This window comes from Arachis hypogaea, chromosome 12 (assembly GCF_003086295.3).
Source record: "Arachis hypogaea cultivar Tifrunner chromosome 12, arahy.Tifrunner.gnm2.J5K5, whole genome shotgun sequence".
NCBI classification, from domain to species: domain Eukaryota; kingdom Viridiplantae; phylum Streptophyta; class Magnoliopsida; order Fabales; family Fabaceae; genus Arachis; species Arachis hypogaea.
Genome location: NC_092047.1, coordinates 112566905 through 112630137, shown reverse-complemented (window position 1 = coordinate 112630137; position 63233 = coordinate 112566905). Strand labels below are relative to the sequence as shown.

Genomic DNA, 63233 nt, shown 5'->3' with positions numbered 1-63233 from the left:
TTATTTAAACATTTTTATTAACATTAGTTATTTATTTTATATGCAATATAAAAATAAATAAATATAATCTTTATTTAATAAATACCATTGTATAAAATTTTATTTGTTGCCACATTATTTGATGAACAAAAAAAATATTTTAAGCAAAACTAATAATATATTTTTAATAATATATTTAATACAAATTAATAAATTTTGATTGTTCTTTTAAATAATATATTTTAAATATTATAAAATAACATATTTTAATAAAAAATTATATCAATATTTTTTTATATGATTTTGTTATTAATTTTTTTTTCGTTTGTAAGAACAACTATAATATGGTCGAGAGATGAGAAAAGTAAATATAAAGATTTGGTTTTATTTTTTATTTGGTTTGAATTTGGTCAGTAATAAAATATGAGATACATATATAGATTAAGGTCATAAAATATAAATTATTTAACATAATATACTTTATCATATACATGAGTATATAAATGATAAATACATAAAATATTTAAAGTATTGATTTTGTCAAACTATGCCATGATAAAGAGATGTTAATATAACTTGTGTGAAAAAAGAAAATTAATACTAACTCTTCTATTTTTTCATTAGTTTTTTTGAAAGAAAATAACTTAAATATGTAACATACTTAATTGACTTTATCTTTTTATGTATATATTTTTTTAACAAAAATAATGAATAACATTAATGTTAATTTAAATACTTTTGTTTATGGCAAGTGCTTTCACACTTGTAAAATAATAGTTTAAAAATTTAAAAAACGTTTTTAGAATTAATTTAAAAGACTAAAATATTATTTTCGGGTTAAAATTGTTTAATTGTATTAGAAATAAAAAGTATCACATAATTTCCTTAGTGTTCTCCAATAATCACATACAGGTGACCACACCAAAGACACTTTGCAGTGGTCAAGTGCTCTTGTCATATCTAAGACTTGCCTATTGGAATTTTATGGTAAATTCTATGTGATACTTTTTATTATCAACTAATGCAAAGTGTATTCGTACTTGAGAGTTGAGACATGGGTACATGTGTGAGTACGTAGTTCAACAAACTCTAAATTTCGGATTCTAATAAAATAAGCAAAAACATAATTTAGGGTATTGGCCTTATTTGGTTTCATAAAAAAATTATTAACTTTTCAAAAAAAATAATATAAAAAAAAAATGTTAATGAGTAATAGCTCAAATGGTATAGTCTCTCCATACTCAATTAAGAGGTTGACAAAAAAAATCTATTCACTAAAAAGTTGAAAGCCTAAAATTTATGACCATAGAAGAGATATGTAAGTATGAATTAGGATGTCGGCAAAGATCCCTAATAATATAAAACGGTTTTATTAGGAAATCAATTATATTAAAAATGTAATCAATTAGAACTAACTAATTGAAAAATAGATTTATTATACAAAAAAAAAAAGCAACTTTCTATTATCTTAATTTTTTAAAATTTAAAACTAAAAATAAAAAGAATTAATTTGAGTTCACTCTAAATTTTTTTAATATAAAACAAGCGTATAAGATAAATCTCATTTTTCATCCTTTATTTTATTTTTTCTAAATGGTGTTAATTATACAAACACGCTCTGAGATATAAAACAATAAACTATAATTGTTTCTAATCTTTTATAAAATATGATTCTGAATAATCTTATAATAATTATGACATAAATCACCCGTTGTTGATTTTCTTTCGTTTTGGGAAGGGATAAAATTTGGGAGAATAATTAATTATTTAACATACTAAAATAAAAATAAATAATGATATTCGTACATTAAAATTAATCATTAAAATCTGTCACTATTAATGTATTTGTGTATAAATATATGTATGGTTTAATTTATTTTTAATGTATAATTATATTTCAACATATATTTTATACTGGTGACTGACTTTGATGGTTGATTTTAGTATACACATAGCATAGTCGAATAAAAATAATGTATATCAATTAAATTGGGTTGGTATAGTGGTTAATTCACTAGTCCGTTTAAACAAGTGTCGGAAGTTCGAATCTCCACCACTCTATTCATGTAGTAATCTATTGGCCACAAAATTTTAAGTGAAATTCTAATTTATTACATATTAGTCCATGATTTGCCAAATTTAAAAATACTTAGAAAAAAAAGCAGAAAAGCTCCGCATACAAGCCATTAGGGCTTGTATGCTTTACAAGTTCATTAAGTAATAAACCCAAAAAACGCGTTGCTACACATACGTGGAATACACGCGCTCTATAAATATCATGCGTATATATAACTACCAAATTTAAAAGATCTGTTTTCTTTTTCGTTCTCCTTATTTTCAGATTTGGTCGTTCTTCTTCTCGCTCCTCTTCCTCCTTCTTCTCGATCGTTCTTCTCTACTCCTTTCTCACTGGTATGTTCTTTGTCATTTATGTTAGTTTCTCTCTCTGCAACTCCATCTTCGTTTTCTATTCGATTTCTGAAATCAAAGTTTGAATTCGTTTTTGAAGATAATGGATGATTCAAGCTCAGATTGTCAGCTGAATCCAGGCGAAGTGGACTATGAATTTGAATCTGACGAAGTCCCTGAGGTTTGAATGTAATGTATTAGTTTTGATTAATTATCTGGAATTTATAGCAGATGCTCGGGTGTAGATCAGACCTTTTTTGGGTGTATTTTTGCTAGAAGTGTGGGTGTATTTACACTTTACTGCTTTTTTGTTATTTTAATTGAGTTGTTGTTGTTCAGGTGTATTATATCAGACATGATTGGGTGTGTTTTTAGTTTTTGACATGGTGTATTCTGCAGCCTGTGTATTTACAGTTTATGGCTTTTATTGTCATTTTAGTTGAGTTGTTGCGGTTCTGGTGTATCATATCAGACATGATTGGGTGTATTTGAATCGTATCTATGGGTGTATTTACAGTTTTTGACATGGTGTATTCTGCAGCCTCTCTCGGTTGTTGATGACCAGCTTGTTCCGAAGGTTGGAATGACCTTTACCACCCTTGAAGATGCTGGAAAATTTTACAGGAACTACGCCAAGGCTGCAGGTTTCTCTACAAGAGTTCGGAGCACAAATAGGAAGGGAAACGAGATTAAGAATCAATTGATTACATGTAGCAGAGAGGGAAAATGGAAATCTAAAATATCTCCGACCGAGAAGACCAATCCGACAGCCGGTTTAAACTGTCCTGCAAGAATTTATATACACACATTGAAGGATGTCGGTGCTTGGATCATTTCAAAGGTTGTGCTGGATCATTCACACCCCTGCTGTCCAAGTAAAGCAGAGATGCTCAAACAGCACAGGGAACTAAGCATGTCCATTCGTCGTACAATAGAGAATAACGAAGAGGCCGGTATCAGACCAAGCAAAACCTACCAATCATTTGTTGCGGCTGCCGGGGGTCACCGCGAGTTAAATTTTATCGAAAAGAACGTGAGGAATTACATTACCAGGGAAGTGCGAAATGTTTCCGAACAAGAAGATGCAAAGGAATTCGGAAAATATTTGTTAAGAATGAAAGAGAAGAATCCGAATTTCTTTTTTGAGCTCGAACTCGAGGAGGATCAATCGATTAAGCTGGCTTTTTGGGCCGATGCAAGAAGCAGAGCTGCCTTTGAGTATTTCGGAGACGTCATTTCATTCGACACCACCTACAATACAAACAGGTAACAAACTGCCCCCTGTTTATGATGCTAAATTAATGTATTTTTATGAATCCGCATCAGAGGTGTATATTGGCTGTTTCATTGGGTGTATACAAAGCATTTGTTGGGGGTGTACCTAATGATTTTGCATTCTGGACTATGGTAATTTGTTTCAGGTATAATCTGGTCTGTGGTTCTTTTGTCGGGGTGAATCACCACGGTCAGTCAACACTTCTCGGATGTTCTTTGATGAAGAACGAAGAAATTGAATCATTCAAATGGTTATTTCAATGCTGGCTTCGTTGCATGGGAGGAAACGCTCCGAAAGGGTTTCTCACCGATCAATGCGCACCAATGAAAAGGGCTTTAGAGGCCTGTATGCCAACAACAATTCACTGTTGGTGTATTTGGCACATCATGAAGAAGATTCCAAGCAAATTAAACGGGTACAAGGGACATGCCGATATGGAACAAGAAATGAGCCAAGTTGTTTGGAACTCTCACAGCAAAGACTCATTCGATAGGAATTGGAATGATTTTCTGCTGAATTTTAGTCTTGCGGACAACAAGTGGCTTTCAGGTAATGTCTTTTTAAAATCTGCAGCAGAGGTGTAAATTGCATGTTTTCTCGGGTGTATTTATAGTCTGTGTTTGGGTGTATTATGCAGATCTGTACGAAGACCGTCACATATGGGTTCCTATCTATCTGGATCACCACTTCTGGGCAGGGATGAGAAGCACACAAAGGAGCGAGAGCATGCATTCATTTTTTAACAAGTTTATCACCCGAAACAGCTCGCTTATTCAGTTCATCAAACAATATGATAATTGCCTCGGAAGCAGGGAGCAAGCTGAGAGAGAATCAGATGTTGCAGATTTTCATACGGTCATACCGTGTGCAACAAAATCCTCCATTGAAGCTCAGTTTCAAGATGCGTACACTCATCAAAAGTTTAGGGAAGTCCAAGCGCAATTCAGAGGAAAGACGAATTGCATCACCAGATTAAAGAATTCCGCTCTAGGCTATTCAGTATACGAAGTCGGAGAAAAAGTTTCTAGCTCAATATTCAACAAGTTCGTGGTTACTTACGACTCAGTTGCAGCCGAGGTAAAATGCCAATGCTTATTATTTGAGTCGAGAGGGATACTGTGCCGTCACGCACTAAGCGTGTTAAGCTTCGAACAAGTAAGCCAAGTGTCACCTAGATATATACTAGAACGATGGAGCAAGAAGGTAAAGAGGCGACACACACACATCAAGAGCAGCCACGACGAGCCACTGATGGAGCCAAGAAGCAAGAGGTTCGACCAATTGGTTTTTCGTTCGCAAAATATTTGTGAATTTGCATCCGAATCGGAGGAGCTGACTGCAATTATGCACCGTGCGTACGATAACGTCATGGCTGAGATGGAATCATTAAAAGCCAAAAGGAAGGGGACATCTTCTTTATCCCACGAAGACGCCAACTTGGAATCCGTTAACGAGCTTCAAAGCCCGCCAAGGATTCGAACAAGAGGACGTCCAAAAAATAGGCTAGGTTCAAAGTTGGACAAACAGATTGCAAATGCCACAAAGAAGAAGAAAACGAAAGTTTTAAGCGAGGTAAAAGTAATGTTCTTTAAATTTGTGGGGATTGAGTTTATTTTTCTCGTTAATAGTTTAGCTAATATGTGAGTGTTATATTCAGATAAACCTGTTTGATGCTGCATCAGCGGTGCATTCAAATTCCAGCCAATATCAAGGACATGTTATGAATTATCAGTTCAGGGTACCAGCAGCAGGGGATAACTCTTTGGGTGTATAGTTTTACAGAATATAGGTGTAAAAGCACTGTTCTTTTAGGTGTATTTTTGTTAATTCACAATTTACATATAGATACATATATATAATATTTGTGTTTTAGGGTTTACAGGTTAGGGGTAAGGGTTTAGGTTTTAAGTGTTTAGGTTTCAGGGTTTTAGTCTCAAAGCATCAGGGGGGGATAAGGTTCAGGGTGTATATTCAACTTTATTTGGGTGTAAAAATTCGCAGGTTATGGGTGTATATTTGATTTGATATTTTTCTTCATATTTTAGTACCTGTAATTCATACATTTTGAATATAGCACAGACAGTTTAACAGCACAGACAGTTTGGGTGTATATTTTATGCAATCTTGGGTGTATTATTAAACTTGCGTTGGGTGTAAAAGTTTATAATTTGCGTTTATATATGCCTTTGATGTTTTCCTTCATATTTTACCACCTGTAATACAGCTTTTGAATACCACACAGACAGTTTAACATCACAGACAGTTTAACTATGAAAAAAAATTTTATTCAATAGAAGTTGTTTATAAATGGCAAATTTTTACAGCATTTGTTCAATGTACAAACTAGCTAGCAGTTGGATTACGCAATTTCTATATCAACAGAATTTATCTGACAAAACGGACTCAATAATACAGAGGATGGCTTCGACAGCCTTATTACATTACTCTCTCTAATTGCCTGATCTCTCTCTTTATTCATTTCACTGAATAGTATCCGTGAAGCATACTCAACTCTATAGTGGTCCACCTCCTCCTACAATTAAAAAGTATATTCTGTTTAAACAGCAATATTAATTCAGTAAAGTAATACAGAGTTATATAGTTCTAAAGACAGTTACCTGTTTCCAATTATCCCATTCATACTTCCCCTTTTTAATGTTTTCCGGCTCAATTAACTCAAGCCACTTCATAACGTATATACCGCAGTCATAGCTGAAAACGAAGAAAATAAATTACAAATCTCATTTAGGAAAGTTTATTGTTCAGAGTCACAAATTTATACCTTGATTTTTGGCCTGATATTTTAACATATGATGCTTTAATTTGCTTCTCCTTCTCGTCTTTCTGTAGAGGTTCCCCGCCAGCATATGCTCTCAATCTTGAAAATACATATCCCTTAAATACCAAAATAAATCAGTTATACACCCGAATGAATGCACAAGATACAACCAACTGAATGGACAATATACACCCAACACAACTAACGAAATACACCCAACTTGATCAACAAAATACACCCAAATGGTTCCATAAAATACACCCAACTCGACAAAGAAATTAGACCCAAAGGAGAACATAATTACACCCAAAGCAAAAACATACATACAGTGTGTTATTACAGTAAAGAACACAGAGGCAACTTACAGTGAATTTATTAAGCTGCTTTCTCTCATCGCTTGGAGCTTTCTTATGTAGCGGGTCAAGTATATGAAATCTCCGCTTTGTTGTATCAATCACTCATAACCACCAATGGCCCGAGTAGCAAACAGGTGCAAAAATCTGAAGGATTGCCACATTTCAACAGTGTGTTATTTTATTTAGCATATAAGTAAAGAACGGTACTAACAAATTTAGCAAATGAAAACTTACATATGGATGAGAAGTTAATTTATTTGCATCTATGAAGGGAATAAAACTCGGGTAGTCTTCCACCCTGAATTCTTTATTGGTTTTCGGTGATATGAATTCCCCCTTTGGGTGCTTTGAAAGGGCCATGCTCTGCAACAATTGCGAAACAAAAAATGAAATACTGAAAATACACCCAAGTGAATACTTTAAATACACCCAAATGACTACACAACTTACACCCAATAGAATGTAAAAAATACACCCAAATCAATACAGAAAATACACCCAAAATTCGTAGAAGTAACACTTACCACAATATCAAGGGGCAGACAGTATACTTGTTCTTGAAACCTTTTATCATTTTTCCGGTTGAGGATGTGGCACATGGCAGATACAATCTAGAAATATATGCCGAAATCAATTTACGTTAATAAACATTGCAGTAAACTTTGGTGTAAAACATTAATGTTGTTCTAATATTACCTCAGATTCTATATAACTTTCTGCCTGGAGGGATGCAAGGTGCATTCTAAATAAAATGTAATTATCTTGGGCAATCAGAGTGCACATGTGGTCATACTCGTTAGTACTGCCATCTGCGTAAGTCTTCAGTCGTGTCCCCCAGATGTAGCACTTTTCTTTCATATCATCCGTAATCTGATTTATTCCCTCAGGAGTTTCAAACTTCCCAGAACTTTCTCCCCCAGTCTCCCTTTGAATTTGTGGACTTTTACTTTTTTCTTTCGCCGCACTGCTTGCTATTTTTTGTACCAAATCGTCTAATTGTTCTAGCAAATTTGCAGTTTCTGGAGATTTTGTCCTTTCTGTCTCCTGCGTTGACGCTCCCTCCTGGCTTGAATCAGTCAAGCCAAGACTGAATGATGGCACTGGATCTGTTTTAGGAACATAGGATGTTGTCCGTGCCATCATCATCAGGGCAGCAACGTCTTCTGCGGCTGGATGACTGCGTCATCATGTATAACGTATTATAAGAGTAAGAATATACGGATCATAAGCAAAGATTGATTTTAGTCTGATGAACTTACATTTTAGATGGAGTTGGGGGAAGCGTGGGTGTGGTTTCTTGAAGTTGTTGGGGGGGGGGTTCAGAAGTGCTGCACAGTTACACAAAATTAATCATGGCGTAAAAAAAACTAATCAAGAACAATATACACCCGAACTGTAACCAAATATACACCCAAACTCTAAACAAATATACACCCAATACTATTTCTTACGTTTCTGTAGTTTGTTCAATCTGTAGCAGAGGGGTTGGTTCAAAATCTGTCTCAGGTGTTTCTTGAAGTTCCGGCACAGTGGTTGTTTGGGACGCCGGCACAAAAACTTGAATTGGGACTCTAAACAAAAAGAAAAATGAAAGGTTAACAACGCCTTTGAAAATAATAAGGTTATAAGGATGAAATATTCTTGGAAAACTCACATTGCAAGCGCATCCGACGGTGTCTGTTCCCTCACAACCATCATATTCGAATCAGCCGGACTCAACCTAAAATACACCCAAAGAAAGTCAAAAAATACACCCGAACAATTCAAAAAGAAGACAGGCTTTGTTTTTTGAGAACTTACATACTTGCAGTTTTTGCTTTTTTTTTCCTGCCTTTTTTTTCTTGAATAAAATAATAAAGGGCTTTTTTTTCTAAAAAAATATATATAGAATTAGAAGTAGAAGGTAATAGAAGAACAAAAGTAATGGTTATCTGAAAGAGAAATTACATGCTCTCTGACGGCTGGTTTACACTACTCTGTTCTGTGCGTCCTTGAGAGGAAGGATCATCACTTCCCAAGTTCACAGCCGGTATTCTAAACAGATTTCATGTTATTCAGACAAAATAAGATACAGGTATAAAATACACCCAAATGAATGCACAAGATACAACCAATCGAATGGACAATATACACCCAACACAACAAACGAAATATCCCAACTTAATAAACAACATACACCCAACTTGATCCACAAAATACACCCAAATGGTTCCACAAAATACACCCAAATGATAACAAGATTTTATTAAATAAAGCTTCTTACGTTTCAGAGGAGACATAGCGACCTTCTGTCGATCGCAGGTCAGCTTCGTTCTCCCTGCGAAACAAGAAACAATTATTAGCAAAGAAAATACACCAAAATCTGAAATATAAACCCCAACAAGACATACCCCTCTGCAGCAGATTTTTCAACGTTTCCCCTTAGCAATTCATCTAGATCTTCACTTGATATTTCATATCTCTCACTACATTCATAAAAGAAGATGTTAACAAAAATAATTACGATGATAGACGGTAATATAGCTAACGAGGTACTGTACCCATCAAAGTGTTGATCTTCTTCAGGGGATGAATGCTCAACAACAACTTTTTTTCTTTTTGGATTGTGTTCTGGGTGGAAAAAAAAAGTATGAATCAGAAATAAAAAATTAATTTTATCACAGAATATTATCCAAATAAGTGCTTATTTTTTTGGTGTTGTTTTTGTCTTTTTCTTTTTCTTTTGCTTCTCCACCGGTGATGATTCTTCACTTCTATAAGTTAATAAGACACACTTCAGTTAATACATGAAATCTTTATAATGAAGCCAAAAGAAAGGAGTAATAATTTCAGAATATTACTCATCAGTTGATTCAGATTCAGATTCTGAATCAGAATCTGACTCCTCTTGACTCTTCTTTCTTTTTCTGGAGTCCATTCTGTAAAACAAACAATCATTATTTAGAACATACTAAAGATATAAAATACACCCAAATGAATGCATAAGATACACCCAACTGTATGGACAATATACACCCAACGCAGCAAACGAAATACACCCAACTTAATAAACTACATACACCCAACTTGATCAACAAAATACACCCAAATATTTTCAAAAAATACACCCAACTCGACAAAGAAATTACACCGAAGTATGGTACTTACTTTTTCCCCTTTTTGCTGGGGTGTTTTCTTGGTGAATCCTCTGAGTCTTCTTGAGTCTCAAACTCAGAGGTAGAACTGTCACTATCAGTTGTTTCTTCCTCCGAAGACGATGTTGAACTTGCCTTCCTTTTTTTTGTTTTTTTTATTTGTTGTTTTTTTTTTCTGTTTTCTCTGTTTTTTTATTTTCTCTCTTGTTTGCGCCATGTTTACAATCCCCTGAAACATCAGATAATTTATTTAGCAGCATTCAGATAAATAAATATACACCCAACATATTATGTTCAACTTACCAAAATTTTCTCTGTTTCTGCATTCATTCTTTCGACCAACTGCTCCTTACTCCAGTTGGCAATCTAGGATTTTGGCGGTCTTTCAGCCCTCTTCTTGCCTTTATTTTTAGAAAGATGAAAATATATTATCATCAGGGCAAAGAGGCAGCCATCAATTGCCTTCTTCTTTTTCTCCTTGTAGTCGGTTATGCCCTTGACGATAAAGGTCAAAACATGCCCTCCCCAGTTTCGCTCCGTTATGCTGTCCATCTGAAAAATTGGGGCCAGGTGTACAGGCGAGATTTTGTTTATTGTCGTTGGCAAAAGGAACGCCATCTGTATATAGAGGATGAAAATCCTCTTGAACATTAGGCGTTCCTCTTCGTTACCAACGCCGATATCCATCATCTCATCGGTAAGACTTTTGAGGGTCTTACCCTGGAATCTTCTAAAAATTATTTTGTCATCCTCAGAAAGTTTCTTATACTCGACTTTCTGAGGAAACAGATCTCCTACAAAAAGGAAAACAACAAAGTATCAAAGTCGGTTCAAATACACCCAAGCATCAACTTAAATACACCCAAGCATCAACTTAATATACACCTATAATTTTGAGCTAGTTACCTGTTGCATTGATGCCAAGCGCACGACCTATCTTTCTTGGGGTTATTTTGAAAGAACCATATCCTGTTTCCAGTCTGTTCTCCCCAAGTTTGAAGTTGTTTGCCAGCTCCCTTAACAGTTGGTGATGCACCCTTAGTGGTGGGATGTGCATCAACCCACCGAATCCTAGATCCCTCACAATCGCCTTCTTTTCCTCAGTCATGTTTCTGAATTTATCACTTAGGAGATGTGTGGCACACTTAAGGTCTTTTGTTTGGTTTCTTGCTGCCATTTTCTCTGAATTGAAAAATACACCCAATGATATCAGTAAGATACACCTATATATATGAGTCAGATACACCCAAAGATATCAGTAAGATATACCCATATATATGATTCAGATACACCCATTGATAACAGTGAGATACACCCATAGATATGATTCAGATACATCCATATATATCAGTCAGGTATCACTCAAACATGCTTCAATATCAAGCAACATTACAAGGTCAAGCAATATACACCCCCAATCTACGGAATATACCCCCAAAAATCAGTTACCAGAAGATCTAGAACAACAAGAATAACAGTAAAACGTAGAACAACAACGTAGAAGAACAGTGTAACAAAGAAGCAAGAATAACAGTAAAACCTAGAACAACAACGTAGAAGAAAAGTAAAACCTAGTTCGTAATCTGGAAAATATACAGGAATCGTAATGTAACGTACCTTGAGTATTGTTGCTTTGTTTTCGCTGGAGATTCTTGATGGAGAGTTTGATGCTGTGTTGATGGAGGTTTCGAAGCTTAGCGACGAGTTGTATATTTTGATTTTCGATTTTCGCTTGAAAACGGAAGGGTTGCGTTTTCTTCGAATTCCTTTGAGAAGTGGAAGAAGTGGAAGAGTCTGCCATTACTCGAAGCGTACGTAACCGTTTTGAGTGGGAGCGCGTGAATGTTACGCTCCATTAACTCCCTCTTCATGCGCGTGAATTGTTTTTGGGCTGGGTCAACTTGTAAAGCTTGTAACTCGTTTTTGCTTGTATGTGTAGCAGGCCCGAAAAAAAAAAACAGTGTCTGTGTTTTTGGACAAAACATTAAAACTCTTGAAAATAGAAACTAGGAGAAGGACCAATACAAAAGATGTTCCGCCAATATCGCACAATTCCAAGATTCTACTAAACAAAGAATCTTCAGCCCAATCTCATGAAACATATCCCACATTCCCACCTATTCCGAACGAAACCCGCTTAACCAAAAAAAAAAAAAAAAAAAAAGAAAAGAAAAGAAAGAAAGAAAGAAAGAAAAACTACCACCCTAACTAAACAGTAGTTCACCGGTGTATATTGTATGATATAGTAAGAGACTAAGAGTATTATAATCTTATGGCCTGAAAATTTCAAAAGCTGTATAGATTATTATATATAATAAAAAGTATTTTTAAAAAAATATACATTGATTTTCTTTATATTCCTATTATATATATATATATATTTTTTTTTTTCTAATTAACGTAAGTCAACTGGTATTGTAACATTGTAACTCATAATTTTAAAACCAAATTCTTTAATTTGTTGGTTTTTTGGTTATCTAATATACGTAAAAATCTAGTATAGAGGAGTTCAGAAAAGGATTGGCACTAGTATGAAAATTCAAAAAGAAAAAAAAAACTAATTTAAATAGAATAAATTATTATTTTTATTTATAAATATTTAAAATATTAAAAAATTAATTCACAAAAAAATAAAAATAACTTTGTATTTATAAAAAATAAATTTTTATTAACAAAAATACTCAATTTTTAAAAAATTATCCAAAATTTTTAAACTATTATTCTTAATTTTATTTAATTCCAATCATTTTCACAACTACTATCCAACGGTGAAAACTCAGGTACAGTCAATTTGACGTGAAGTTAATAACTAAAAAATGTTAAATAATTTAACGAATTTAATTAAATTTCTATCTAACCATTCTTAATTATCAACTCTCAATTATTAATTTCACCCTATCCAACTCCTTCCTCTACCAACTCTCATCTTTGCCGCAGCTGCCCAAATACCCCAAGAAGTAGGCATTCAAGAAAATACCTTGAAAGATGTTATTGCATTCAAGAAATTTTATAAAGTTAAACCCATAAAGTTTTCACAACAACCACAAAAATTTAAAAGAAAATACATAAATTATTGCATTTTTTCTGTTTATTTTATTTATTCTTCTTTTTTTACCTCACTCAAAATAAAAGAACAAGAGAAAAAAAATATAAAAAGACGCAACAATGTTTTAAAGAAAAACTTTTTAGATACATAATTAGAATTTGGTTGAATGATCCTTTATTCATTTAATATTATCTTATTTTGATTGGATCTAATATTATTTTATTAATATACAGAAATACATAATAATTAATTCATATATTTTTGTTTTTTATATATAGTGTCGGACTCTTCTGGATTCCCTGATGCATGAATCCAGATTTTAGTTTCATCATCATATCCTATCATATGTAAGCTAGATCGGCATCAGTTGAACTTGCAACCATATATCCAAAGAAAGACTATGATATGTCACGTCATTTGTTTCTTGCTAAAATACAAGATAAGAATGCGAAACATAAAGTCAACAAACTCTATAACCCCATAGTTGACTTTTTTTTCCCCCAAATGGAGGTGATTTTAATTTTAATTTTTTATAAATATTTTGTGTTAATTAATTTTTTCCTTATTCCTAGACTTTAACTATTATATAAAAAAAAAATCATACTAAACATACACTATTAAATCAACTATTTATAATATATATTAAAATATAACATATATATTAAAAATAAATTAAATAATATATATTTATATATAAATACATAATAATTTATATTTTATATATGTACGTATAGTTTAGAAAAAATGAAATTAGGGTAGCCGCCTTACTTGTCGTCAATCTCATCTTGCACCATCATCGCTCGAAACACTTTGACACATGAACCTCCACTTTGTGAGGTATAGACTAAATGCAAAGCACCTTCATTAACGGAAAAATTATAACTACTTAATTCAAATTTCAACTAAATTTAAATTGACTTTTAAAAAGTTTCTGTTTAATCTAACTAACTAACTCAATAATTACAAGAAGCACTATATTTAAAAGCAAAATTAAGAAAAGTCAGACACAACTACAGAAGTTATCAATTGAATCTGATGACCCAAATTATGTTTTGTTTCTACTACATCTACATATATACATGTATAATACAGGGAAATTATATTATTATTGAAGCCAATAACCATATACCCAAACCACCATGAACTACCTACTACTTCTTCTACTTGCTTTCTTAGCTTGTGCAAGCATTCATGTTCTAATAATCTTCATCTTAGGCACCAAAAAATCCAAATCCTCTAAGGATCCACCAGGGCCTAACCCTTTTCCAATCATAGGAAACATCTTAGAACTTGGTAACCAACCTCACCAATCACTTGCTAAGCTTTCTCAAAATTATGGACCCATAATGAGCCTAAATCTTGGTAGCATAAAAACTATAGTTATATCCTCGCCAAAATTAGCTAAAGAAATTCTCCATAAACATGACCTAATCCTCTCTAATAGAACAATCCCAGATACTATTAGAGCCCTTGATCATCACATATTTTCAATGGTGTGGATGCCACCTACAAATCAATGGAGAATTCTAAGGAGAGCTTGTGCTAACAAAGTGTTCTCACCCCAACTTCTTGATTCTACACAAATTCTTCGTCAAAAGAAGGTGCAAGAATTGTTGGATTTTGTGAATGAAAAAAGTGAAAAAGGCGAAACTTTAGATATCGGTGAAGCTACTTTTATAACCGTGCTTAATTCTATATCAAACACTTTTTTTTCTATGGATTTGGGTCATTACAATAGTTCTAATAAGCCACAAGAGTTCAAGGACATATTTTTTGGTATTATGAAAGAAGCTGGAAGGCCTAATGTTGTGGATTTTTTCCCAATGCTTCGCAAGCTTGATCCACAAGGTGCACGTGCAAGGATGAACAAGTATTTTGGAAAGTTGATTGATTTTTTTGATGGTCTTGTTGAAGAAAGGTTAGGAAGGGAAAGGAAATTATCTAACGATGTGTTAGATTCTTTGTTGGAAGTCATGATGGAAGACAACTCACAAGTTACCCGCCCTCATTTATTGCATTTATTTTTGGTAAGTATCTTAAATCTTAATTTCCTTTTCTTTTGTTGGTAAGATTAGAAAAATAATAAAAAATAGTCAATAATTCATATATATACAATTTATGTCGGATGTTGGTGTGATAACAGTATAACTCATTAACTCGTGTTTGCAAGTGGGGCAGGTTTTGTTCAGGATAGGGGGTGAGGTCAGGATCTGGGTGTTTGCCTGTTTGGTTTAGTGTTAATTTAGTTTGATGTTACATGTGTTACTGTTTAGTTTTTGTGTTTTTTACTTTTTTTTTTTTTTTTTCTTTGAAGTCCTGCCTCATGTTTCCTGATTTGTGGGTTAGTGAGAGTTAGTATCATAAAAAAAAAAAAGTAAATTATATTTTTGTTCCTAAAATTTGACAAAAAATTTAAAAATATCGTTAAATTTTATTTTGTTTTAATTGTATCTCAAAAGTTTTTGATTTACATCAAATATACCTCGACGGTTAAACTTTCAAAAAAATTTAAGACCAATCTAATAATAATGCAAGAAAATTATGCTTGATTTGCTTGTATTAAGGAATTGTTCTTATGAAATTGTTGTTGAATCAGTCTTAAATTTTTAAAATATTAGCCGTCAAGAATATATTTGATGCAAATCGAAAACTTTTGAAACAAAATAAAATTTAGAAATATTTTTAAAATTTTTGTCAAACTTCAAATAAAAAGGTATAATTTACTCAAAAAAAAATGATGAGGAATGCTAGGGGGCCAGCAACTTTGTGATTTGTAGCCATCAAATAGCCATCAATGATGGTTTTAATGGTGTGAGATGAGTGTAAGATTTCATTCAATGGCTCACTTTTTTTTGCTGGTTACATGCTGGCCAGAATTTAACAAAGTTGCTGGCCCCTAGACTTTTCCAAAAATTATAGCCTTAGAGAGGAAAAAAACATACAAAACCAACCTTAGCTAATTTTAAGGTTTAGATTTATAATTAAAAATTTAATTTTAAAAAATTATTTGACATTAAATTAAAAAAACCAACATTATTCTATAAAAAAATAGAGTGAATTAAAGTGCAAAATTTTTTACTGCTCACAGATAATAAGAGAGCAAGATAATAACAGAGCAGGATCTATATATAATTAAATTGGACAGAACGAAATTGTGTAGTACGAAAATCTGACTTTATATAGATAACATTGTCACTCTTGTTGGATTTTTTTTTTTATTTTTTTAAGATTATTTTTTTATAGAAAATTTATTCCTCTGTTTTAGCGATTGAAAAGTTTTAACTAACCTAGATGTTCCTCTCTGTTTTTTTACTTTTAGAAAGATTTTATATAATTAAATATCTAAGCAAGGATCGTGCATGGACCATGTAAAAACAATGAAACATGCATAATTTAGTCAAGGGAAAAAAAAGAAGTAAACAACAAAATAATGCAAGGACCAATAACATTGTAATCTAGCCTTTTAATTCACATAAATTTCTTAATGTGTGTTAAAACTTAATTAGTAGAAATTTTTATCTTATTAATTTTATTTATTGGTATTATATATTAGGATCTATTTGTGGCTGGAACAGACACAACATCAAGTACAATAGAATGGGCAATGTCAGAATTGTTATGCAACCCAGAAAAACTAGAAAAAGTTAGAAAAGAGCTTCAACAAGTGATTGGCAAAGATGAACAACAACAATTTGAAGAATCACATATCACAAAACTTCCATACCTAAGAGCAGTGGTGAAGGAAACTTTTAGGTTGCACCCACCAATCCCACTTTTGGTGCCACATAAATCAGAAGACAATGTTGAAATATGTGGTTTCATGGTACCTAAAGATGCACAAATTCTTGTTAATGTTTGGGCTATGGGAAGAGATTCAAGTATTTGGAGAAACCCAAATGAATTTTCACCTGAAAGATTCTTGGAAAATGATGTTGATTTTAAGGGCCAAGATTTTGAGTTAATTCCATTTGGTGCTGGAAGAAGAATTTGTCCTGGATTACCATTGGCTTCTAGAACCATCCACATTGTTTTAGCCTCTCTTCTATATAACTATGATTGGAAGCTTGCTAATGGGAAAAAGAAAGAGGACATTGACATGACTGAGACATATGGGATTACTCTACATAAGGCTCAACCTCTTCAAGTTATACCAATCCATGCATAATATATGTTATATATGTATTAATATTTATAATATATGATGATGATGTATCCTTCACAAAACTTAATTGATTTTCGTAATAATAAACTGTATCTCAAAGTGTTGAGATTTCAAGTTTCTGACAAGAATGCAGCAGAGTTTTGCAGTAACTTAGGAAGCAAGAAAACGAGAATTGAGAGAAATGATGAAGGAGTAATGTGATATGAATGAATTGTATTGAAAGTGTGTTCTCTTTTCATTACTCTCATTCCTTTTATAGAAGAGAGTGAGACTAACTAATTCACTAGCTCATAACTAACTATAACAGACTTAACCATATTCAAGATTAGTTTTAATCATGAGATATATGTTAATAAGTTTGCACTTATTGTTATATATATAGTAGTGGATTCATCATTTACGAAATTTCAGAAAAAGAAAATGTTTGGTGAAAATTATAAGAGAAATCCTTCCAAAAAATTGTCAATTTTTAAGGAAGAACATATATTTTGAGTGCTTTTTTTAATTTTAAAAATACTAAATCGATTAATTGAGTTGGTGTTTATTACACCACTCTAGTTAGCATGATTCTAAGAACTCGATGGCATTAGTTAGTTCATCTAGGTTAATTGGGAATTGACTATCAGCAGTGGCGGAACTTGAAACAAAATTTTGGGGGGGCCAGATAGAAAATAATTGTCAAAATATTTTTTATATGGACCTCATTTAAGATAAGCTTGTCTAATCTCATCTCTCTGGTTTGGGTGATATTGCCAAATTTAATGCCGTTTTTCAAGATTTCGTTCCAAAAAGTTAAGGTTAAAGTCATCAGATGTAACTTTTTGAACTTTTGAAGGTTATATCTCACTTTTTTCGTGATTCATTAAAGTAGAAGAATTATCTACAGGTGTTGATATTGTAAAAGTTATATGTTCTCCTTCTTAAATATTAGCATTTCTCTTAAAAAAATGTATCAATTCTTTGATTTTCATTATTATTTTATATAAAAATTTGAATATATATCCTGTAAAATATGTGAAGTTAGAAGGACAAATATTAAAATTTATAATATTTATTGAATTTATTTTATCAATTTATACAAATACAATAATATTAATACTTATTGAATGTTCTATTATTTTTTACTATATAAAAAATTAAATTAAATTAAATAAATAGTAAAATATAAAATAATATTGAATTAAATAAATAAAAAATATCTAACTTTTTATATTTGAACTTAAAGATAGAGAGAATGTTGTTTATTGAACTTATTAGATACTTTAAGTCATAGTAAAGTATTTAAGTCAATTAAACTATTTTTTATCTTTTGAAAAAGTACTACTAAATTTTTTATAAAAAATTTGGGAGGTATGGCTCCCCTTGTCTGTACTAAGCTCCACCACTAACTGCCAGACTACGACCAATTCAGATAAAAAATCTGTTATTAACGAACTAATAAAAATATTGATCAAAGAACTAATTGTTAAGTCGAATAATAATTCTGATTTTTTAGTGGTTAACCGATTTAATATAATTTAAAAAAATAATTAATTAAATTTTTAAACATTTAAATCTCTAACTATACCAATTTTAACGACCGGTTTAGTTTTCAAAACCTTGTTTAACTAGTTTACTCTGTTTACATGAATTACATGTGCACATTACTTTCAGCAAGCAGTACATGTACAATGAATTGGACAAGTAGTCATAAACAGTAAACACAACTTGATTTCTCTGGCAAATAATAAAGACAAATTAAAAGTTGTTGAAAATCAGACAACGTTTTTTAAAAGGGAAAACAACTTTAAATATTTTATTTTAAAAAATGATGATTATCACCAACACAAAAATATGTCTTGGATTTGGTTAGGATGAGAACTACTTATTATTGGTTAGAGGCTACATATATGTTTCCACATCAAATTTAAAGAAACTATTATTAACTCAAGATCATAAAGTTTTGAGGCCAATAATAATAAGCATGGAGTATCTTGAACTTCTTTTGCTTATTTCTTTTGTGTTAGCATGTATTCATCTTCTATTCTCCAACTTAGCAATGAAAACACCCAAAAATAAACTTCCACCAGGGCCTAAGCCTTTTCCTATCATAGGAAACATTTTAGAACTTGGTACCCACCCTCACCTATCACTTTCTAGGCTTTCTCAAATTTATGGACCAATAATGACTCTTAAGCTTGGTAACATAACCACCATAGTTATTTCATCTCCACAATTAGCCAAAGAAGTGCTTCATAAACATGATAAAACCTTCTGTGACAGGCAAACTCCGGATACTCTTACGGCGTTGGATCACCATAAAGTTTCGGTGATATGGTTGCCATTAAGAAAGAAGTGGAGGAATCTTAGGCGAATTTGCGCGGACAATTTGTTCTCAATTCAAAAGCTTGATTCTACGCAAGTTCTTCGTCAAAAGAAAGTCCAAAAACTGTTGGATTTTGTGAAAGAAAGAAGTGAAAAAGGCGAATCTTTAAATATGGGTAATGCGGCTTTTATAACCGTACTTAATTTCATATCAAACACTTTCTTCTCTATAGATTTGGCTCATTACGATTCCTTCAAGTCTCAAGAGTTCAAGGACATCGTTTGGGGCATTATGGAAGAAATTGGAAGGCCTAATGTTGTGGACTTCTTTCCAATCTTGAGGATGCTTGATCCACAAGGTACACGTGCAAGAATGCAAAGGTATTTCAAAAAGTTAATTAACTTTTTTGATGGGCTTGTAGAAGAAAGAGTGCAAAGGAGAGGTTTGGAAGGAGAATCAAATGGAAGAAAAGACTTGCTAGATTCCATGGTAGATCTCATGTTGGAGGATAATTCAGAATTGAGCCGATCTCAAGTGCTGCATTTATTAATGGTTAGTATCATGATTTACTAAAACAGTTTTGTTCATTTGGACGTTTATTGTGTTGATTATTCATATATAATTTATTGTATATTAGGCACAATATTTATTTTATTCAATAATAGACAATTAATAAATTGGCACATATTTTACATATTATACATAGTCAATTCTCATAAACAAAGAGAAAAAGTATTTAACAATAATGTTATATGTTCATATCTTATATTATTTTGAGAAGATAATATACAGTTTTATATCATTAAACATAAATAAAAATAATAAAGGTAATATATATATATATATATATATATATATATATATATATGTGTGTGTGTAAATTCAAAAGTATATATTACACAAGTTTCACATCTATTAAGGATAAGGTCTCTAAAAAATTTATAAGTATGAGATATTTCTCACTCAATGAGTTAATATTTGAAATTGAGTTTAACTTACTCAATCTCAATTCTAATATAATATTAAAATTTATCAAATTTATTGTTATTAAACCACCCATCTATATCAGTCACAAAAAAAAAAAAAAAAACCACCCATCTATAAATATTTATACTCTAGTCTCTAGATAAACATAAGACATTTTTCACTCTATAAACTAACTTTTAAAGTTGAATTATAGTGGCATGCATGCATAATCTTAATCCTACATTTTTTTCTTTTGACTTTGCAAAACACATGAAAGTGGTGAGCTTTAATATCCACATGTGCAGCTAACTAAAGGTGCAATTTTGTTTCCTTGACCAAAAAAGTTATATACTTTTTTAAGTTTTCTTTTTATATATATATAATATAATATAATATAATATAATATAATATAATATAATATAATACTAAAAAAGTGGAGACTAAATAAAAATTTATTCTTTATTATATAGCCATAAAGGTATAGAATATACAGCTTTTGTCTCACAAGATTTACCTCCTGCGTGATAAATCAATGTGAATTTATTTGGAGCCTGATTGCGTTTTTTTAATGGATAGCATTCACATAGAGAATAAATATGTCCATAGGATATAGAGTAGTGACATATTTGATAATAAAATTACATTTTTATGCAGAGCATATATTTTTATGTTTGTGTCATTAGTTAAAATAGTCTAATTTAGCATATATTATTATATTGTGTTATGAGTTAGTTTTATATTGTCCTAATTATAAAATTTTTTTTATTAGTATAAATATGCATATGTACTCATTTTACTTACAAAGTTGAGTTGTTTGAGTTATATATTAAATAAGCTATGTGTGTTTATTTTTCTCTAGACTTTTTGAAAGTAAAGTGCATCTTTAGTTTAGTCAACCAAGATGAATTCTTGCCTATTTTTATCATAGTGAGGTTGTTAACCTTACTAATATTGGTGACCCAAATGACATCCTGGCGTTAGTTTGGTATCAGAGAACAAGGTCGATCCTTGACTTGCTCTAGTAAAATTTTATTTGGTTTGTGGGTATGAGTCTTAGTGCGGTGCTCTCGCTGTTGGTACGAGTCGTTGTTAGTGTGAATTTTCTGCGAGTTCCAAGTAATATTGTTTTTTTCTCTTCTTTTGGTGTTCTTACCGTTAGTGATTATCTTAGTACATTTTTATCATTATCATCATTGGTGCATTCCTATCATCATCGTGCATCATCATCATTATAACATCGGCACCCAAGCATCAACATCATTGCATAGTAGTAAAAGATGGCTCCAAACTGTACAATTACTCAAGAGATTGAAATGGAGGAGTTAAGCCGTCAAGTTAAGGAGTTGCAAGAGCAATTTGCAAAATATGAAGCTGCTCAAAATAATCATGGCAAGCAGAGTGATGACAGTTCTTCTAGTGAAGAGGATAACGCAAATCCATTTCATTATTCTTCTTCGACTAAAAATTTGTCCACACGAAGAGCACGACACAACACGACTCACAAAGCTAAAAGACTTAGGAATCAAAATTGATATTCCTGAGTTTGAAGGGAGACTCCAACCTGATAATTTCATCGACTGGCTTTACACAGTGAAAAGAGTGTTCGAGTTAAAAGACATTTCAGACGACAAACGCGTGAAGCTTGTAGCAATTAAGTTGAAGAAGCACGCATCAGTATGGTGGAAGAACCTCAAGCGTCAGCGAAAAAGAGAATGAAGAAGAAAGATCAAGACATGGGATAAAATGTGTCGTGAGCTCAAGCGTAAGTTTCTTCCTGAACGTTATAGGCAAGATACCTTCATCAAATTTCACAATTTGAGGTAAAAGTCATTATCTGTAGAAGAATATACAATAGACTTTGAAGAGTTTCTTATGAAAGTGTGACATTCAAGAGCTTGAAGAACAAATAATTGCTCGTTATCTTGGAGGACTAAATGCAGAAATTTCTGATGTTGCTCAGCTGCAACCATATTGGACCTTAAATGATGTCACATTAGGTTGCCATTAAAGATTGAAAAACAAAGAACATAAAGGAATAATACTCAGTCGCCGAAGGACAGAAAAGTCATCCTTGATGTTCAATAAAAAATGAAGACAGGATCTTTTAAAAGCAACAAAGAGCGCTAAGAAATGGTTCAAATGTCAAGGTTTTAGGCATATTGCTACTAATTGTCCAAATAAAAGGGTTATTACTCTTGTTGAGAAAAAAGTTAACGAAGACGTAATCAAGGAGCAAGAGGACGAATGTGAGGTTGACTATGCTATTGAAGAAATTCCAGCCGATTGTGGAGAAACTTTAGTAGTTCGTCGAAACTTGAATACTGCAAGGATAACAGAAGATGAGAGTTGGCAACGCCACAACATATTTCACACAAGATGCACTGTTGAAGAGAAGGTTTGCAAGGTTATCATAGATAGTGAAAGTTGTGAAAATATTGTCCGCTTAAGCAAGTGCCAGGGGGTTCGAATCTCGCCTTGTGCATGCAGCAACCCATTGGCCAACAGCAGACTTTAAATGGAGCTCCGATCTGCAACAGATTAGTCCTTGAGCTGTTGGGCTGTGGGATACCATGGACAACCAAAAATTATATGATAGACAAACTGAAGCTTCCAACCGAGTTACATCCTCATCCTTACAAGTTACGTTGGTTAAAAAAGGAGAATGAAGTTAAAGTAATAAAGCGATGTTGTGTCCAATTTTCTATGGGACGCAAGTACAAGGATAAAGTGTGGTGTAATGTCATCCTGATGGATGCGTGTCACTTACTGTTAGAACGTCCTTGGCAATATGATCGTCGAGCTATTTATGATGGTTTCAAAAATACATACTCATTTATCAAAGATGGTAAGAATATCGTATTAACTCTGTTATAACATGTAAATGGTCAAAAGAATCAAGAAGAACTATGCATTTTCACATTTTTCAAGACCAATTACACTCACCAATGAAATCTTTTGCCAATACAATATGAGCCTTTTTCAACCCAGAGAAGATAATGCAGGAGTTCTTTCCAACCCAGGAAAAATGATGCAGGAGCATATATCTTTACGTTTGTGTCGTTAATTAAAGTAGTTTAGTTTAGCATATATTATTATTGTGTTATGAGTTAGTCCCACATTACCTGAGTAGTTCTCCCTCCCCTATTAGTATAAATATGCATATGTATCCTTTTTACGTGCAAAGTTGAGTTGATTGAGTTATATGTTAAATAAGATGTGTGTTTATTTTTTTCTAAGCTCTTTGAGAATAAGAGGTGCATTTTTGACTTAACCAAATAAAATAAGTTCTTGACTATTTTTATTAAAGGAGAATTTTTAATCTCACCGAGATTGGTGACCCAAACGACGTCTCGGCGTCATATTTTATTTTAAAAAAAAATTGATAGAACACACATTTGAATTCATTCTTACTTTCATTCTGTATTTTTTATACAATTATAATCTATATATATGAGAGTAGGTACCTTTTGTATAGCAATAATAGGGGATATTAATTTTCCACTATAATATATATGTGGAATGACTATACTTATGATGAAACATGTTTTACATTTTCTTAAAAGAACTTGTGCTTTCTCAATTGTTCAAAATTATAATACATAGATGCATTTTTATAGTAATTACGTACAAATGAACTTACATATATATACATAACTAGTATTTTTACTTGTAATACTATTACGAGAATATAAATCTTTTAAAATTACGTCGATTCTAGTATTATAGATTATGACACAAAAAATTTATAGCATTAAACTATTTTTATAAAATAGTCGTAAGGGACAAAAGTCCCTGTCGGCTAAGAAGACCAGAGTCTTAAACAAAATTAAATAATAAGTTTTTTAGTTATTATTTTCAAATGAAAGAGTTTAATTTTTTTACTTAATTTTAACATTTGTTATCTAAAATTTGAAAGATTTTAACATGTATATTTTTATATTTGATTAGATATTAAGTTTGTTGCACAAATAGAAATAATTAATTTTTATGTTTGCTATTTAAAAATAATATTTTTTATATATATATAAAAATATAATTAGATATTAACATAAAAAAAATTTATATTGATAGTTATAAAATTAACTCATTTTTTTAAAACAATTGAATCTTGATTTTAACTTTTAGTCACAATATTAGTACTTTTTTAAAATTATATGTAATAAATATTAAAAAAAAGTAAAAATATATATTAAAAAGATAAGCAGTAAAATCTAAAATTAAAAAAATTATGTATATAATAATATTTTTTATTTAAATTATATTATGTTTTTAATTTTATTTTTTGTAGAACATAAAAGTAGAGAAAAATAAAGAATGAGAGAAAAGAGTGAGAAAGATAAAGAAAAAGAATGAGAGAGGGAGTTTGTTAATTTTGAAAGTTAAGAAAATTTTTATTTTAATTATAATGAAAATATCTGGTAACACATTTTGATTTGTCAAATTACTAATATAAAATATGAATTATAAATTATATATAGAGTGAGAAGGATAAAGAGAAATAGAAAAAAAGAGAGAGTTAGATAAGAAAATATAAGAAGGATGTTTACTAATTTTAGAGGAAAATATTTTTTCTAAATTTTAATAAAAGAGTGTCATGTGACACATTTTAGTTATTAAATTAGTTAGTAATATATAAATATAATATATAATATAGCTATATTTTAATTTTAGTATTTTAATTTTAATTTTAATTTAATTTAAATACAATTAGAGAATGTTATATTGTATATTTTGATTCTCAAATTCGTAATTAGTCATTGATAATGATATATAAGAGAGATAGAGTGAGTGAAGAAATGAGAGAGATAGAGAAAGGAAGAGAGAAGAGGGGAGAGTTCTTTAATTGTGGAGGAAAAGATTTGATTTCAATTACAATGAAAGAGTGACATGTGGTACATTTTGGCCTTAAAATTAGAGATATATAATAGATTAATCTTTTTGTGATTTTACTAATGAATCTTATATTTTTTATACTAGGATTTATTTAATGCTGGAATAGACACAACAAGCAGTATGATAGAATGGACAATGGCAGAACTTGTACGTAATCCAAAAGAATTAAAAAAAGTAAGAGAAGAGCTTCATCAAGTTCTTGGAAAAGAACAACAAATTGAAGAATCACATATTTCAAAGCTTCCATTTCTAAGAGCAGTTGTGAAAGAAACGTTTCGCTTGCACCCACCAGCTCCATTACTACTACCACATAAGTCACCACAAGAGGACATTGAAATATGTGGTTTCATGGTGCCTAAAAATGCACAAGTTTGGGTTAATGTATGGGGCATGGGAAGAGATTCAAGTATTTGGACAAACCCAAATGAATTCATGCCTCAAAGATTCTTGGAGAGTAACATTGATTTTAGAGGCAACGATTTTGAATTGATTCCTTTTGGAGCTGGAAGAAGAATTTGCCCTGGATTGCCATTAGCTTTTAGAAGTGTTCATATTGTGTTAGCTTCTCTTCTATATGGATATGATTGGAAACTCCCAAATGAATTAGAGGCAAAGGATATTGATATGTCTGAAAATTTTGGGATTACCTTGCACAAAGCCCAACCTCTTCAAATTATTCCCATAAAATCATAATACTTAAGAAGATTAGGGTTTGCAGCCGAGGCCTTGGTTCAATGGCAGCATCACCTGCCTCGTTGGGAGCTGCACCCGGGTTCGAATCCTCATTAAGGAATATAGAACCCGTATTAATAGTGTACCCATGTAGTGTGTGTGAGTGTGTTGTGTGAGTGTGTAATACATGGATGTAATACTTAGGATTGGGGTTGTCCAATCCATTTGACAAAAAAAAAAAAAAAGAAGATTAGGGTTTGATTAAGCTAAGTTAATAAATGTAAGAGAAAAAGTAAAAATAAAAGTGTTTTTTCAAGTAACACAACTAGAAGTAATGGAAGAATGGTATGTATTGAAGCGAAAATAAAGTTACCTTTTGTTGCCTTGGAATGTAATAATATAATTATGCATACACATATATTATTTAAGCTTGATTTGTTGAAATTTTTTGAATAGATGTTTATACTTTCGTTTTGTGTTTAGTAAATTAGAAAACTGTGTTTATACTTATGTTTGTGCTTGTGCTTATGTTTGTGTTTATAACTTTTAAAAGTTATGGATATTTTTAAAAACACTTAAGGAAGAGTTTTTTAAAGTTGGCTTATGCTTATCAAAATAAAAAAAATCTAATATAACCTTATACATTAATTAATATATAAATTTAATTCTTATATTAATGTCTATTATAGTATTTTTAAATTTTAAAAGTTATTTTATTAGACTTTAGACGCACTTATTATTGTTTGTGCTTATTAAAAGCTATTTTTAATTTATTTTACTAAACACAAATAGTACAATTTTTAAATTTTAAATTGTCTAAGGATTCATTGAACCAACCAATTCTAATTAGGCATGTCAAGCTTTTTATGTTGAGAAAACAGCTCAGTAAAACAGAAGAAAAAAGAGGCTTGTTATTGATTACAAGCTGTTCAATGTCCTTTTGCAAGACGATAAATTCGCTTTACTAAGAATTTTAGTTATCACACAAAGGCTAAGTGTGGCAAGTTTGATCTAAAATAAAGTTGATGAATTTTGACGATTGGACTCCATCTTGAAGAAAGATACAAGACATCCTTTGTATTCTTGAAGCCCAATATTAGTGGACAATAATATCATTTGGACTCAAAGTAGCCCCATCTCTCTTAACAATAATCAAGATCTTTGAGCCTATTTTATATTTCATACTCATTTACATTGATGACATCCTACTGTTCTAAAAAATAATGAGATTCATATAAGACACTTCTAACCTAATTCACTAAAATCATAGAAGATCAGGAAATCATGTCGTCATAAAAAAAGTTTTATTGTCCAAACAAAAATTGAGTTCCTCGAGATGATTTTTTAATATGGATTTTTTTAACTAGGAAATCATATTGCTAAAGAATTGATCCATTTTCTTGATGAAAACATAACCGTCAAACAGGTTCAACAATTTTTAGAAATGGTAAACTAAATCAGAGACTTTATCTCAAATGTGATCAGATACACTAGCCAACTGTCAAAATTTAAAAAAAAAATTCCTACCATGAGAACTTGAACAAACCACAGCTATCAAAATTCTAAAAAAAAATAACACAAGATCCCCCTCCTTTAAAGATTCCTAGCACCCAAAAAAAAAGAATACTACAAACAGATGCTAGTGACGAATTCTGAGAATCTATGTTACTTGAAGAAACTGATGGGATAAGACATTACTGTGTGCATGTTAGTAGATAATTCAAAGAATAAAAAAAATACTACCATGCTACTTACAAAGAAATCCTTGCTGTCAAGCGCGGGATAGAAAAATTCAATTTCCACCTCAATTCCTATCATTTTACTATGAAAATGGGTAACACCTCTTTCCCATCAATGCTGGAGATCAAGAAAAGGATTTTGCCAGACTCCCAGCTCTTGCGATAGAAAGACTAGTTCTTTCGTTATAAATTTGAAGTAAAACACATAAAGGGATATCAAAACACTCTTGCTGATTTTCTTTCTAGACCTACTAAAGAACCAATCCCAAAATCAGTCATTTATATCTGCACAATGAATACATACAAACCCTCCATACATCATTCTATTTTTTTACTGTCGTATGCTCCAGAGAAGCCCATACAGAAAAAAATTGGCTCTTTTTTCCTCAAAATAAGATCTCAGACAGAGTTTCAAATAGCCAGCCTAACTAGACAAACCCTATTTTACTGGTTATACGAGCTTTTTGTCATAATCTAAATTCTTTCAAACCCAATGTACTTCAGCATGGACACTCCTTTCTGCACTATACTAATAATTCAAGAACCTATACCAGAAAAAATGATGTGGTACATCTAGGCTCTATCTTTTATATATACATGTGCCATCATAGTTTCAATCTTTCTCATATATCATATCTTGTGTAATAGCACTCAGACACAATCCAATCTGATCCGATTATTCTCCATGTATGCTCCACTTGATGCATGGTGAGGAATGTTATACAACATGTTTGACCAACATCAACTGTGGAACAAATTTTCTCAGGAAAAACAAAAATTCTGTTGTTTTATTATCCTACAAAAAAGTTACTTTACTAACAAAAATAGTAGCCTACACACCATGAATAGAATTGATATTGTTGGATATTCTACCATATGACTAACAGATGAAAAATCAGTTTTAAATATCTTGGCCAAATATCGTTGTCAACTCTGACAACCTAAAATATATGGAGAAAGAAATGTAATTGAAGGACTCTCATTTAAATCAGATGTTCCAACCACACTCCAAGAGTTTCAGTCTAGATTCATAACCTCAGAAATAATTAATCAATTTGAACAGTGCTTTTTTTACACTCCGAAGTCAAGACAAAACTTCTCTAATCAGCCTAGCTAGTACATCCAGACATCTCCCAACTTCATGTAGAAATCTTGATGAAGATCTGAATTTTGAAGATCTAAGTGTTAGAGTATATGCCTTACCACCTAGCCCAACCAGGATTGATGCAGGGATACCCAATGGCACTTAAGACCCATATTCAGACTTACATGACCCATATCTACAAGATGCCCAAGATCCTAATGAAGAGAACACTGAAGATCCACTTACCTACTTACAGAACCCAAATATGGATTTTAGAACTGTCAACTTGGCTTGTGGTGACACATCATCCCCCACTATTATTAAGCGCACTAAAATAAAGTGATCATTGTCACTTATCTAGCTAAGTCAGGAAGAGATAAGGCTTATCCTTATCTTCCAGCTGGCATTGTATAATAGACTTGTTTAAATTTTGTAAAGATATAGTTATCGATCAGAGCCTCTATAAAAAAAGGAGCTCATCTCAGTTGTAAGTATCGAATATTATAAAATATTCATCCTTTTCTATCTCACAAAATATTTTATTTAATTTTTTTTTGTTTTTTTTTAAATTTAGCTAATATTATTTTCTTCCTCTTTATCTAATGTCATTAAATATATTCTGGATTTATTTTTTATTTCAGAAGATCTGCTCATTAGAATATGACATAAATAGAATCCACAAAAAATCTTTATAATATAAAAAAAAATACTCCATGTTATAACATCAAATTTTGTTCGGATTCTTGAAATCTTGGGGATCACCACTGTGGGCATTGACAACGAAAGATGGTTATGGGTTGTTTTTCTTACTGAAGTTACTAATTGATGGGTGGAATCCAACACACAACCCTAATTAAGTATAAATAAAATGTGTGTATATATAGAATACTTAATTACTAAATTGTATACTAATTAAATTGTACGTTCGAAAAGAAAAAAGAAAAAAAGAAAAGAAAAAGAGTATATAGTTATTTTCCTTTAGAAAATGACATTGTCTTTGCTGATCGATTTGCCCAACTTTGCAAAATGATGAGATTCAAAAAAGTAGATATCTTATCTATCGGGGAAAAAAAAAGATATGGTCTATATTATATTGTCAAGTACCGCCCTAGGGGAAGAAATATATATAGATTATAGACACATGTATTTTGTTCTTTTCCATCGCCATGATTGCATACAGCTGTTTCTGCACTCAGCCCTACAAATTTGACTGTAAAATAAGGTTGACAGTTTTCTAGATATGATTGTTAATTTACTACAACAAAATCGGTATTTAATGACGGTTCTGGATCATATTACGACGATTAAACCAAATGTTGGAAAATAAGCCGCGGCTAACGATTAGCGACAATTTTAATTAATCGTTGAAATAATCGTCGCTAAATGTCTCTCAGTTTTGCGACGATTTATAACCGTTACTAAATAACAAATAAACGAAAACAACATTTTTTTTTCTATCATCAGTTTAAATTAAAAAAAATATATATTAATATATAATACCAAAATTTTAAGTTTAAAAAATTAATTTTTTTTTCATAAGTTTTAAAAGTAAAAAAATAAAATAAACTTATATAAAAAATAAATAAATTTTAGACAAAATTTTATTTAAAAAATAGTTTAAAAATATAATTATTTATGTTATTTTTTCTATCAATATAAATTTAAAAAAAATATCATTACACTGATTATAGAAAATAGAAATTAATTTGGTATATTATTTAAATTTTTATTAATGATTTTTTATGTTTATTATAAAATATTTTGCAGATAAAGATATATTTTTAAAGGATATATTGTTTGTAAAATCAACCTATAAATACTTTCTTAAATTTATAATAATATACAATGTAAAATATTTTTGGATATATATATTTATTTATTGAATATTATTATAATATTTTACTATTTGTTATTTTTCCTTTATTTAATGGATAATTTTAATAGTTATTTGATATTTTTATTTAAATTTTTTGAATAATTAAATAATATTGATAATAATAATAATAATAATAATAATATAAGTTTAATTTTTTTAATATTAATAAGATTGATATGGCTAAATATTTTGTAACTTCACCATCATATAAACAAAAATGACAAATAAAAACTACAAAAAAAGTAACTATATCCTATAGAGTAGTGCATTTAAGAAAATAATATTCTAGAAAAAGAAAGTTAAATTAAATGAAAAGGGTGTGACACTACTTAGTTATGTTGGTGGGTATGAGTTATGACAACAATAACTTCTGCTCAAAGGCGAGGGAGTGACTCCCATATTATAACAATTCTTTTTTTCCTTTGAAAAGTGAAGATTAAAACTAAAAAAGAACAATGCATACTTATCTTTTAAAAGCGCTAGCTCATAGCAAGAACTAAATACAATAATATTCCCGCCGCCTGTATATGTTGTGATTATTATTAGCATCAATTTGTCAAAGAGAAGGCCTAACATTGAAATTTTTATTCAACTTAGTTAAGCCTTTTATACATCCTATGACTCTCAGGGCGTAACATATAGTCAAGATATGCAGAACTTTATCATTTATATTTTTAGTGGAACAATGCTACCATATCAATAAATATTATTATTTTTAATTAATATTTAATTAATAATAATTTATATTTATATTATATATATTTTACATATAAAAAAATTATTTATATTTATATTTATTAAAATTTTATATACATAAATTAATATAATTTTATATTTATATTTTTTAAAATTTGTACATATAAATTAATAAAATTTATTTATTAAAAATAATTTAATATTTATATTAATTAAATAATAATTAAAAATATTAAAAATTATTGGCTTTAAAAATTTTTTTAGTATTAGTGAATAATGAATAATAAAATAAATTGAAAAATAAAAACAAATCAAATCTATGCTTAATATGGTCAATTAAGTTTAATCATTGAAATGATGAAATATAGATAACCTTTGAATATATAAGAGAAGAAATGGTTGCATGTCAATGAGTTATAACTCAAATGACATAGTCTCTTCATACTCATCTAAAAAGTCGCGGGTTCGAGTATTTCTATTTTGATAAAAAAAAAAAATGGTTGCATATCTAAATAATAATCATGTATTATATTGCTCTTCTTCTTCTAGTGTCATTTGTATGGGTAATAATTCATGTCCTAATATCAAATATAGGCATTAAAACACCCAATAAATTAAATATCCTAAAGTTCCAGCAGGGCCTAGGCTCTTTCCTATCATAGGAAACATCCTAGAACTTATTTGCAATTAACCTCACCAAGCACTAATTGCCATGCTTCTCAAATTTATGGACCCATAATATGTTTAAAGCTTGGCAACATAACCGCCATAATATGTTAAAAACCATCGCTATCTGGTTCTAAAATTGTCGCTATTTGTTAGAACTGGTGTAGTGTATCTCCACAATGTTAATGTGTGGGTTATGGATTACGGATTAATATGAATCACAAAAGTCACATCTAGAATCTAAATTAAATAAATTAAAATTTTTATAATTAGATAGAAGTTAGAGTAAAGTTTCAGGAACTAATATGAATTTTAACTCTAAAAAAATATCAAAAACAATATTATATAACTAATAACAAAAATTATCATTTTTAACTAATATTATTTGACAATAAAAATATTTTTATACTAAATTTTAAATTCTAAATCTTAAATAATAGTGGTATACAAATAAAATTTTAACCTAAAAGCTAAAATATTAACTAATATTAATGAAAAATATTAATTTTTAATATTTAAAAAAAAGTTAATTTCCAACAAGATTATTTAAAATCCTTGATTACTACTCCTACGTATAGTATGAAAAGTTAGTTACTTAATTGGGAGTAGATTGCCTTGCTTTTATTCCCTATGCATAAAGCCATAAATATCATTGCAAGCTCGGTTGCTGTGCGGTTTGATTCGATTATTTGAGAAAAAGTCATTTAATCTAATTTTATATTTATTTTTTAGTTTGGTTTGGTTCGATTTTTTATCAACACCAACTAAACCAAATCAAACCAATTAAAATCGATTTGGTTCGATTCGATTTTTTTAATTTTTCAAATAATTCGAAAAAATATCCCGTTCTAAACTTCTATCCATACTCTAAAATCAAATACCAGAGCAGAACTCAAATCAAGAATAAATAATAAAAAATTAAAATAATAGATGATTAGTAATCACAACCAAAGAAGAAGTAATCAGATCCAAAATCCTAAGCAAAACTCAGAACAGAACATACAATCAAAATAAAGAAATAATCAGATCCAAAACCTTAAACAAAACTCACAACCAAGAACAAATAATCAGTAATCAAAGCTAAAAATCAAAATAACAAATTAGAACGTATACAAGTATCAGATCAGAACCCAAAAACAAAACAACAACAAATAGTCAGATCCAACAAATTTAGAACTGCGAAGCGCCAGCGAATGATTATATGGCTGAGTATGTTTGCATATATGCTTATTGAATGAAATGTGAATGTTGCACTTCACTATCTAAGATACGAGTTTTCCTGGGTGAAAGCAGTGGCTAGCCACCACGTGCTCCGGACTCGATACTCTACTGACCCTATGTCGTAAGTGTGGCCGGACACTGTGAAAGTTTCGGATGAGCTCGCCCCCATGGATAAACACCAGTGTGGGTGTTGTGTATATGTATTGATAATTATGATTGAGAATAACTCAAGTTGGGGATGCACGACAGATGGACAGTCCAATGGTTAGCTACCAGGACTTGTCGGGATGGCTTTATAACTGACAGATGAGACTCATCAGCCGCTAGGACTGGCATACATCATATGCATTATATGTGAATTGTTTGAAATGCCTAATTGACTGCATATTACTTGCTAATTGTCTAACTGCCATATCTGCTTTCTATTTGTACATTTTCTTGTTGATATAATTGTGTTTGCGATATTATATTACTGATGGCAGTTGGAGGTTCAGAGGAATTGGAAAGGGGAGTACTAGTTAGGCTGAAGATCTCTAGCTAGTTGCATATTTCATTCATGGTTTAATCCGTTTATAAGCTTTGATTATCTGTTGGGAGTTCTAGGATTGCCTTCGGCTTTCCCAGGACCATTACATGTTAGATATGTGGGTATTGTTACCATACTGAGAACCTCCGGTTCTCATCCATGCGAATTTTGTAGTTTTCAGATGCAGGACGTGAGGTTCCTCGCTGAGGCACGCTGGAGACTTCTGTATTAGCGAAGATCCTTAGCTCTCGGGACTTTATTTTGGTTTTTATGTTCTTACTTAGATACCTATTATCTCCACTATATACATATATACTGTGTTGACTCCTCTTAGAGGTTATTTTGGAGAACAGGTTTTGTAATTCGTCTTTTGGGTTCCTTACTTTATATATATATATATGTATACTTCTATGCTCAGACCGGTTATCTTTGCAAACCAGGTCTCGAGTCTTAATATCCGTATTTTTGGCACTCTTTTATTTATATACTCGCGTTAGCTTATCCTTTATCTGTTTCGTTACGGTATTGATCGAAGTGTTGCGCTTTTCAATTTGCAATTTTGTTTTACCCTTTTTTTCTTCAAAGGCTCCTAGTTATAACCACTTTTTTTACACTACTATATATGCTAAATTTTATTTTTAGAGGTCTTAATACCTCGCCACCTTTGTTTTATGAGTTAAGCATAAGGCTCTGTGTGGTAGGGTGTTACATATACTGTTATCACACACAAGTTGAGAGGAGTTTGGAGAACCAAAGGCGATTATGAGGTTTTGGATGTTGGTTTTGGTTATTTCCTCATCAAGTTTGACTTATGGGAAAATAGAGAGAGTTCTTCTAGGCGGTCCGTGGATGATAACGGGAAATTATGTGGCGGTAAAGCCGTGGTGCCCTTCTTTCCGTCCATGTGAGGATTCCTTTGGATCTACTTTAGTTTGGATAAGAATCACCGGACTTAGCATCTGGTATTATAGTGAGAAGGCTATCTTAAACATAGCGAGAGCGGTGGGAAAGCCGATTAAGGTTGATTTAGCCACCAAGTCAGCTAAGCGTGGCAAATATGCAAGAGCGTGCATTCAAATCAATCTCGGCTAATCTGTGATATGCAAGATTCTGGTTGATGACTTTGAATACACCATTAAATAAGAGAACCCGCATCTCATTTGCGAAAAATGTAATTGCTTTGGGCATGTTACCCAGGATTGTGGGAAGGCAAAGGGGGAGGAAGAGACTCTACCGGTGGAAAGGACCGTCGCACCGTCACAGAAGGAACAAGATGGGGGAAAAGGCAAGCCATCAGCAACCACCAAGGTCAAATCAGCAGAGAAAATGGTGCACCATAATTTTGAATTTGAAAACGCAGGAGTCAATGCTGTGTTGAATATGGAACATGCGGATCTTGTGGGGGGAACGTTGCATGAGATTTTGGAAGATATTAATGCACCTATTGATGGGGAGTGGACTACGGTTACCAAAAAAGGAAAAGCTAAGATAGGCTCAAAAAGAGGCTTTATTCTTAAAAGGCCCAATGTTGATAAGAAACCAACACGGGTTGTTAAAGGCCCATTATTAGTTGATAGAGAGGTCAAGAAGCCCGCTCCAAAAGACAAGGCAACACACACAGAAAACTTTCCTTTCTTGGGAGTTCTTCGAGAGTGAGCAAAGAGGGCGTGACACCTGTTTTCTCGACATCGACCATTAATTCGAATCACAAGAGAAGGAGACCTCCCTCTCTTCAGAGTTCACCAACCGATCATGTCGGTGAAGACAAGCAAGATGAGACCAAACAGAAAGGAAGTGCTGTTCTAGAAGGAACTACCAAGATGCATGTGAGACAGAGGACCTTCGATGTGAGAGGTGGATGTTGCCGTTCTATCATCAAACTTGATTTTTATGGTTAGTGATTTTATGGACTTGATCAATTGGAACATAAGAGGAGCATCAAACAAGATAGCTCGAGTACATTGCAAATAATTGGTAAAACGATTTAATCTTACTTATGTTATTCTTGTAGAGACACATCTTACTTATGGATGGCTTTCCTTTCTCAATCACACAAAAAAAAAAAAAAAAAACAGACTTTAAAATTTTGAAGGACGAAAGGCAGTGGTAAAATGAGAATAATAATTCACCTAAATTACCAATCATTACATATATTATTATATATGAGCAAAATTTTATTTATAATAATATATAAATAAAATTTTTTATTTTTTATTAATATTTTACTAATATTTTATATTTTAAATTTAATAATATATAAATAAAATGTTAACTAAAAATATTATCTAATATCGATAAAAAAATATTTTCATAACATTTTTCATTATATATAACGACATCATCATCACTAGTTATATATGACCCCATAAAAATCTTTAAGTAAGGACAATTTATTATTTTATCACAATCTAGAGAGTAGGGCCTAACTTTTTTAAAACATAAAGTGAACAATATAAAATACAAAATTTCCTCCTACGCATACATATGCATGATTTTTCTCCATCCTCGGATCTGTTCATCACATCATCGTGACTTATGCCAAAGTTTTTCATATTTTATTCGTGAATAAATTTTTTGTGAATACTACGTATTGATAAGGATCGGATAAGGATAGAGATAATGTGTGTATGCGTATACCGTGTGTGTATCTATATAGACGTTGATATTAATTGGTTGATTGATTGGACGGAAAATAACTCTATATATATAGAGAAACTCTCACTAGTACACACAAGCAAGAAGCTAGCGCTAATAGCAATGGACTATGTTTCAATGCTTCTTCTATTGTCTTTTGTGTTGGTAACTATTCATGTCCTAATCTCAAACTTAGCCCAAAAAAAATCACTCAAACTTCCACCAGGGCCTAACCCTTTTCCAATCATAGGAAACATCTTAGATTTTGGTAATCAACCTCACCAAGCACTTGCTAAGCTTTCTCAAACCTATGGACCCATAATGACTATGAAGCTTGGTAACATAACCACCATAGTTATTTCATCTCCACAATTAGCCAAAGAAGTGCTCCATAAACGTGACCAAATCTTCTCCAATAGGACTATCCCAGATTCTGCTACAGCACATGACCACCACAAATTTTCAATTGTATGGTTGCCACCAACAACTCAATGGAGGAGTCTTAGGAAATTTTGCGCAACCAAAGTGTTCTCAACACAAAATCTAGACTCCGCAGAGGTTCTTGCTCTTCGTCGAAAGAAGGTTCGTGAATTACTGGATTTTGTGAAGGAAAAAAGTGAAAAGGGCGAAACTTTAGATATTGGTGATGTTTGTTTTACGACCGTGCTTAATTCGATATCAAACACTTTTTTCTCTATGGATTTGGCTCATTACACTTCTCAAAAGTCACAAGAGTTCAAGGATGTTATTTGGGGTGTCATGGAAGAAGTTGGAAGACCTAATGTTGTTGACTTCTTTCCAATGTTTCGGTTGCTTGATCCGCAAGGTGCGCGCACAAGACAGAAAGTTTACTTTGGGAAGCTACTTAATTTTTTTGATGGTCTTGTAGAAGAAAGATTGCAATCAAGAAGTTTGAGAATGGAGTCTAAGGATTGCAAAGACGTGTTAGATTCTGTGGTAGATCTCATTTTGGAAGGCAATTCAGAAGTTACCAGATCTCATGTGCTACATTTATTTCTGGTTAGTTTCTTTTTTTTTATGAAATAATAATAATAATAATAATAATAATAATAATAATAATAATAATAATAATAATAATAATAATAAAGTTTGAAAAGGAAATAAACGTAGAAATTATGTAAACCATAATAAAGTGGTTCCAATATTAGTTGCGTGCACTAAATCTATAGAATTTTAATTGCACTAATTATATTATTAAAATTGATAAAAGTGCATTACATTGATTTTTAAACCGTGTACACTTTTTTCATTAAAATATAATTAGTTTAATTAAAATCTTAAGAATTATTTTAGTGTACTTTTAGGCTATTTTAGGCTTAACTCAAAAACACCTAATTTGTAAATTCCTAAAACAATTATATTATAAAAGACTAACTTTATGATAATTATTGATGTTTGTAGTACTTTTTACTTTTTTAGTATTTTTTATAATATAAAAAACCATTTTTCTTTATCTTTTCTTACTTTTTATTAATTAATTTTAGAATAATGTATATTACATAATTAATAAATATTATTATTTTTTTAGTATTTGATTAGCAATAATTTATATCTATATTTATAAATATTTTACACAAATAAATATATAATTTATACTTATATTTATCAAAAGTTTTACGCACATAAAATAATATAATTTGTATCTATATTTTTTAAATTTATACACATAAATTAATAAAATTTATTTATTAAATATAATTTAATATTTAAATTGACCAAATAATAACTAAAAATATTAAAAGTTACAAGCTCCCAAGAATTTCTCTTATTTTTAATATCAAACATATAAAAGATACAAGAAAGATGTATCTAATTCTCTAGCATCTAATATTTTTCAAACTTTATTACGTATGAATGAAAAAATATAGAAAAGATACGAGAAAGATGTATCTAATTCTCTCACATCTAATCTTTTTCAAACTTTATTATATATGAATGAAAAAATCTTTTGTCTCTATCATTAAGAGGATCAACAATCTCTTTCTCATCAATGATTTGTCAATAAACCTTACAATACATTTCATCTATCTTTTGGATTTTTTTACTAATAATTAATGATATTATTAGGATTTATTTGTGGCTGGAATAGACACAACATCAAGCACAATAGAGTGGGCAATGACCGAACTAGTCCATAACTCTAAAAAACTAGTGAAAGTTAGAGAAGAACTTGAACAAGTCCTTGGCAAAGGTGAACAACAACTTGAAGAATCACATATTTCAAAGCTTCCTTTCCTAAGAGCAATTGTTAAGGAAACTTTACGTTTGCATCCACCTGCCCCATTTTTAGTGCCTCATAGGCCAGAAGATGATGTTGAACTATGTGGCTACATGGTGCCTAAAAATGCACAAATCCTAACAAATGTATGGGCTATGGGGAGAGATTCAAGTGTTTGGACCAATCCTAATGAATTCATGCCTGAAAGATTCTTGGAAAGTGAAATTGACTTTAAGGGACAAAATTTTGAGCTAATTCCCTTTGGAGCTGGAAGAAGAATTTGTCCTGGATTACCATTAGGGTTTAGGAGTATACACTTTGTGTTAGCTTCTCTTTTATTTGAATATGATTGGAAGCTTCCAAATAATGTAAAGCCAGAAGAGATGGATATGTCTGAGAAATACGGATTAACCTTGCACAAGGCACAACCTCTTCAAGTTATTCCTGTTTCCATGCATAACAATATCAAGTGATATATGTAAATTTAATTTGGACAATAAATAAAATAAAGTTGTGAAAATTAGACCCAATATTAATTGTTGAGAAGTTTGTTATAGTTAACCGGTTTATAGTTGCCTATGTTGTTTTATCTTTATGTTTTAGGCTTTTAGCTTGATTTTAAATTAATTATTTATTGTATCTCGTGCGTTTTAAAATTTGTTCGAGATATATTCATATAATTAAATAAATCCCGTATAGGCATCGATCATATTGGTTATAATGCTAGTCTATATTTTGGTTTAATGTTTTGGTTTTAGAATAGAAACAAAGAGTTGATGTTAAGTTTCGTATAGGATTAAATAAAATCAACTACGGTTGTTTTGCCTAATTTTCTTTGATTATCAAATATTTTTAAATTTTTTTTTGTATATTTTAAATGTATTAAAATTTTAAAGATTGAGTAATAACATCAATGCATGGCCAGCCATTACCTGTAACTTAAACAGAAAAATCTTCAAGTGATTTATATTTTTTTAAAATATTATTTACATATCAAAATTAATCATTACATATTTATGTATAAAATATATATACACTACAAGAAAACACGTCTTTTCCTACGCTTTTAAAGCGTGGTAAAAAGTTGAAAAAAGCGTAACGATAGTTTTTTTGCCACACTTTTTGAACTATTGGTACGCTTTTGAAAGGGTCACGTCTGAAAGGGTGCCGGTTGCTCTATCACCACGCTTTTGGTAACTTATTGCCACGCTTTATTTTTTGCCACGCTTTAAAATATCGCCACGCTTTAAAAGCGTGGCCATATGTGCCAGATATGGCTACGCTTTTAAGTGTGCCAATAGCAAGATATGGTTACGCTTTTGAAGCGTGCCAATAAAGTTACATATGGCTACGCTTTAAAAGCGTGGCTATATCCTTATCAAATTAAAAAAAATCCTAATATATACTTTTACATGTACTCTAATACACTCCAAAAATAATAAAAAACATTAACAAAAATATGTGAATATTAATCAATAAAAATTAGTATTACATTAGTAGAATTCAAACCAAATTAGCTATATCAATTTCTTATAGCCAAAATAGTTATAAAAATTAATAACATCCTCAAACATGTATTTTCTATTAAGTGATAAAAGAATAAAAGTTGAGTTATACATATTTTCCTGAACCATACTCCATAAATCTCTTCTTTTCCTCCTCCACTTCAAATCTCACATGTCACGTGAGGAACTACCATCGTTGTCTTTCAAGTCTGTGTCTACATTATGCTTCACTAAATACTCAGTTGTTACTTCCCGCTCGCAGACAACAGCGTAATACAGTGGTGTTTTTGTCCATCTTTATCCTTATAAAAGTACAAAACACAAGACAACATAAGCAAAATTTCAAATTCAGCATTCGGAAAATAACTAAAAATGCATAGAACGGTCTTCTACTACACATGCTAAACTAAGAGCAACTATTACAATAAGGAATATCGACTTAATTTAACATTCAAGCTAACTTCCATCATGTTTCCATTCCAGAAAAACAGTGGCAATACCTTTAAAACTAAGTACTTAAATTAGAATGTTTTGAATTGCAATATATGAAATACCATGGCATTAATATCTGCATTCCTGCTAATAAGAAACTCTGTGACATTAAGGTAGCCACAATCCACAGCCCAATGTAATGATGTCCGACCTTCACTATTTGCAACCACTCTCATTAATCAAATATTGAGAAAGGAAAAGTATAATAGCAAACTAAATGATTTGATATAATGTTATAGCAAAAATGATCCAAAAGATCCTTTATGACTATAGGAAACTGATGGTTAAATAACTGTGGATTTACCTTCAAGAGTGGAACTGGGGGTTAAGATGCCACTCAAGAAGCACATGCTTCTCATTAACTGCATCACGAATATACGGATACATATTCATTGCAGTTCTTGAATGAAAATCTCCACCGGCTTCAAAGACTTCCAACATGCTCTTATAGTTAGCAAGATGTGAAAGGATCCTAAACAAGAAATAGAGTAAAACAAAGGAACACATCAATCTACCTTCTGAAAACAAGTAACATTAAATAATATATGATATATGATGTACCTCATATATGGGTTCAATATTTTGAAAGAGGGGTTCCAAAACTGATCTTTGCATAGTCATGGAGATGGAACTAGATCATGGCCTAGAGAAATTTAAATAACAAAATCACATCAACAAAAATATCAAATTATAAGTGTATGTCTGTCAACAAAACAAGTGTCAAGTGAGAGAAATAAATCAAAATAACACAGGGAGCAAAAGAGCATACAATATTTAGCATTGTCACAAAAGAGTCGAATTCATCTACATACATCGTATTGGTGCTATTTACACATGAAAACTGATGTGATTTGGATCCCAAAACAACTTTATTTCCAACATTGTTAACTGATTCTCCTTGTTCTCCAGAAGCCAAGGCAAGCTAATCACTTTTTCTCTGAATCAACCCAATAGAGAAAAGGAGAAAAAAGAGAGAGAGAGAGAGAGAGAGAGAGAGAGAGAGAGAGAGAGAGAGAGAGAGAGAGAGATTAACAGAATATACATCAAATAGAAAGAAAATTGATTTACCTTTCTAACCGAAAAAGGAGGAAAAAATACATTGATTGTACCTTAAAGTGAGGCTTACAAGACAACTGTGCATCCCCTGAAAAATAAACCAAACTTTAATTAATGTACAGAGGAAATTCAAACCTTTTTGTGTGAATTAATTGGTTAAAAGTATTCCATAAAACTAGTTTCGAATCACAGTCAGCTCATACATCAATTACCATTTACCAAACTAGCAGCACATGCATCAATTACCATTTACCAACATGCCATGCCATGTGATCCAATCCAACAATTGTGCGAAGCAAAGAAAGTGACAGTGAAATCATTAGAGTGCTTGAGCATTACCCTTTCTTTGGTAATAGCTATTTTTAACAGTAGAAAAAATGCTAGATTTTAATTAATAACATCAAATACATGAACAATTTTGTATTTTAAAAGAATTTCTTTAGAGCACTAATTGAACTGAATTTTCTTTTTAAAACTTTTAATGCGAGAAACTGAGAATTATAGCAAAGAAATGAAAATAGCAAAGAAGCAGCAAAACAAAAAGTAAAAGGAAACTATAGAAACGATTGTCAATAGTTGAAAAATGAAATGAATTACCATTTGAATCAACTTCTTTTTCTTTATGCCTTTTCTTCTGGATAAACAAAACCAAATAGTAAGCACTTTCCCTAAATAAACATTAAGATATCAATTACCATAATAATACTAAAAGTTAGAAAATACTTACAGCCATCATGAAGTCTTCAACTACTAAAAAAAATATATATTCAAACCAAACAACGGCAAACAAATCTAGAAGTACAAAAACTCACCACCACTAGAAAGAAGATCTTGTGTTATTGGTTGGCCGGATTATGCCAAAGAAATTAGCTACATTTCAAAACACGTAAACACGTAAGCACTCTACTTTTTCAACTTCTTCGTCATCAAATTCATCTTTAAGAGGTTTTTGTGGCCTTCTTCTTCTCTTTTGTGTGGGAAGCTTTTCATCCTCACCACTTCCAGCATCTTCATGATTAACATTTAGCTTTTTACCCTTTCCTCTACCTCTACTCATAATCTTAAAATTCTCGGCAAATATATGATCATACAAACATGAAAATCTGCAAGCAAGTCAAGCCAAGTTTTAAGACTTTCATTAGAGAACTAAAGATATCAAAGGATTATAAACTCTAACTTCAAACTAAACAGGGTGCACTAGCATATTCTTCCCACCAGCACCTATTTATAATCAAGCATATGTGATATGTATGTACTCACAAAAACAAACACAATCCATGATGAGTCGCAGCAACATAGTGAAATGAAAATCTAAAAGGTTAATGATATTAAAGCTATGACTGAATTTGTGCCTAGGCAAAATAAGCCATAAGAAATATCACCCCCTCCCAAGTCCCAACCATTTCTATAGATAAACAAAGGACTTCTCATTGTTCTTGCACCATTTTATTATTCCATTCATTCACAATAAACAAGTTCTTTGAAACCCTGATTTTTCAGTGATAGAATAGTAAAACCCAAAAGATATTGCAACCACAGATTGGTTTCACATGCAGCATAAAACACACAGTAAGAGGATTAGGCGATTCAACGAAAAAAGAGCAAATCAAGTGAGAAATAATGCACAACTAAGCTTCTAATCTAAACAAAGTATTATTTGGAAGATCCACAATAAACCATACAAAGTATTAAATCCAATAACAACAAAACGAGACAAATAAGTTGCATAACCCAACAAAAACACTGACAAAAAATGTGGGTAACTTGGTTGACATCTCCAGCATAAGACTGAATGAATGGAATCTGCTGCAGCAGAAGAAAACTCTACAACAAGCAACATCAAAAAATGAGTTAATTTATATATCTCAATCTAGAAAAAGCAAGTGGATTCAAATAGCGAAAAACAAAAAGCTGAATAAACAGAGTTAAACTTGAAAATAATAAACAAATGAATCAGAGAATAAACAACATAAACAAAGAAGCACAAATGAATTTTGTTTAGATGAGAAGCCAAACCTTGCGAGTAACCTTGTTCTTCGGGAACTTGACGGTACCTGCGGTTCTCTCCTTCCATCGGTTCCTTTCAATTGGAAAATTAAAGAGTAATAACAATTAAAAGCACATATTTATTGTAATATTCAAAATAAATGATTAAATGATGATCGAAGATTTACTGAAAAAGCATGAACAGGTACTCAACAGTGACGATGGCGACCACCGTGACAGCTCCCTCTCGCGTGTCCCCCTCCTCCGCGACGGCAACGGTTCTCGTGGCTCCCTCGTCGGCAACCAGGAAGCACGACAGTGACTGACGCGACAGGAGCAGCTCCTCTTTCCCCTCCTCGGCGACGACGAAGCGCGAAGCTCCTCCAGCGGTAGCGATGGTTTAGTGACGGCTCCTCCTCTCTCATCGTCGCACTCTCTCCCTCTCTCTCGGGTTTGACTCAACAATGGCGGCGGGCTGGGCGCGACGGAGATGGCAGCAAGGCGGCGTCTCCTTCCTCAAGCTCTCCTCTTCCGCGTGGGTGAGGTGGTGCGTGTGTGTATTGTGTTGTGTGCGTTGGAGAGGGGAAAAGGGGGAGTGAGGATGCGGTGCTGTTGTGAGGGGAAAGGGGGCCCATGTGGTCGGTGTTAGGTTAGGGTTTGTTAATTAAAAACGAGTAAGGTTAGTGTTGCGGAACAGGGATCCCGGACGATGTTCTTCGGATTGCTGGGGTCGCCGAGTACTACCCTGGGGTCTTTGGAAGAGTTTAGGTTTCTTTCGAAGGGCCTTCCTTGAATACAAAAGGTTCGAAGAGTTTCAGGATTCTAAGGAGAAAGAGATTTTGAAAGATGGTGTGCAATGTAATTAAGTAATTATATTCTGTTCGAAACATTTTTTTTTCAATCTTTTTGGCCACGCTTTTGAAGCGTGCCAAAAGAGTTGTAGGAAATCGCTACGCTTTTAAAATGTCACTATAATAAAATATTGTCACCACGCTTTAAAAGTGTACCTATTTTTCTCTATGGCTACGCTTTTTAAGTGTGACAACAAAAAGCATGGTCAAATCTCGAATCAATTGCCACCCTCATAAAAGCGTAGCTATAGACCCCTTTCGCCATGCTTTTTAAGCGTAGCAAGAAAAAACGTGGCCAAATCTCTAATCAATCTCGGCCAATTAAGGTTGATTAAGGAAAAGCCGATTAAGGTTGATTTAGCCACCAAGTCAGCTGAGCGTGGCAAATATGCAAGAGCGTGCATTCAAATCAATCTCTGCCAATCTGTGATACGCAAGATTCTGGTTGATGGCTTTGAATACGCCATTGAATACGAGAACCTGCATCTCATTTGCGAAAAATGCAATTGCTTTGGGCATGTGACCCGAGATTGTGGGAAGGCAAAGAGGTAGGAAGAGACTCTACCGGTGGAAAGGACCGCCGCATCGTCACGGAAGGAACAAGATGGGGGAAAAGGCGAGCCATTAGCAACCACCAAGGTCAAATCGGCAGAGAAAACGGTGCACCAGAATTTTGAGTTTGAAAACGCATGAGTCAATGCTATGTTGAATATGGAACATGCGGATCTTGTTGGGGGAACGTTGCATGAGATTTCGGAAGATATTAATGCACCTATTGATGGGGAGTGGACTACGGTTACCAAAAAAGGGAAAGCTAAGATAGGCTCAAAAAGAGGCTTTATTCTTAGAAGGCCCAATGTTGATAAGAAACCAACACGGGTTGTTAAGGGTCCATTATTAGTTGATAAAGAGGTCAAGAAGCCTGCTCCAAAAGGCAAGGCAACACGCACAAAGAAACCTTCATTTTTTGGGAGTTCTTCGAGAATGAGCAAAGGGGGCGTGGCACCTGTTTTCTTGACACCGACCATTAGTTCGAATCACAAGAGACGGAGACCTCCCTCTCTTCAGAGTTCACCAACCGATCATGTCGGTGGAAACAAGCAAGATGAGACTAAACAGGAAGGAAGTGCTGTTCTGGAAGGAACTGCCAAGATGGGAGACAAAGGACCCTCGATGTGAGAGATGGGTGTTGCCATTCCATCATCAAGCTTGGTTTTTATGGTTAGTGATTTTATGAACTTGATCAGTTAGAACGTAAGAGGAGCATCAAACAAGATGGCTTGAGTACACTGCAAAGAATTGAGAGACTGAGACTGAGACTGAGAGGCTAAAAAAGATGGTAGTGAGATGGTAGTATTTGTTTTGAGGTACTGAGACAGAGACTGAGAGACTAAGATTCAGTATCATGTTTGTTGGTTCAGAGATTGGTACTAAAATTTCTGTTTCCGTTTCCAAAATTTCAGTATTTTAGTACCTCCAAAAAGTAGGAACATATGAGACTAAAATTTTTAGAGATGGAAACTGAAACTTTAATAACATTTTATACCTAAAATATCCTCATTTCAATTAATTAATTCCAATTTTACTTTTTGTGCAAATTAAATTAGAATTTCATTCTTGTTTCAATTTTTATCTTCCATTTTGCACCAAACAGAATACTGAGATTTATGTCAATCTCTATCTCTTAATCTTAGTCTTTCCGTCTCTATCTCTCCACCAAACGTTACTTTTTGTGAACAATAAAATACAAAATCATTTGCAAAATTTTCTCCTACGCATACATGAATCATTTTTCTCCATCCTCGGATCTGTTCACATCATCCTGACTTATGCCAAAGTTTTTCATATTTTATTTGTGAATAAATTTTTTGTGGATACTACGTTATTGATAAGGATCGGATAAGGATAGAGATAATGTGTGTATGCGTATATATCGTGTGTATATATAGGGATATGTTAGGTAATCAATAAATTTTTTAAACAGTATAAATAATAAGCTTTTAAAATTAGCTCAATTTAAGTAAAATACATTATACTTTAAATTATACACATAAATCTTAATATTAGTATAATCATCTGTACACTTCGTGAATTGAACATCTGAACATCTAATGAATTGAATATTCAATATATCACAATGTCTAATATTTTTATTGTCTACCTATACTTTTCTATATATATAGATGTTGATATTAATTGGTTGATTGATTGGACGGAAAATAACTCTATATATATAGAGAAACTCTCACTAATACACACAAGCAAGAAGCTAGCAATAAAAAATAATATTATTGTAGCTAGCGCTAATAGCTCAATGGACTATGTTTCAATGCTTCTTCTATTGTCTTTTGTGTTGGTAAGTATTCATGTCCTAATCTCAAACTTAGTAAAAAAAAAATCACCCAAATCCCTCAAACTTCCACCAGGGCCTAACCCATTTCCAATCATAGGAAACATCTTAGATTTTGGTAATCAACCTCATCAAGCACTTGCTAAACTTTCTCAAACCTATGGACCCATCATGGCTATGAAGCTTGGTAACATAACCACCATAGTTATTTCATCTCCACAATTAGCCAAAGAAGTGCTCCATAAACATGACCAAATCTTCTCCAATAGGACTATCCCAGATTCCGCTACAGCACATGACCACCACAAATTTTCAGTTGTATGGTTGCCACCAACATCTCAATGGAGGAGTCTTAGGAAAGTTTGCGCAACCAAAGTGTTCTCAACACAAAATCTAGACTCGACACAGGTTCTTACTCTTCGTCGAAAGAAGGTTCGTGAATTACTGGATTTTGTGAAGGAAAAAAGTGAAAAGGGAGAAACTTTAGATATTGGTGATGTTTGTTTTACTACCGTGCTTAATTCGATATCAAACACTTTTTTCTCTATGGATTTGGCTCATTACACTTCTCAAAAGTCACAAGAGTTCAAGGATGTTATTTGGGGTGTCATGGAAGAAGTTGGAAGACCTAATGTTGTTGACTTCTTTCCAATGTTTCGGTTGCTTGATCCGCAAGGTGCGCGCGCAAGACAGAAAGTTTACTTTGGGAAGCTACTTAATTTTTTTGATGGTCTTGTAGAAGAAAGATTGCAATCAAGAAGTTTGAGAATGGGGTCTAAGGATTGCAAAGATGTGTTAGATTCTGTGGTAGATCTCATTTTGGAAGGCAATTCTGAAGTTACTAGATCTCATGTGCCACATTTATTTATGGTTAGTTTCTTTTTCTTTTTTATGAAATAATAATAATAATAAAGTTTGAAAAAGAAATAAACGTAGGACTTATGTAAATCATAATATAAAGTGGTTCTACATTAGTTGCGTGCACTAAATCTATGAAATTTTAATTGTACTAATTATATGATTAAAATTGACAAAAGTATATTACATTAATTTTTAACTGGGTACACTTTTTTCATATTTAAAAATATAATTAATTTAATTAAAATTTTAAAAATGATTTTAGTGTACGTGATCAATCTAGTAGACTATTTTATGCTTAACTCAAAAACACTTAATTTGTAAATTCCTAAAACAATTATATTATAAAAGACCAACTTTATGATAATTTATGTTTGTAGTACTTTTTACTCTTTTAGTATTTTTTATAATATAAAAGAGAATTTTTTTATCTTTTTTATTTTTTATTAATTATTTTTAGAATAATCTACATGACTAATAAATATTATTATTTTTTTATCAGTATTTAGTTAGTAATAATTTATATCCATGCATATTTATAAATATTTTGCACACAATAAGTATATAATTTGTACTTATATTTATAAAAAATTTTACACACATAAATTAATACACTTTGTACTTACAATAAAATTTATTTATTAAAAATAATTTAATATTTAAACTGATCAAATAATGGTTAAAAAGACAAGTTAGGAATATAAAATAGCACGTTCATTTAGATCTTTTTACATCATGTACGTTCATGTACATTGTGTGATTATATCCTTTTATCCTAAGGTTCAGTGCTTGACTGCTGAGTTTGATTATAAATGACTACTGAGTTTGATTATACTCAAGTTTAGTGCTATATTTGACTAATGAGTTTGATTATATTTGACTATTGAATTTGATTATAAATATTTATTGAATTTAATTATAGTCACGTTCAGTGCTATATTTGACTATTGAGTTTGACTATAATAAAATTCGAGTAAGAAGTTGTGGATTTAAGAAATAGTAACATCTAATAGGGCTTATTGAGTGAGTTTTCGAAAAAAAAAGAGAAGGGTAGCGTGTGGAATGATGAAATGGAGTGATTGTGAGTTTTCCTTTCGTTTTCTCGCCTTAGTTAGAGAGAAAAGTTTTTGGTGGGCCCCACATCACTTTTTGCTATGGTTGTAATTTTCCTTCACATTTTCTTTCAAAAACCAAACAAATAAAAGTATACATTTTCCTTCTATTTCTTTCCGTCCATATCAAATTCTCCCTATTTTCCATCTAAACAAACATAGCCTAAGAGAATCAACAATCTCTATCTCATCAATCATCTGTCAATAAACCTTACAATACATTTCATCTATCTTTTGGATTTTTTTACTAATAATTAATGATATTATTAGGATTTATTTGTGGCTGGAGTAGACACAACATCAAGCACAATAGAGTGGGCAATGACCGAACTAGTCCATAACTCTAAAAAACTAGATAAAGTTAGAGAAGAACTTGAACAAGTCCTTGGCAAAGGTGAACAACAACTTGAAGAATCACACATTTCAAAGCTTCCTTTCCTAAGAGCAATTGTTAAGGAAACTTTACGTTTGCATCCACCTGGTCCATTTTTAGTGCCTCATAGGCCAGAAGATGATGTTGAACTATGTGGCTATATGGTGCCTAAAAATGCACAAATCTTAACAAATGTATGGGCTATGGGGAGAGATTCAAGTGTTTGGACAAACCCAAATGAATTCATGCCTGAAAGGTTCTTGGAAAGTGAAATTGACTTTAAGGGACAAAATTTTGAGCTAATTCCCTTTGGAGCAGGAAGAAGAATTTGCCCTGGATTACCATTAGGATTTAGGAGTATACACTTTGTGTTAGCTTCTCTTTTATTTGAATATGATTGGAAGCTTCCAAATAATGTAAAGCCAGAAGAGATGGATATGTCTGAGAAATATGGATTAACCTTGCACAAGGCACAACCTCTTCAAGTTATTCCTGTTTCCATGCATAACAATATCAAGTGATATATGTAAATTTAATTTGGACAATAAATAAAATAAATTTGTGAAGATTAGACCCAATATTAATGGTTGAGAAGTTTATTATAGTTAACGGCCGGTTTATAGTTGCCTATGTTGTTTTATCTTTATGTTTTAGGCTTTTAGCTTGATTTTAAATTAATTAATTATTGTATCTCGTGCGTTTTAAAATTTGTTCGAGATATATTCATATAATTAAATAAATCCCGTATAGGCATTGATCAAATTGGTTATAATGCTAGTCTATATTTTGGTTTAATGCTTTGGTTTTAGAATAGAAAGAAAGAGTTGATGTTAAGTTTCGTATAGGAATAACTTCTTTCGGTAATGTTAATTAGACAAAACCAAAAAAAAAAAAAGTAAAAATTTACCTTATTTAATATTTATTAATTATCACAATAATTAATGAATGTTAAATAAAATAAATTATAATTATTTTTGATTAATTTTTTTTTAGGGTTAAGTACTGAAATCGTCCCTAAGGTCTAGGGTGAAAATCAAAATCGTCCCCAACCTTTTTTTGTTATTAAAATCATCCTCAACGTTACAAAACGTTATAAAATCGTCCTTTTCTACTTTAATTTTATTTTTTTACCAAATTGCCCTTAATTAATAATTAATATAAATGATAAAAATAATATTAAAAACTAAAAACAAATCCCCCTTCCCTCCCCCCCCCAGCCCCCCGCCCCCGACCTGCACCCCCACTCCTTTCTCTTCCCTTTCTTCTCTCCCTCATCCAAGCAGAAAATCTACAAGCAAAAAACCTCACAACAAACTCAGATTATGCAATACAAATAGAAATTTCAGTTCACACAGAAGAAGATGAAGAAGACGCAGAAGAAAAATCAGATTTCTGTTTCCTAGTCCAACCACAGCAGCAACAACCAAAATCAACAGAATGGCAGTTCAAACAACAATTCAGCAATCCTCATTGTCAAGTTATAGTTACAAATATGCGGTGTCACAATTTCAAAAACAACAACAAAATTCATGCCAAACTTCAAACCAGATTTGAACAAAACCGCATCCGCATCAGAGATATCTTCTTCCATGAACAAGTTCAATCGATTTGAACACACAAGCAACCCGAATTTCAATTCTACAATCAGATTTCCTGATTCAGGGACCAGCTTACATGTATGCCGGAACGCAACCTTTGGATGCCGGTGGTCGTCCGGGCGGGGAACACATCCGATCTAGGACGAAGCAGCGGCAGATCTGACAACAAGTATCGGCGCCAAGGACGGCACCTCTGTGAAGGGGGAGCAGATGCTTGCGACGCCCTGGGTTGACGGAGTGGCAGCAGCGATCGGCACCGGAGATCCTTGAAGGTGTGGCGGAGGGTTCCGACGCGTTTCTCCGAAGGGTTTGTCGGAGGGTTCCACCTGATGCAACTCAAGCAAGCTCTTCTCGATCTCTTTCGCCGCATCGTGCCTGTCCTGAATCTCAACCACGGTTTCCATCACTTTTCCCATCCCATGCTCCCCAATCGCCTTCCCCAAGAACTCCTCTTCCTCGCCATTCGAAATGATCTTCTCGATCACTTCTTCGTCCGGGTACTCACCGGTCACCGTGAAGTACCTTCTTTCAACAGTCTCCTTGTACTCTGTCATCATCCTTTGCCTCAGCCCCTGGAATTCCATCATCAGCTCCTTCAGCTTCTTCCAGAGCCCGTTCGTGACCACAATCCGAGTGCGGTAGATGGCAGTTGTGGTCCCGTCCTTGAGTCCCGAGAGCCTCCTTGTCCATGTCTTCCAGATGGGCTCGAATGGCCCGGGCCTTCTTCGAGGGAAAGGGAAGAGAAGAGAGTGGGGGTGCAGGTGGGGGTGGGGGAGGGGGTGTTTTTAGTTTTTAATATTATTTTTATTATTTATATTAATTATTAATTAAGGGTAATTTAGTAAAAAAAATAAAATTAAAGTAGAAAAGGACGATTTTATAACGTTTTGTAATGTTGAGGATGATTTTAATAACAAAAAAAGGTCGGGGACGATTTTGATTTTCACCCCAGACCTTAAGGACGATTTCAGTACTTAACCCTTTTTTTTTATATCAAATATTTTTGAACTTCTTTTTCTTGTATATTTTAAATGTATTAAAATTGTAAAGATTGGGTAATAACGTCAATGCATGCCCAGCCATTACCTGTAACTTAAACAGAAAAATCTTCAAGTGATTTATATTTTTTTAAAATATTATTTACATATCAAAATTAATCATTACATATTTATGTATAAAATATATGTATAATTTAATTTATTTTTAATATATATATTTTATATTCTATCTTAATAGTTAATTTTAGTATATAATTGGAATAGCTGTTTTTTTCTTCTTTTGGTATATAAAGTTTTCGATTTGTATCAAATATATTTCTTACGGCTAATTTTTTAAAAAATTTAAGATCAATTCAACAACAATTTTATGAGAACAACCCTCAACACAAGCAAATCAAGCATTATTGTTAGATTGGTCTTAAATTTTTTGAAAATTTAGCCGTCGATAGTATATTTGATGCAAATCGAAAACTTTTGGGAAAAAATTGAAACAAAATAAAACTTAGAGATATTTTTAAAAATTTTACCAAACGGATAAAAAATATACTTTACCCTTTAAATTAAATAATTTTGTTTGAACAGTAAGAAAGTGAATTGTAGTAATATACTATTATCATGTTTGTAATATTAGATTTTAAGTCTTTAAAAATTTAAGAATAAATCACCCATCTAAATGAATTTCATTCAATATTATCCGTTTATTTTTAATTCTTTTATTATTAATACGTTTTATACAAATCTTTTTGAGCTAGAACGATTTAGTAGTAGATATTAGTAAATTGTATTAGGTTATAATAAGAGATAGAGATATAGATAAATTATTTTAGCTAAATACGATTTAATAAATAATACAATTATATATAATTCAGTTAAAGCCAATTTATTAAAAGATGAGAATTTATATGAATCGGTTTTAGCCATTTTAATTTACTAAGAGAAAAAAATATATAAACGTTAAAAATAATAAATAATTTAAAAATTTGAGAATTAACTAAAATCAAAGCTACTCATGCATTATATCTGTATTGTTTTTCTAAAATGTTATAAAAATTAGAAAGTTAAGTAAATTTATATTAGTTTAATAATTACTGAAATAACACACACACAATACTATTATTTCTTATATTTGTGTATTGGTTTCTTCTCCTTCAAAAATAAAAACATGTAGGTATTCTTTTGTTCTTTAAAAAAATAGAAGTTGCTAGGTATATCATGTTTACTATGTTTTATTGATAGTTAAATATATAAGTTTTCAATAAAATAACTTTAATAAGTATTTATCTAAACAATAGTATTTTACCCATTAATAATAGAATTAAATGATATGATTGTATTAAAATTTAGAATTAATAATTTATAAAACTAGTTGCAATGAAATATATTTAAAATAAAAGGATTAATTATCTTTTTTATAAGTGTAATTTTTTTATGCTTCTGTAAGTATAATTTTTATTTGACTATTTATCTATTATTATATAGAGCGAGAAAAGGATTATTATCACACCTCAATTAATAGAATTTTATTTAATCATCTTAAATTATCTTTTTTTCTATTTTATACCTAAATTAATATTACCCAAATTTATTATCACTAATACTATAAAATTAAATTAATATTTTTTTAATCATATAATAATAGTCATGTGCATATATAATACATGGCATATAGTATATAGTATATAGTATATAGTATAATCATTAAAAAAAATTACAGATGAATTATAAGCTTCAATATATATATATTCTGAATTTTCATCTAACATTATTTTATTGTGTTTATACAATTTAAACTAATAGCGAGTAAATTAAAATTATCATAAATGTTCATGTCAATTTCACAAATTTTATATAAATTTACTTATTTGATAATTATATAACTATTTAGAAAATAATTTTATTTTAGTACTTGAATAAAATAAAAATTATTTTTAAATAAAAAAAGAATTATGTTGACATTGATTTTTAATTAAATTTATAAATTATTATTATTATTAAAAAAATTATTTGATTCGAATTTTTATGTGTAAAAAAATTTTATTTAATTTTTTATTTAATTTTTTTAACCTTTTTATGGCTCAATTAATTTCAAAAATTCCTATTCATGGTATCCGTCCTAACATGGCCGCTAGATTATTATTCTTTTCTTCTGTTTAATCTTTATTTCGAGAATTTTTCTGACGTTACAATATATATTAATGGACAAAAATTTAACTTGTAATTGATCCGTACTTAGTACAGCAGTGTTTCAATAAAGTAGTTAGAACATGTGAAAATTTTCCTATTCTATTATTTGGGTTACCTCCCCCAAAGTAAAAAATAACGTCACAATTTAATGCTATATGTACATAATTTTGGCCATATTTCCAAAATAAACAAAGGAAAAAAAAAAGGTACTCCAAAGTGTATCATATACTCTTCTAACATTCATCAAGTCTTCGTTTAACTTGTGAGAGAGAGGTAACCAACTCTAAACGTTAAAAACAAAAATAAAACTATTTATCCAAAATTTTAAAGTTAAATTAAGTTGATAAAATGCATACATATTAAAAATATTATAGCAGCAGATATCTATTATATATTATTAATTTTATAATTAAAATATATTATATATTATTTTTTTATTATAATTAAAATCAAATTTTTCTTTTTAAAATTATAGAGTTCTTTTTTTTATTATTATTATTTTATCTCTCTTATATATCATTATCAATAATTAATTACAAATTTGATAATTAAATGTACAATATAACATTTTTTTATATTTAAATTAAATTAAAATTAAAATATTAAAATTAAAATATAACTATATTATATATTATATATTACTAACTAATTTAATAACAAAAATATATCACATGACATTCTTTTATTAAAATTAAGAGAAAATATTTCCTTCCAACATTAATAAATTTCCTTTCTACATTCTCTTATCTACCTTTTTTCTTTTTTTTATTTCTGTCTACTAGTAATTTGACAAATCAAAATATGTTACTAGATATTTTTTATTATAATTAAAATAAATTTTTTCTTCCAAAATTAACAAACTCCATCTCTCATACTTTTTCTTTATATTTCTCTCTTTTCTCCCATTTTTTATTTTTCTCTACTTTTTTGTTCTATAAAAAAAATTAACAATATAATATAATTCAAATAAACGATATTATTATTATATGTATATTTTTTATTTAGTTTTAAAATTTTACTGCTTATATTTTTAATTTATATTTTTACTTTCTTTTTTCAAATATTTATTATATATAATTGAGAGAGAATACTAATGTTGTGATTAAAAGTTAGAATCAAAATTTAATTATTTTTTTTAAAAATAATTTTAAATTAATTTTATAATTATCATTATAATTTTTTTTATGCTAATATCTAATTATATTTTTATATACATAAAGAAAAAAAATATTATTTTTAAATAGTAAGCATAAAAATTAATTATTTCTATTTGTGCAACAAACTTAACACCTAATCAAATGTAAAAGTATATATGTTAAATTCTTTCAAATTTTAGATAACAAATGTTATAATTAATTATTAATAAAAATTAGACTCTTTCACATGAAGATAATAACTAAGAATCTTATTATTTGATATTTTTTTTTATCTATAAAGGTTCTGGTCTTTTTAGCCGACGAGACTTTTATCCCTTTACGATCTTTTTATAAAAGAAGCTTAATTTTATAAATTTTTTGTACAATTAATATAATTTTAAAAGATTTATATTTTTATAATGTTATTACGGATAAAAATACTAGCATATATCTGGTGTAAAAGAAACTTGCCAAAGAAGAAAATAATGCAACCAATAACCATGGATTATTACTACCTTGCACTTCTCATATATATCTTGTGTGTGGATATGCATTCGTGTTCTTATATCATATAAGAACGCAGTTATATCCAAATTAAGCATTAAAAACCCAAAACCCTCAATTGTCCACTAGGACCTAACCCTTTTCCTATCATAGAATTACAAAAAAGTTATATATATATATATATATGAGTTTAACTCTTAGAATTGAAATTGAATGGATAAGCCAGAAATTATGTTGAATTATATGACTACATGGTGCCTAAAATTGCACAAATCTTGTATTCTTTGATATAGAATACTAAATTCTTAATGTATTTTCACATATTTATAATGGTTAATTTTATCTTTTTTTAGCTTGATTTAAATTAATTAATTATATCCCATTTTAATATTCTTGACAGATATATTCATATAAATAAATCCCGTATAGGCATTAATTTGGTGTAAAATATATTTTGGTTATTTTGTTTTTAGATTAAAAAGAAAGGGGGTGTTATATTTCCAATAGAGATAACCTCTTTTTCTTTAATTTTAAAATTTTGAAGTAAAATGAGTAATAACATCAATATTAACTTTTCAAAGAAAATCTTCAAGTGATTAAGTTTTTTTTTTTTTTTTTTTTTTTTTTTTTTTTTTTTTTTTTATAAAACTGAATACAATATTATATATGGTGGGAACCTAATCCCTCAAGCTAAAAACAACAAAACAATTTAATGCTGTACATATCTTTTATTTCTCCCCGCAAAGTTTGTGTTAGGTACGCCTTCATTCTCTATATCACATGACACATTCAATTCTTGGTTTAACTTGCCGACCATATAACCACAAATTAAATCAAGGATAATATGTCACATTCTACATGTGCCTTAAACGAAGAAGACGATGAGATTTGACAGAAAAACACTATACTATACTAAAACATTAAGAGAAAAAAAAAAAAAAAAACAGAGGCCTATTAATTCTGTTATTTTTGAAAAGAGTATGTTTTTCCTATTTTTTCTAGACAGGTTACACTCCCACATAAAGAGTTACAAACTGCTATATATATATGAACAGTTGTCACGTTAAAACTATTTCTTGCATCCATACTAATGTCATAATGAGAAACAAACACTCTAAATATGGTTGGTAGTAGGCTTATAATAAGAGCTAAATCTTCTCCCGAAAAAAAAAAAACAATAGAGTAGAAAAAGAATCAATAACCTCATGACGATCAAGATCCAAGAGCAGTGGCAGGAACAAAAAAGAAAAACTTGCGAACGAGCGAAAACTCGACGAGGACAATGTCAATAACATAGCCAGTAACATGAAGCTTCAAATTCCTCAAAACAAAATATCCCCCTACCATTCTTACCTTCAGAATGTGTTTCGCAACGGAGCAATGAAGAAGAGGGAACAAGACCGCTAGCGACAAGCACGAACTAGACATGCTGATGCAACGGACAACGAAGCTAGAACAGGAAAAGAAGCTGGTGACGCGAAGAATTGGACCTGGCAGTGGACGACAAAGCATGCTAGACCAGGCAAGGAAGATGGCGAAGAACGGCGGGACGACGGCAGTGAGAAGAATGGCAGCGGTACTGGAGGCTAGGGTTTGTTGGTAGTCTTAAATTGGCCCCTGAAATTTCAATTGACTTAATTTGAACCCTCAAGTTTTAATAAGTGACTCACGTTAGTCCTTCTGTTAATCTCCATTAACGGAATGCTTACCTGGAACGTCAAGTGACACGTGAACCATTACATGGCCTGATAAGACTGTGCTGACATGAAAAAATTAGTTTAGACTCAATTTAGCCTCTTTTAATAAACATAAAATCCTAACAAGTGACAAAGTCCCAAATTGAGATCATTGTTTGGGTGTTGGAGAAGATGGCGGAGAGTACCAGACAAAGTTTCAAAAGCTGCAATAGGTCTCATATAATGTTAGTACCTAGCAGTAACTATGAACCCAAGTGATATCATCATTTTCCATCTATTGATGTTGAGACTGTAAAGAAACAAAATTTGTCCAAAGTCTGTTACAATTTACACACCAAATCAATACAGCTAACAACACAATATAGTGACCAACATATGAATTCTAATGAATTAATGATTAAGGAATTACCACATAGACAGAGGGAGTGAGATGGGTAATGAAAGATACAATAAAGGCAAACATTATTATAGGAATTGGCCAAAGTGAAATGGTTCCTGCCACTTGTGCTATGATTTCCTCTTGGTATAAGAGGCTTCAAATTAGGGTGGTGAAGATGAACACCGAAAGAAGAATCAGTGAAGTTAGGAACAAAACAATCCATAATTTTTGAAGGTACACTTCCATCATGCCATATTTCTTTGCACCGTATGCTTGACCACACAGTGTTGACAAAGCACTTGCCATTCCTAATTGCAATAATTGTCATTATAAACATAAATAAAATCGGAGGAAGAACTTAGTAATGTGAATAGGGACCATATTATGATTGCAATTGTATTTGTAGTACAAACAAGTCAAGACAATTCAACAAAATAAATTCATAGCATAGGTTAAATTGAAACACAAAATACAAACAAAAAAGCACAGATAAAACCTTTGAAGTAACACCATTTTGATTATTCTGATAGCAAAAGTTCAAAAGCTTGAAATCTTATTTTCTTTTTTTATTTTAGAAAATAACAGGAATCATTATTGATTGATAGCAGAAGTTGAAGTACACCAAAAAATATTACAGAAAAAAAATTGAATTTTAATTGACGAAGCAGAAGAGAATCCTCCAGATTCTTTTTAACACAAATATTGTTCCATCCCCAAAATAAAAATAAAAAAAGGAGAGAATAAGCTCTTTTTGTCAAATTTATTTAATTAATAATAAAGAAAATCTTAGCAAGCCACTAAACCCAATCCATTTGAGCATCAAATAATGAAATCAATGGCTTATAAATCCCAATCAAGAAAAGACCCAAAACATGATATTGAACCCAATCGTAGAATGGTTGTATTACTATATTTCTGGGAGAAACGGTGGTGCACAAGTTGTTCTTCCTCATCCTAGCAAACGGAAACACGTGCGACGAACTTTGCCGGCGACCTAAAGTGGCAACGACATTGATCTTCCACAGTATGGTGTATGCGAGAGAATGAAAAAAAAAAGAAGAAGAGTTTCCTTGTTTGAGTGATTTGATCATAGGTGATGAAGTGTAATTGAATTTTAGCCCCAAAATGGATAAAACGATGCGTCTAAAGAGAGATTACGCGCCAAGAAAGAAACGACGCCATTTAATAAGGTTAGGTGTCAGACCTACGTGTTACTTAATGTTCCAGGTAAGCATTCTGTTAATGGAGATTCACAGAAGGGCTAACATGAGTCACTTATTAAAATTTGGGGGTTCAAATTGAGTCAATTGAAATTTCAGGGACCAATTTGAGACTACCAGCAAATTTCAGGGGCCATTTTGAATATTAACTCTACAAACTGCTATAGATATGAATAGTTGTCACATTAAAACTATTTCTTGCATCCATACTAATGTCATGATGAGAAATAAACACTCTAAATATGGTAGGTAGTAGGCTTCTAATAAGAGCTAAATTTTCCCCCAATGAAAAAAAAACAATGGAGTAGGAAAAGAATCAATAACCTCATGATAATCAAGATCCAAGAACAGTGGCAAGAACAAAAAAGAAGAACTTGCAAATGAGCAAAAACTCGATGAGGACAATGTCAATAGCATGGCCAGTAACATGAAGCTCAAATTCCTCAAAACAAAAAATCCCCCTGCCATTCTCACCTTCGGAACGAGCTTCACAACGTAGTAATGAGGGAGAGGGAGCAAGACCGCTAGCGACAAGCACGAACTAGACATGCCGACGCAACAGACGACAAAGCTAGAACAGGAAAAGAAGCTGGTGACGCGAAGAATTGGACCTGGCAGTGGACGACGAAGCATGCTAGACCAGGCAAAGAAGAAGGCGAAGAACGGCGGGACGACGACAGTGAGAAGAATGGCAATGGTACTGGAGGCTAGAGTTTGTCACCTTTTTTGTTTGATTGAGAGGAAATCTTGGTGATTTCTGGAGGTATCAAGGTGAGAAAAGGAGCGAAGGATAAAAAGGAGGATTGGAGGAATTTTTTGTTTTTTAATTATTTTTAGAAAATACAAAACAACATCGTTTAAAGATAATCAATTTACGATTTAATGATTTTTGGCCGATTTTCAAATTTACGATTTTTTCTATTGAACCAAACTAGAAATGTCATCAATTTCCAGTCAAATCGGTCGGACAGGTCCATTTTTCAGAACATTATAGAAGATTAAAGAAACCTCCGTCCTATTTATAGGCAAAGTTCGATTAGTTTTTTAAATGTTGCAAAATAACTTTTAATGTGCATCATTTGAAAAATCCATTTTCTTTATAGGTTATCAACATGCACAAACGCAATTCGCACCTAATTTTTTTAAGAATTTAATTGTTTGCATAGTAATTTAATTACTATGTATAATATTTTAAATTTTATTTATTTTTTCCATTCAAAATTCAAACTTTATACAGTAATTTAATTACTCTACACACAGTATAATATGCATAACTGTAAAAATCAAACTGGATCATCTGATTCGACTAGAAAATCGACAAATCGGACTGATTCAACTTTAAGACTATTTAAAATTGAAAATTGGCATAAATTGATCAAAACCAGCGTAAATGATATAAATCGATCGATCAAAATTCGAGAACTAGTGTAGACTAGTAAAAAAAAAATTCTAAAAATTAAAAAAAACATGGTTTAAACTTAGGTTAGGATGCTTCTTAGTAATAAATATATTATTTAATTAATATATAGTAAATAAATACAGTTAAAATTATTTTATATTATTTTAATTTTATTTTCACTTATTTTTAAATTAATTATATTTTTTAATTATGAATAATTATTATTATAAATATAAATTTTGTTAAACACCTATAAAAAACAAAGATTCTTATTAATTATGAAATACTTTTTTTATAATTATATAATATTTATTAATATTATTTTTCAATAATTACACATAATATATAATAATATAATAGGTATAGAATAATATATTAGTTATTAAAATTTAAAAAATAATAATTACTTTGATATAAAAATAAAATTAAAAAAAATTATTGTAAAAAATAAAATATTAAAATTTTATATAATTATTTAATAATAATTAACTGATTTAACCAGTATTTATCAGTTCAATCAATAAATTAATAAATTAATAGAGTGATTGATTTGATTATCCTTTCTAACAATCATGATGATATGCGTTAAACTGGCTAGACCCAATATCATCAGGGTCATTCCATGGTATAGATTGAAATTGGTACAGATTTACAGATTTTTTGTCTAAATTCATATGAGATCGACACGTTGCTCTGCTGTTGCAGGGCTTGTCTATCAGTTGATGTTAGGGTTGGCTGAGCCATTAGCCAAAGTTTTTTGGTTGGAGTGTCTGTTGGTGGACTTGTTAAGGTGGGCTATGCCAAAAAAAATATTTGGGTATCTAAAGAAGATGGGTTTTGTTTTTTTCTTTGTGAATGGAAGGGAGAAAAAAAATTCCGGCCGCATACCCTGATGCATCAAAGGAGGGTGAAGCACTGACGAAGATGTTATGCCAAAAATTGATGTCCTAGGTTTGAGAGCCAGGGAGACAGCCGCTGAAGGTGTTGCCGTGGCAGAGGTCAAAAGCTTGAAACCAACTCCAGTGTAGGTTGCTGGTTCCTCTCGTATCCGGCGCTGACTGCGGCTGTGCGTGAGACGCTACCACTACAAGCGCGGGCGGAAGCTGGTGCTGCGCTACTTCCCGGATCAGTGCAGGTATGAAGTAGACTGGTTTTTGAAGAAAACGCATCGCACCAAGGTGGTTTGTTCCCATGGCTGCCGCGATTCAACACTTGCAACGCGACCCTCCGATTCATCATCACGTGTGGAGTCAGGCCCTTTATGACGTTGACTTGGCCCCCACAGTTGTAGACCCGGCGACGACAAGGTCTACGGCCGGTCCCTTAATGATTCACTGGTTTGTCCACCGATCTACTTCCGCTCGCCCACTGCTGCTACTTCAACCATGGAGTCAATACCAACCACCGAATTCACCTGACGTTGCTGGTATACCCCGCACTTTTATTCGGTGCTGATGGTTGCCGTGCCTGACGTGAAGTTTGGGGCTATCTTCTTATGTCATTTTGTTTCTAGTCCACTCATGGCCAAAAACTAAAAACTAAAGCAAAGGCCCAGCCCACTCATGGCCAAAAACAAACAACTAAAGCAAAGGCCCAGCCAGAAACTAACAACTAAAGCAAAGGCCAGCCCACTGACTAAATCCACTTTCAGTTTTGTTACATCGGCTCCAGCTTCCATTAGCCGGCTCCACCTTCACCGGCCAAGGCAGACAATGTTATAAAGCCCTGCCAAGTCTGTCCCCTAACACCATCATCTTTGTCACTTGTCAACACCTCCTTAAATCTGTATGAATAAATCTGTACCTTATAACTGGCCATATCATCAATATCCTAATCTGCGATCCACTATTAAGGTCCAATTTGGATAAACAACTTAATAAAACTTTTTTTGACAAAATAGCTTAAACAATAAATAATTATATTAAAAATAGTTTATAAATAAGTTATTTTGTATTTAGATTTTTAGCTTTAAAAGTGTTTATTTTATAGAAATGTGATAAAAGGTAGTAGTATTATGAGAGAAGTCATTTTTTTAACTTCTCTATAAGCTCCTAAATAGTTTCTTAGAAAGCTGCAATTTGGTTTTGAAAATTGCACCAGACATTAATACTACTATTGTTCCGAGGGTTACCTGAAACTGTAGGTCGATCTCGGATGAGATCATCTGTACTGGTCGGAGATGACGTGTCCGGCTGGCTGGTGGCGGCCGGAGTTGTTGTGTCTGACTTGTTGGACTGGCTGCACTTTCTGATCCTTGGCCACCGGAGGGTGGGGGGTACCTGCAAGAGACTCCGATACTTAAGTTAGCATGGGTATTAAGCAGGTTTATTGCAGAATCAGAGTATGAGTTATACCTGGGTGCTCTAGTGTATTTATAATGATGAGGAGTGACCTTTCTAGATAAGATAAGTTAGTTATCTTATCTTATCTTATTTTATCTTTGGGTGAGGTCAGCTTATCTTCAAGGGAACCGCCTTTATGCCTGTGGATTTGGGTCGTGTTCCTTTATTTGGGTCCTTTATTGGGCTTTCCTGTCGATTGGCTGAGCTCTTTAGAAGAAGAGGTCGGATAGTCTGACCTGAAGAGGTCGGTCGCTTTGTCGCCAATCATCCCGGGCTGGATAGCTCGACCCTGGGTATGAACAACTATTTTTCATAAGTCAAAAGCTCAAAAAAATTATTTTTAAAACTTTCCAAACGAACCGTAAGTAATCTTATAGGCATATTATTATTGGTTATTATATAGATATCTGGGTCAGCATATGCATAAGCCAAATTCTTATCTATCCAATATAAATGTGAGACCTATGATGAGTTTGGAAAACTCTAAATTTAATTTGATGATGAACAAACATTATTAATTTAATTAAATTACAAA

General features: G+C 31.5%; 6 protein-coding genes across 10 annotated transcripts; 4 read left to right on the top strand and 2 right to left on the bottom strand.

Moving 5' to 3' along the window:
- The first annotated feature begins 13956 nt into the window (after window positions 1-13956).
- LOC112728345 (geraniol 8-hydroxylase) lies at window positions 13957-17266 on the top strand. The gene is made up of 2 exons (XM_025778430.3): window positions 13957-15006; window positions 16533-17266. Exons 1-2 carry the CDS (start codon window positions 14119-14121, stop codon window positions 17142-17144), a joined length of 1500 nt encoding a protein of 499 aa, XP_025634215.1. The 5' UTR covers window positions 13957-14118; the 3' UTR covers window positions 17145-17266.
- A 1750-nt stretch (window positions 17267-19016) lies between these two features.
- On the top strand, window positions 19017-26421 carry LOC112728344 (cytochrome P450 76T24). 2 transcript variants are annotated; one of them, XM_025778429.2, is made up of 3 exons: window positions 19021-19621; window positions 19868-19998; window positions 25390-26421. In XM_025778429.2, the coding sequence occupies exons 1-3, from the start codon at window positions 19105-19107 to the stop codon at window positions 25996-25998; spliced, it is 1257 nt and encodes a 418-aa protein (XP_025634214.1). In that variant the 5' UTR covers window positions 19021-19104; the 3' UTR covers window positions 25999-26421. The 2 variants fall into 2 exon arrangements, with proteins under 2 accessions (XP_025634213.1, XP_025634214.1); XM_025778428.3 differs by having other exon boundaries at window positions 19017-19998.
- Window positions 26422-36469: 10048 nt separating this feature from the next.
- On the top strand, window positions 36470-39188 carry LOC112728343 (geraniol 8-hydroxylase). Its single transcript, XM_025778427.3, has 2 exons — window positions 36470-37439; window positions 38508-39188. Exons 1-2 carry the CDS (start codon window positions 36543-36545, stop codon window positions 39129-39131), a joined length of 1521 nt encoding a protein of 506 aa, XP_025634212.1. The 5' UTR covers window positions 36470-36542; the 3' UTR covers window positions 39132-39188.
- A 918-nt stretch (window positions 39189-40106) lies between these two features.
- Window positions 40107-44537, bottom strand: LOC112728341 (uncharacterized). Of its 4 annotated transcripts, none has more exons than XM_072209764.1 (11): window positions 43886-44537; window positions 43728-43791; window positions 43460-43535; window positions 42524-42814; window positions 42309-42345; window positions 41765-41799; window positions 41425-41592; window positions 41217-41298; window positions 40960-41127; window positions 40718-40811; window positions 40107-40465 (listed from the first exon to the last, which is right to left on the bottom strand). In XM_072209764.1, the coding sequence occupies exons 2-4, from the start codon at window positions 43783-43785 to the stop codon at window positions 42589-42591; spliced, it is 360 nt and encodes a 119-aa protein (XP_072065865.1). In that variant the 5' UTR covers window positions 43786-43791; window positions 43886-44537; the 3' UTR covers window positions 40107-40465; window positions 40718-40811; window positions 40960-41127; window positions 41217-41298; window positions 41425-41592; window positions 41765-41799; window positions 42309-42345; window positions 42524-42588. The 4 variants fall into 4 exon arrangements, with proteins under 4 accessions (XP_072065865.1, XP_072065866.1, XP_072065868.1 ...); XM_072209765.1 differs by having other exon boundaries at window positions 40718-40806; XM_072209767.1 differs by having other exon boundaries at window positions 40718-40806; window positions 41468-41592.
- A 947-nt stretch (window positions 44538-45484) lies between these two features.
- LOC112728340 (geraniol 8-hydroxylase-like) lies at window positions 45485-49819 on the top strand. Its single transcript, XM_025778426.3, has 2 exons — window positions 45485-47768; window positions 49139-49819. Exons 1-2 carry the CDS (start codon window positions 46686-46688, stop codon window positions 49760-49762), a joined length of 1707 nt encoding a protein of 568 aa, XP_025634211.2. The 5' UTR covers window positions 45485-46685; the 3' UTR covers window positions 49763-49819.
- A 789-nt stretch (window positions 49820-50608) lies between these two features.
- LOC112729435 (syntaxin-related protein KNOLLE-like) lies at window positions 50609-51604 on the bottom strand. Its single transcript, XM_025779633.3, has one exon. The coding sequence runs from the start codon at window positions 51424-51426 to the stop codon at window positions 50977-50979; it is 450 nt and encodes a 149-aa protein (XP_025635418.1). The 5' UTR covers window positions 51427-51604; the 3' UTR covers window positions 50609-50976.
- Window positions 51605-63233: the final 11629 nt, after the last annotated feature.

Bases quoted from the DNA above. Each gene is read 5' to 3' on its own strand.
- LOC112728345 (XM_025778430.3), top strand. From the start codon at position 14,119: ATGAACTACCTACTACTTCTTCTACTTGCTTTCTTAGCTTGTGCAAGC. The intron at 15,007-16,532 runs GTAAGTATCTTA...ATTATATATTAG, and splicing joins ATTTATTGCATTTATTTTTG to GATCTATTTGTGGCTGGAAC.
- LOC112728340 (XM_025778426.3), top strand. From the start codon at position 46,686: ATGTCTAATATTTTTATTGTCTACCTATACTTTTCTATATATATAGAT. The intron at 47,769-49,138 runs GTTAGTTTCTTT...TGATATTATTAG, and splicing joins ATGTGCCACATTTATTTATG to GATTTATTTGTGGCTGGAGT.
- LOC112728343 (XM_025778427.3), top strand. From the start codon at position 36,543: ATGGACTATGTTTCAATGCTTCTTCTATTGTCTTTTGTGTTGGTAACT. The intron at 37,440-38,507 runs GTTAGTTTCTTT...TGATATTATTAG, and splicing joins ATGTGCTACATTTATTTCTG to GATTTATTTGTGGCTGGAAT.
- LOC112728341 (XM_072209764.1), bottom strand. From the start codon at position 43,785: ATGGAAGGAGAGAACCGCAGGTACCGTCAAGTTCCCGAAGAACAAGGT. The intron at 43,536-43,727 runs GTTTGGCTTCTC...TGCTTGTTGTAG, and splicing joins AGAACAAGGTTACTCGCAAG to AGTTTTCTTCTGCTGCAGCA. The intron at 42,815-43,459 runs GTCAGTGTTTTT...ACTTGCTTGCAG, and splicing joins CCAAGTTACCCACATTTTTT to ATTTTCATGTTTGTATGATC.
- LOC112729435 (XM_025779633.3), bottom strand. From the start codon at position 51,426: ATGATGGAATTCCAGGGGCTGAGGCAAAGGATGATGACAGAGTACAAG.
- LOC112728344 (XM_025778428.3), top strand. From the start codon at position 19,105: ATGGAGTATCTTGAACTTCTTTTGCTTATTTCTTTTGTGTTAGCATGT. The intron at 19,999-25,389 runs GTTAGTATCATG...TTTTTATACTAG, and splicing joins AAGTGCTGCATTTATTAATG to GATTTATTTAATGCTGGAAT.